This window comes from Gastrolobium bilobum, unplaced genomic scaffold (genome assembly GCF_033153095.1).
Source record: "Gastrolobium bilobum isolate Gb01-03AN ecotype WA unplaced genomic scaffold, APGP_CSIRO_Gbil_v1 utg14977, whole genome shotgun sequence".
Classification (NCBI taxonomy): domain Eukaryota; kingdom Viridiplantae; phylum Streptophyta; class Magnoliopsida; order Fabales; family Fabaceae; genus Gastrolobium; species Gastrolobium bilobum.
The window spans coordinates 371241-442451 of NW_026898303.1; the positions used below are offsets into that span (position 1 = coordinate 371241).

A 71211-nucleotide genomic window follows, 5' to 3' on the forward strand; every position below is an offset into this window, starting at 1 on the left:
CTTGTATAAAAAATTGGGATATGTAAACTTAAAGATTTTAAATAATGTCATCATCAAAGTGGTGAAGTACATGTTGTACTTTTTTGTTCCTTCACCATAATTTTATCCCATTGAATTTTTTTGATAAAATTTGTAATAAGGAAGCTTCTAATACGTATTTCTTTATAATATGATTTTTTAGGTCTCTAACTAATTACGTTATTGGACATCTAAGGAGAGTGTTATAAATAAAATGACTGTTGGATGTCTATTACCCCAAAATAATATGATTGTTGAATATGATCTTTAGATATTTAATCCTGAATTGTAACCACTAAAAAAGTGCAATCCAGTTATTTATCCTATTGTAACATATCTTATTTTGTGAGCCTATAAATAGAGACATGTACACAGCTTCAAGATACATCATACTGCAAGAATAATATATTACCCTGGCTCTCTGAAAAAAAATATTTTTCTTCTAATTATCTTTTATTTCACAACATATTGAAATTAAACTTATAAAAAATTGAGTTTGGTATGAAAAAATGACACAAAAAGACAAGAGAAATCAGGTGTATAAAAACAAGGGTTTAGTGTGTGTTATTTTTCTTTGTCATCAGCGATGTGACTGATGTCAAAGAAAAGAGAGAGCAATTTTTTAGATTTACACAAAATATAACTGGTCATACTTTATATAAATCATTTAAAATGACACAGTGTCCTTTTAAATTATAGTTTTTTTTCCTAAAAACAATTGTCTGAAATTAATAAATCAGAAAATAGAAGTTTCTCGGTAGTGAGGTATTGCTTGATTAACGAGTAGAAAAATAAGATTGAGGTATCTGATGGCGTGACGGGCCAATAATATAACCCCACGTTTCCTCCCTTGACCGAAAAATCAAACGAGCGTCTGGATTTATCAAAATCACCCTTCATATCTACCACGAAGGAAGAACTCACCTACCCAAAAGCGTGAACCTTTCAAAGAGAAGAAAGCTGTGGCTGCTATCGAATATCTCTGAAACTTTCCCAATCTCTTCGATTCTTCTTGTAGGTAACATCCCTCATCTTTGCTTCTTTATTTTCTACAAAAGAAAGGAGAAACTTTTGTTTTTTATTTCGGGAAAATAACTGAAATCAAGGTTTTTATTTTTCTTCTATTTTTTTCTGTGCGCTAATCTGATAATCGATGATTTTCTTCGGTTGGATTGGTTTCTAGTTCGACGATCGAGAAGTATTTGATAAGGTTTAGATGGTTTGACTTTCTTTTAGGGTAATTTTTGTTAATTAAGTTTGAGTCTTGCGTAGTTGATGATTCCTGTTTGAATTTGGATGCTGCTGTTTGAAATTTTATAGTTTTTGGATTTAGATATGGACAGGAATAACATTGAAGGTTGGAAGGATGAAAATTTTGATGGATCTTGGGATTTACTTTTCCTCTTTTTTTTATTTAAGGTGGATTTTGGTCCCTAATAGTTGTCCCTCGTTTGGGTTTTTGTCCCAATTTTTTTTTTCTGGGGTTCAAACTTTGCCATGATTTACTAATTACTATCTATTCGATGGTTATTTTAGATATATTGGTTTAAATGATCCCATACCTTTTCCGGCTCGAATACTGAAAACGGAACTAATGTTTATCATAATACTTAAAGAATCAGATGGGGTTAGAGAAGAAGTGGTTTGAGGATGGCTAAAGGAGTGGCAATTACATGACGCCACCTTTGGTAGTATTGTCAGAATTTCATATCTAATTAATATGGTTAATTCTAATAAAAAATAATCTAGTCAAAAGGCATAGGTATAGTTTGAAATATCAGTGCACAAATAACACTTAATATTGTTATGTGTACCGATTTTTTGATAGATATGTACTGTTTGTGTGCACAAATATTATCTCTTTTCCTTGCCCCCTTCACTTCAATGTCATAATTTCAACATATCTTACTTTCTAATTTTTGTTGTTGTAGTAAAACATCTAAATGGGCCGTCCTCAGAATCCACATCCACCCCGATCATTCTTCCCTTTTGGAAATCCTTTTCGGATGAAATCACCTAAAGGCTCTCACATGTCTCCGCAACTTCTTGTAGTATTACAAGCTTTTGAGGCAACATTAGCGGAGAGGCTGAGAAAGCTTATGCCAAAAAGCAAGGATGAAATCCTCAGCTTGTCTTGGATGACTTTAGCTATGAAGTCACTTTGTGAAACTCATAATGAGATAGGAACCCTTATAACAGACCTTGAACTTCCGGTGAGTGAGTGGGATGACAAATGGATTGATGTGTACTTGGACATAAGTGTGAAATTGCTAGATATTTGCAATGCGTTTAGCTCTGAGTTCTCACGTCTGAATCAAGGTAATCTTCCTCTCAAGTGTGCACTGCCCAATTTAGACTCTGCTTCTTCAAAGCTGTCTATTCGGGCCTGTTCTTTCCTCGATGAATGGACTCAACATGTTCATTCTAGGAACCCTAGAATTGAGAAATGTAGCACCATTTTAGATAATCTTGTTGGATCACTTGATCTTCCTAAGGTTAAAAATTCTGCCAAAGGTAAGGTTTTGATGCAAGCTTTGTATGGAGTTAAGGTCGAGACTGTATTTGTTTGCAGTGTGTTTGCTGCTGCATTCTCTGGCTCTTCAAAGAAGTTGTTAGATTTGAATGTGGATGACATGTATTCTTGGGCTCCAGCTTATAGAAGTTTGCAGAATCTTGTAAATGAGGAGGTTAGAGTTAGATTTTCCAGTGGGAAATTTACTGTATTAAATGAGTTGGAAGCGGTGGATGCCTTTGTGAAGGAATTATATCCTACTATCCAGGGTGGTGTCGATACAGTTGACACAGAATTGCTACGGAAGACTGTTGAGGAATTAGGCAGGGCTGCAGAGAAGCTTTCCCAAGGATTAGATGATCTTGCAAAGGGAGTGGATGGCTTTTTTCAAGCAGTTTTGACAAGTCGTGATGCTTTGCTATCCTCTGTGAGGTTTAACATAACTGTAAATGATGGTGTCCCTGGTTTTCATATAGATCAGAAAGTAGTCCACTGAATATGCATTAGCCTAACTCTTGTAGATAATGATAGGTTGTGGGGTTTTTCTGTGCTAGTATTGATAGTATTCGGTCTTTTATTTGGCTTGTTATTTCAAGGTATCATGAGTTATAGGTTATCCGACAGTATTGTTCGTGCTGAAATGTATATGTGTGAGTGGGATGTTCTGTGTAATGTTAAACAACAAAATTATATAAAAACTTCTATTGCGCCTGCGGAAGTTTGTTTACAAGCAACTTGTAATGCTCACGTATGACCTTTTATCAGAATACGAATATGTATTGTACGGTAATATACGTCTCTTTAAAATGGTATTTAGCTATAGGATCTTATGTATCGCTGATTGTACGGTAGTACACTTGGTGCACATGCCATACCTCCCAAGTTCATGTCATCAGAAGATGTAGCTGTTGGCTGACTCAGGGAAGAATCTTTTCGTTGGGAACAAGATCTGCTTCTGCTGTCTTGGTTGTTGTCATAGGTTACCCAAGCTGTTCTTCAAGAATAAGTAAACGATGGCCTATGCTTCTTTGACAGTTTTCCACTGCATCATACTGCAAATGAAAAAAAATAATCTAGTTTCTTATAAGCTTATTTGCTTTATTACTTAGAGACAGTATTCATAACTTTGGTTGACCTTGATCTTGCTAATTTATTGGGTTACACATACACCAGTCATCTATATATGCATATTGATTGTAAAGAGAAAAATCATGTTATAGGAGCATGTGCGGGTGGCGACCCAAATCAACGAGCTGCAAAACCACCACTGAGTCATCTTCTATAACCAGAAAATATTTTAGATATTGCGTGAGGTATCTCATTATCAAATATGAAAAATAAGAATAATATATTTATATTATTTTTATCTTTATAATTATTTTTTCATATTTATTTTACTTTTTAATAAGGAGTATCTACTTTTTTTTTTTTTTTTTTTGGAGGAGTATCTACTCTTATTCCACCGAAAATGTGCTCCATAACCATAATGATTTAGGACGTTAATCTTTTCGAAGGCCCAACTCGGTTAGGACCTAATTAGCCCTAAAACTTACCTTTTTCTTAACAATTTGAAACCAGTCTTATCAATAAGGCCCGAATTCTGGCTTTTTGACCCTTATGCCCCTTAATTAATAATTAATTACCAAATTGCCCCTCATTCAAAACTATTTCGAAAATTTACCCTCCCCAACAAACATAACACCAATCTGCCCCTGTTTGACCGTTGACCACGAAGCCTACCCGGGTACACCATTACCTACCCGGGTAAATTTTGAAACTTTTTATCTACCCGAGTATGTATGGGTGTACCCGGGTAGAGTTCTTGAATCTGGGAAAATGTTTGAATTATTTACCCGGGTACGGAGCAGTATACCCGGGTAAATCGCGTCCAGAAACCCCAAGATGTATGGGTTTCGGCCATTGTTGCGAGGTATAGGGTTTTTGAAACCCCAAATCTTTCTCTCTTACCCTCTCTAATCCGAAACATCACACATATTTTATCTCATCATTTCAGAAAGCTGAATCTTGGTGGGACATTGAGATTACATCTCCACACTCCCATTTTGTGCTAAAAAATCCGAACCAACCTCCAAACCCAAAACCTAGATCTAATTTTTGTGTGAAAGATGAGTTCAAGTCCAAACATGGTTCCTATAGTTGTTTACTACAATGGGAGGCATTTTGAAGGTCCGAACGGTGTCCGATTTGAAGGAAAAACAAAAACGATGAAAATCAAAGTGGGCACTACATGCAATGAACTGAAGGAGAGAATTCTTCAAAAAATGGGGTCAGAAGGCATACATTCCATCCACCGCATGATAGCCAGGTTAGAGACTGTAGTGGATATGGATACAATATACTACATTGGAAACGATATAAATGATGATGAAGATGTGGAGTTCGTAACAGATGCGTTTGTTGAATGGAAAGTATTAAAATATATTGAGATATATGTTGAAGTTGATGTTGGACAATCTTCATCTTTACCGGTGCATACAACCACTACTGCACACTGTACCGGTCAAGAAGATACAGTTGTACGATCTTCTGCACCTCCTCAGGTAGCATGGGATGAGGATGAAGAGGATGAAGACGAGGACTATGTGGACAGCGAAGATGAGGGAGAACCTGAAAGTGCTATTCCAGAAGGTGATTCGTCAGACACTGACGTGGACGGTAATTTTGAGGCTGACATGAGCGCCGTAAGTCTCGGTACCCCAGCCTTGTCACCACTTCATGTCGACCCAGTCAGTAGTGGTAAGTTATTAAATTTGAATATTTGCTTTAGACAATTTATTATTTGTGGTAAGTTATTAAATTTGACATGATCTTTAGATGCAGGGTCTGAGGAGCCATTCTGGAATGAAAGCCAACATTATTCATTCATTAACTGGGCGCACCCTAATGACGAGTTGGAGATCCTATATGGCGATGATGACTTGCACGGAGGTTGGAAGTTAGGAGATCCGTTATTTGTGCAACAAGAATTTGGGTCCAAACCAGAATTGCAACATGCTGTGAAGATACATTGTATGAAGGGGCGCAGGACAGCCATAGTTGAAAAAAGCGACGAGTCAAGATTTGTTATGAAGTGTAAAAACCATGGTGACGGTTGTCCCTGGTATATGAGGGCAATTAAGCCGAAGAAGGGAGCTAACTGGGTGGTCCGTAAATGGGGTCAAGGTCACACATGCCTAAATCAAGGCCTAGCACAGGATCATAGACAGTTGGATTCAAATGTCATTTGTGCGGCTATAATGAGTATGTATTCTACTGTTTATTTAATGATTCAGATTAATTGAGAATATGGTAAAGTTACTTTTTTTTTCCAGATATGTTAAAGGAAGATCCATCCACAAGACCAGCTCTGATACAAGAGAGGATACAGGGAACATATGGATACAACATAACGTACAGGAAGGCCTGGAAGGCAAAAATGAAGGCCATCGTTAAGTTGTTTGGTGACTGGGAGAAATCGTACGCATTCTTGCCAAATTGGCTGAAGTATATGACGGAGGTGAATGTGGGTTCTGTGTTCAAACTTGATACAAATCAATGTTTTGATGAACGTCGGGTTTATACAGACAGGGCCGTATTTCAAAGGGTTTTTTGGACATTTCACCAATGCATTGAAGCATTCAAACACTGCAAGCCTATAATTCAAATTGACGGCACTCATCTGTATGGGAAGTACAAAGGTACTCTATTGATTGCAACATCTCAGGATGGAGATGGATTTCTGCTCCCTATTGCCTTTGCTGTTGTTCCTCCAGGTGAGTAAATAATTTTGCTTTGGGGTATGTGAAAGCATGTGACCCTTCTTTGCCACTTCATACTGTAAATAATTTCTGAGCTCATCCCTATTGACTTTGTTGTTGTTCCTCCAGGTGAGAGGTTGGATGATTGGTCCTGGTTTCTTAGCCTTTTACGTTTTCATGTCACACATAGGCATGGTATTTGTCTAATATCCGATCGTCATCGAAGCATCATAAGGGCGGTGAAAGACCACGGAGGGTGGCAGCCTCCATATGCTTATCATGTATTTTGTCTACGTCACATCGGAAGCAACTTCAATACCCGTTTTAGGAATGTGGAATTGAAGAAAACGTTGATGAAATTAGGTAATGTACGGTATAATTACTCACATTTTCAACCATTTGAAGAAAACGTTGATGAAATTCACTAACCAATGCATATGTCATGGTTTTTTTGCAGGGTACACATGTTCAAAGATAAATTTCGACATTAGGTACAAGGAATTTATCGAGAACAATCCTGAAGTTGCTTCATGGTTGGATGCGATTCCGAAAGAGCAATGGTGCAGGTCGTATGATGAGTATGGACGTAGGTTTGGTCATATGACAACTAACCTATCTGAGTGTGTGAATAAGGTGCTTCGTGGAGCACGAAATCTGCCTATATCTGCATTGGTCAAGATGACATTCAGTAGACTCGTTGAGTATTTCGTCAAGAGACGTGAAGGGATTGAAAAAGATATCTCACAAGGTTATGCCTGAAATCGCTCAAGATGACACTCCTCCAGCAGCTCTACTCGGGTACCCCTTTTGTGGGTTTTCGAAATGGGGCTGCTGGGGTATTTTAAAACCCTACCGTCGATGTTTACCCGGGTACACTGCTCCGTACCCGGGTAAATAATTCAAACATTTTCCCAGATTCAAGAACTCTACCCGGGTACACCCCTACATACTCGGGTAGATAAAAAGTTTCAAAATTTACCCGGGTAGGTAATGGTGTACCCGGGTAGGCTTCGTGGTCAACGGTCAAACAAGGGCAGATTGGTGTTATGTTTGTTGGGAAGGGTAAATTTTCGAAATAGTTTTGAATGAGGGGCAATTTGGTAATTAATTATTAATTAAGGGGCATAAGGGTCAAAAAGCCCCCGAATTCTCGTTACATCGTCACTATCATTTATCCGTTTTTCTCAATTAGGAATCCCGGCTCAGATCGCATAATAACCTTGCGTAGCACCAAATCGTAGGCAACTCACTTATTTATCATTTCCATCGTTGTTATCACCTTTTACTTATTACTCAAAACAATTACTTTTTACTTTTTATTTATCGTTGTTAAAACTTAAAAGGACTTCTTATTGCCAACTTTATTTAACCAATCAGTCTCACAAAAAAATACTTATGAAAACACTGATTTAAAACGCGTAAATTAAATATTATATAATTAACTGATCTTACCCTTGCAAAAAAAAAAAAAGTATTAGTAATGGGAATTATTTAAAAATATCTTTTATAAAAAAATGTCAATCTAAGAAAGGATTGGGATTATAACGTACATTAATAGGCTAACCCAATCTATGCAGCATTGATACTGACACGTGATACGACACGACACTCTGACACGTTAATTCTAAAAAATGTTAGATTTCAACACGTTATGACACGTTTTGATATTAAATAATATTTTTAATTTATGTAGTGTATATATATTTAATATTCAATAATTTAACAAAAAAATAAAACTAAACATATATTATTTATCAATTTTGCAAAGAAACATAAGATATCCCAAATATTTATATTAAACTCAATAAAATAGTAATCGTAATCCAACGAATCGAATAGTTGAAACTAAAAACTCAACGTAATGCAACCTTTAAAACTTTTTTGAATTTCTATAATGCGTGTTGGAGTGTCGGGGAGTGTCGGACACGACACGTCAGAGTTTTTGAAGTGTCGGTGTTTCGTAGAACCCAATAATCATAATTGGTCCCAACAAACTTGAGAAAGTTTTTGAAAGAAAAAACGCTTTGATCTTTGTCTTCGTGTGCGGTGGCAAATTGGCAATCGCTGTTTTCGTGAGCGGTAAATATATGACTAATATCCTTGTATGCTCATCATGGCCGTCCAGTTTGACTCTGAAATGTTTATTGGCAAACAAAACCTTAGAAATATATTATAATGTTTTGAATGCGATGTTCAATTTATTTTTGGTATAAAAAAGTTTAAACCAATATTACCCCACTTAAAAGTCAGGCATGTTGCAAGGTACTAGAGACTTATTAAGTCCTGTTTTGATTTGAACTATTTGATTCTTATTTCAGACTTAAATACGAACGATCATAATGGTCTTAATTTCATTATTTTTTTTCTCTGTGAAAAAAAATTGTGTTGCATTTTTTTTATTTTACTATTTATTTCCCTTGGAAAACATTTTCAAGCGGGTCTGGTTTTTTCATGTTGAGGACTAAGTAACTCGATTCAAAAAGATACCTAGTAGTCCGAATCTAACCCAAATGATCCATTTGACACATTCAGACAGAGCTGACAAAGATAAGAAGATAACTAGTCTATTCGATCTCCCAAAAAAAAGGATAACTAGTCCTTCAAGCCACTATATAATAAGCTTCAAAGGTTTGTTGTCATGAGAAAACTAAATACGTGTGAGGATAAAAACACAGCATGAGCCAAATACATAAGACAGTGACAGTTAACCAGATGGCCAAACACCATTTGAAAGATCGACTGTAGCATTATACCGGATAACTTAAAAAACAACATAAGCTCATAGTCAATGAGAACAATATGAATGAAAGAAGGCATGCACATGGACAATATGAATGAATAGAGGGCATCATGCACATGCTGATGCCCAATTTCTGTTTTGACTTTGATTGGTATACGCATGCAGTTTATGCGTTGGTAAGAGTTAGCTTGCAAGTTGGTAAATAAGGGATGGTAGCCCATCCGAAATAACTACCATGTTTCAGCTTTTTCTTCAAAACTCAAAAAAAGGTAATCAATGCTTTCTCCATTATGCTACTCTTGCCTTTTCAATTTCCTTTCTAGGAAGGTGCCAATGGTTGTCAATGGGAACTCTTTAAATACTCACATGCACAATCCCTTTTTGCTTTCCCTTCTATACCAAATAATGTAACACTAAATTTTGCAAAAAAGTTTTTAGATAGACGTAAGCAACCACGCATAGTCTATTTAGCGATTTTTTTTATTTTTTTTTTGTATATATAAAATATTAATGTTCTAAGTGTGAACCTTTATGCTTGACTTTGTTTTATATAAACAGAACAGATATACCACATTCCTACATGCCCAAAACATGAATTTCAGAAAGAGAGATGAAATTTATACAATTTTTTTTGTATTATTTATTTAGATCACTTTTTTTTAGATAAAAAACAAAATATATATTCTAAATAGTAATATTCTCTGTCAAATCATTCTTTTCAAATAAGTAAACTTTAGAAATGACCAGAATTCTTGACGTGTACACATCAATTTTGTTTCGAAAATAGGTTGAAAATAACAATAATAATTCGATAGTGGTTGGTCTAATGGCGATTCAACTAATTAAATTTCAAAATTTGATTCTCAAATGATACTATTTTTGATTCCTGAGAATTATAAAAAGGGCGACAAAACTCCAAATTAGAAACCCGATTAGTTGGCAATTTTTGTTACATGTTGATACGTAAAAATAAATATAAAGTTATTAGCAATCAACGCGAATAGATTCTCTCACGTGAAAATATGATCATGTTATTTGATCATAATCACTTATTTAGAAATTATACACTTTTCTCTCTCTTATCTCATCATCAATGTATCAATGAGTGACTATGATCAAATAACATAATCAGGTGACTATTTTTTCACATGTGAGGATCCATTTCCGCATTCAATCATCCAAGAACCCATCTCCATCATTTGACATGAAGGTTGAGAAATATGTCAAACTTAATGGTTAGATCTGCAATATGCAGCCTTATTCCAAAGGCAATCAAGGAAGAAAACAAAACTTGTTAAAAGGGTAGTTACCTGCACCGCTGACCATTTCTGAAATATTTTGTTGGGGTAAAATTTTTGCCATCATGTCCACCAAAAATAAAATAAATTTTTTTTGCCATAATATTTTTTTAACTGCACAAGATTTCAATCATTAAAAATATTTTTTGATGATAAAAAATTAAAAGCAATTAATGAATATCAGTCATTGAATTATTAACTAAGGTCAGTTTACTGTTTAAAAATGAATTGCAGATGATCCGAATTATTATTTACTAACGTACTTTGGATTTTTTTGCTTAACTTTATTCGGCAGTACTGATAAAATGTTTATGATGGCAAGGGCAAAATTAGAAATCTCACATTAGGGGTTAAATAATTTCTCTTTTTAAGGTGCCAAACATAAAACATTGAGTTTTATACAATTCTATAGGAGAAAAATGTTACACAGACAAAATAGAAATTACAAGTTAAATTGTCTATCTTATTTTGCTTTAAGCGATGGAGGAAAAACAGAAGAAACATATGGTAAAAAAATGTTAATAATAAAAAAAAAACGCTGAGTTAAAAAAAAAAAAAATCAAAAGTTTTTTAAGAAATATCTTAAAGCTTGGAGCTGTAGGCCCCGCCAGTACGCCTTTGCTCCGTCCTTATAGCCTTTTTCTAGCTTATCTCGTTGTCTTTATTCTTTAAAAGAAAAGATTTAATGTTGTGGATTTATTCCTAAAATTATCATTTGTGGGAAACTTCATACTACAATACAGTTCATGTCATTAATGCTATCATATCACCATGTATCCTATCTGACTTTGTTATATTCAATTAATTTGTTTTTTTGGATTTTATTGACTCTTTATTATTGAAAATTATTTTGTATTACATATTATTTGATAATAAAAATCATTATATTAGTTTAATTATAAAAGTAAAGTCAATATTACGTAAAGAAATAAAATAGGCCCATATTTTAAATTTATAAAGAATAAAATATGATTACTTTTTAAAGATATTTTCTACGAAAATCATACTTTTCTGCTACAGGAAAGCAAATTTTTATTCCTGCAGAGAATTCGTTTTCTGTATCAACTAATTTTTATTTTCTTTTGTTTTATAAAATGTGAGATTATACTTAATTGGTTTATGTTTTTTTCTCCTATATTTTTCTGTAACATAAGAAAACATCAACCCTATTTTCTAGCATGCAATATGCTTCAAGGCAATTCTTTACAATTTTCGTTCTCCAGTTATTAAAATTCGCTTGAGTCTTATTTAGTTTAGAATTTTCAAAATTTGAGGAACGCTTGAGCATGGTCTTGCACACGGCGATGAAGTTCAACGGCGGACTTTAATGTGTGTAAATGTGTGCAAGGGCACACACACAAATTTTTTGGGAAAAAAAATTAAAATATATTTTGGGTCATCAATAAAGATTATAGGACCAAAATTTAATTCCTTAAAATAAAAGTCATCTCGTGGTCTCTCAAAATTTCAAAATAGACCCATATTGGTCCTTTTGAGAGATTAATGTGAGTTTTTTTGAATTTTAGAGAGATCACGATTTTGATTATCTGGGTTTATTTTTGAATTTTGAGGGACCACGAGTCGATTTTTTTTCTAAGGAATTAAATTAGGGCAGTGGCGGACCCAGAATTTTTTTTTATGTCTGCACACTTAGGGACAGGGGTTCGGAGGTGGCCTCGAAATATGTTTTTAAAGATCATGATCCAATTTTTGCTTCCACTTCAAAAGTAAAGCTTTGGCGAATAAACCAAAATTTTAAAGAAACAGATAATGATACTTAATAAGAAATAAACACCACAAAAAGACATTTGTAAAATATATAATTGTAGGGTTAATCAATCAAAAATCATCTCTGTTTATGTTTATTTGATCCAAAGTTGACCACTTTTGCTTCACAAAAAAATATGAAAAATTTCATGCGATTCTCCTCCACTCAATGAAGATTGAATTTCAAGAATCGTTGATGTCTATTAAGATTTGGAACTAATAAGGTTTATGCTTAAAAACAAAAAAGAGACAAAGCAATGGGCTAAAGTTTAAGTTTTTAAGCTTTTAATTGCAGGGGTTGTTTGGGTTGGGCCTATCTTTAACTTTTTCCTTTCAATCTTTTTTTTGAGAAAATACTCTTTTTGGTCCCTAACAAAAAATATGGTCCTCACTTTAGTCCTTTACAAAAAATAATTAGTCGGTTGGTTCCTATGAAATTCAAAGTTGACCCATTTTAGTCCTTTTGAGGGACTAATGTGGGTCTTTTTTAAATTTGTGAGGGATCACGATTTCAACTAAATGGCTTTTGAATTTGTTAGGCACCTCGAGATTAATTTTTTTTTTGTAAGTGACCAAAGTGGGATCATATTTTTTGTTAGAGATCAAAAATGATATTTACTTTTTTTTTTCTTACTTGACCACTCTCCCATAAAAAAAAAATTCTCTAACTTTATGTCTGCAATTGCAGACACTTGCAACCAAGTAAGTCCGCCATTGAATTAGGGTCTGTAATTCTATTGTAACAGTTTGACTCTTGGTTATTTTTTTTTATGTTAAGTTAAAATTTTCTTTTCTTTTTCTATTTATATTCTTTTGTATTTTAATATATTTAAAAAAAATTCTTTTATTCTAAATATGCAGACATAAATAAAATTTTTTAGGTGCCCGTTGCGACGAAGCAATGGAAGTTTTATACAGATTTCTTGCCTACTAGGGTACGTAGTTTTCGTGCATGAGTATGACTTAATAATATATTCTTGGAATGTTCAAGCAACCATTCGAAACTCACTCTATAGTCTATTTTATATATGTTCTTTTATAAGTAGTTGATCGGCGAAAGCAGCGTTGATTGTTGGGCAAGTTTTAAGAAAAGTTATCACTTTATAAATGGTTCCTTCATCATCATTATTATAATTATATTTATTATTATTATTATTATTATTATTAAGTTAATGGTGCAAAAATCCTGTTGTGTCGGCCAATTATAGCATGCCCAGCTGAAGAAGGCATTGCCACTACGAGTAGATAATTGATCCATCACCCTCACGTTATTAATAATGATAACAATTGCCATGCTCCAAGCTTATTATATGTATACACAATCTTAAATGTACAGTTACTTGCCTCCATAGATTTAAGTAATAAATAAACGATGTGATATAAACCGAATTCCTAACAGTGTCTACTGGCTTCCTATTTGTATGTTAGGGACTCCATCAATGAGAGTGATTGCGCAATTATTATCAATCAGTGTTCTATTTTGATTCCTTATCATCTCTCTCTCTCTATATATATATATATTGATATTCTTATTATCTTTGCATATAAGGCACGACGAGGATGATAGTTCGCCAGCAATAGTCCCATTTTTGTCGAGTTTATATGATTTTTGTCAATGAAGAATAGTTCGCCTGCAAATTGTCCCATTTTGTCGAGTTTATGATATTTGTCGATCAAATTATTGACTATTTTGTTGCATTGCATTTATTGGAGCAGTGTGCTTATTGCAAATACACACCCTTGGTTAAGTAAAGACCCCACACTTACGTGTTATCTCTTATGATGTGAGTAATCAAATTGAATTGCCTCAATCGTATGGCTGTAACTCAATCAATAGAAACTTCATTTGAACAAGACATGACTTGACCACCACAATAAACTAACCGACAATGTAAAGCAACAAGAATTGAACTCCGTATATTAATTCAAGTACGGTTGAGTGGTTTGGCTTCCTCCATTCATGTTCATCTATAAATATTGAAGATGTTTGTTTTGTTCCATTCAATGAAAAATAAGTATATATATCTCAATATTGGCTTGCTTGATTGAAAATAACGGATTGCTTGCTTCTTAAGTTAAATGAATTTTATTTTATTTTATATAAAAAAAATCCCTTTAGAGAGCACTCCACATTAATTATTTTAGGTAATGCAAAAATTAACTTCATTTTCCGGTAAATAAAGTATATGCTCGTTGCTCAAGAAGTTAAACCAAAAAAAAAAAAAATTTTTTTTTTTTTTTTTTTGGGTATAACCTGGAGGTATCCTCATTCAACCTCCTGTTATTACCTTGTTCTCGGAGTACAGCTCTGAAGACTACTCCCTCATTGAAACAGCGGGTGCGTTGAGCTTCGTTATCAGAGAAAAGATAAGATTAAACCCCATTCGAGGAGAGAGGCACATCCTCTAGCGCCAATTTTTTTTTTAAGAATTTGCTTGAAGCAAGATTTGAACCCCGGATCCAAGTCACCCTTGGAAGCTCAGTTGCCAACTGAACTACCTTTGAGGGTTAAGAATGTAAAATTTTAGGGTTTGAAATATTTTATTTAAAAATAAGTATTACATAAGTGGTTTATTCGTCCAGTTAACTAGCATTTAATCAAATATCAAGAGAAATTCAAAATATTTAGTGAGATTTTTAAACTACAAAAATTTAATTAATGTTTCTAGAATTAGAAACACGCTTACAAAGTATTATCTTGCGGAATTAGGGTACTTAAGGTGGAGTTTAGGGTAAAAAAAGAAGAAGAAGAAGTTATTACAAAAAAGAAAAAAGAAAAAAAGAAGAAGAAGAAAGGGGAAGGGTGGGGTGATTGGACCGAAATTCTTCAATCTTCATAGGTATAGTATTGGACCGAAATAATACTATTTTGTATCAGTAACGCTTACGCCACAGTAGATGAACGTCCAACCTAACTCTCATGAAGTTAAAATTGACCATTGTGAATGACCCATGTGTCATGAATGCACCAATAAGAAATACTCACATCACATGTTCCCAACAGCCACCCTCATAGATGGAGTGAAACAATAAAAGGGAGACGTATAGGAAATTGATGAATTAGGAGTTGTAGGTCACCTCTCCCACACCTCATAACAGCTATACTATAAATCTAAACCATATTAGTCAAAACCGTAAAATAAATACCACACTCAGTCCTATTACCATTAACTAGTGTCCTTATATCCTTCACACTATACTAAATGCATCCGTCACCCCCATTTCCTCCCTCTCAATCAAATTCATAATATATATATATATATATATACACAACACACACAATAAACATCAATAACCTCTCAAGTTCCCAACCCACATTAAAGGACCAATCTCTTCTCTTGTTCTAAACTACCTACGCTGTTAACTCACGGCTCTCTACCCGCATGCTCCTTATTTTTTGCTACTTCTTCGCCCCAACGATAGCAAACGCCGTTAGAGTTAACGATAACTCAGCCTTTGAATTTGAAACTCCAACAAACTATGTCATCTCGCATTGTAGCGGAGAATGCATTACCCATCACTGACTCGACGCCGTATTTGGACCTAATGGAACTTAACGACTTCACGCGCCGCCCTATAGCCGGCGAGTCTCCCACGTTAGGACAGCTCCTCAAGCACGTTGGAGATGTACGGAAGGAAGCCGCCGGCGACGGCAGCGAGACGCCGGTGCACCACGCTCTCGACGTCAGCGACGCCACCGGAATCGAGTCTCGCTCGCTACCATTTGTCCTGTCTTTCAACAACCTCACTTATAGTGTCAAGGTCCGCAGTAAATTGAGCTTCTCCTCAATCTTCTCCCGCCGCCGCAACAGCAGCTTCGGCGCGGCGGCGGTGGCGGAGGTTCCGGCGGTTGGCGAGAGCATGTTCACGCGGACCAAGACTCTTCTGAATGACATCTCCGGCGAAGCACGCGACGGCGAGATCATGGCGGTCCTCGGAGCCAGCGGTTCGGGAAAGTCGACTCTGATCGACGCGCTGGCGAACAGAATCGCGAAGGGAAAATTGAAAGGAACGGTGGCGCTGAACGGCGAGGCATTGGGATCGCGGATGGTGAAGGTGATATCGGCGTACGTGATGCAAGACGATCTTCTCTTCCCGATGCTCACTGTTGAAGAGACACTGACGTTCGCAGCCGAATTCCGATTACCACGCTCGCTATCCAAATCAAAGAAGAAGACACGCGTCCAAGCCCTAATCGATCAGCTTGGGCTCCGGAACGCAGCGAAAACAGTGATCGGCGACGAAGGCCACCGCGGAGTCTCCGGCGGAGAACGGCGACGAGTTTCAATCGGCATTGACATAATTCACGACCCGATCATGTTGTTCCTGGACGAGCCAACCTCGGGGCTGGACTCTACGAGCGCGTTCATGGTGGTGAAGGTGCTGCAGAGAATCGCACAGAGCGGAAGCATTGTGATCATGTCCGTTCACCAGCCAAGTTACAGAATCCTCGGGCTTCTCGATCGTATGATCTTCCTGTCACGCGGCCAAACTGTGTACAGCGGTTCGCCGTCGCAGTTACCGTCGTTCTTCGCCGAGTTCGGTCATCCGATACCGGAGAACGAGAACCGAACAGAGTTCGCGTTGGACCTGATTCGCGAGCTGGAAGGTTCACCGGGCGGAACGAAGAGCTTGGTGGAGTTCAACAAGTCATGGCAGAGCATGACGAAGCATCACCAACAACTTTCTTCAGGTAATAATGACGCTGAACCAAACGGCTTGTCGTTGAAAGAAGCAATCAGCGCGAGTATTTCGAGAGGGAAATTGGTGTCTGGAGCCACCAACACGAACGCGAACCCTTCTTCAATGGTGCCAAGGTTTGCGAACCCGTTTTGGATTGAGATGGCAACGCTGTCGAAACGTTCGGTCACGAATTCGAGGAGAATGCCTGAGTTGTTTGGGATAAGGTTGGGTGCGGTTATGGTGACTGGGTTCATTCTTGCCACCATGTTTTGGCAACTTGATAACTCTCCAAAAGGGGTGCAAGAAAGGCTTGGCTTTTTCGCATTTGCCATGTCAACAACCTTCTACACAACAGCTGATGCACTCCCCGTGTTCCTCCAAGAACGCTACATTTTCATGAGGGAAACTTCTCACAATGCTTATCGCAGATCATCCTATTTGGTCTCTCATGCTCTTGTTGCGTTGCCTTCGTTGGCTTTTCTCTCATTGGGTTTTGCTGCCACCACTTTCTGGGCTGTGGGACTTGACGGTGGAGTTTCGGGGTTCTTCTTTTACTTTCTCATAATATTTGCTTCCTTCTGGGCTGGGAACTCCTTTGTCACCTTCCTTTCTGGTGTGGTGCCTCATGTGATGCTGGGTTACACCATTGTTGTTGCAATTCTTGCGTATTTCTTGCTGTTCAGTGGGTTCTTCATCAACAGGGATAGGATCCCAATTTACTGGATTTGGTTCCACTACTTGTCGCTGGTCAAGTACCCTTACGAAGCTGTTCTGCAGAACGAGTTTAGTGACCCAATGAAGTGCTTTGTGAGAGGGGTGCAGATTTTCGACAACACACCACTGGGTTCCGTGCCAGATGCCCTCAAGTTGAAGCTGTTGGATAGCATGAGCAACACTCTGGGAATGAAGATCACGAGCTCAACGTGTTTGACGACGGGTACTGATATATTGAAGCAGAATGGGGTGACAGATTTGAGCAAGTGGAACTGTTTGTGGATCACAGTGGCTTGGGGTTTCTTCTTCAGGTTTCTCTTCTACTTGTCTTTGTTGGTCGGCAGCAAGAACAAGAGGAGGTGATCGATCATCTGACCAAACCTAAAAGATCAGAAGTTTGGCTTCTTACTAAGTTTAAATTTGTGCATCCTTTTATTCTTTTTTATTTTTTATTTTTATTTTCCCCTCCATTCTATTTGTTACGTACTTTTGTAACCTGTTCTTTCCAATGGGCTGGTATTCTGGTACAAAAAACGTGATGTTCATTTCGTTAATTACTCAGAAAATTTGCTTATCATAAAGTACGTTTTTGTTACTTTTTTGAATATCTATCTTTTTGGGGTCCTACAATAATTTTAATCGAAAAGAGGCTCACAGCTTATCGCATTCGCCCTCTGTCTCTCTCTCTCTCTCTCTCACAGCTTAATCGAAAAAAGTTGCGTAGAGCAAAAAGTACATGTTTCTGACAGTGAAATAGTGAATGACATCACAAATTAAAAAATAATTTTCATAGTTTTTATTGTTACCTTTTTATTTACATATTGTTATACAAAAAATTACAATTAAATCTCTATATTGCAAAATGATGAACAGTCATAATAATAATACATAAATATTTATTATGATATTTTATGAAAAATGATTATGATCCTGAATTATTTTTATTTGAAATAATTAATAAATAAGAGATGAGACGTGACCTAATAATAATAAAGTATTAGAAAGTACTTAAAAGCGTATGTCAATAGCATTTTTTGCTTACATAAATTATAAATAGAGTAAACATTTTTTTTTGTCCCTAACAAAAAATATGGTCCCCACTTTAGTCCTTTACAAAAATAAATTAGTCAGTTAGTCCTTAACAAATTCAAAGTGTACCCATTTGAGTTCTTTTGAGGGACTAATATGGGTCTTTTTTGAATTTGTGAAGGACCACGATTTCAACTAAATGAGTCTACTTTGAATTTGTTAGGGACTGACTGATTAATTTATTTTTGTAAGGGACTAAAGTGAGGACCGTGCTTTTTTGTTAGGGACCAAAAAAAGTATTTACTCTTATAAATATTTGAATGTATACTAGAATTATGTATTAAGTCAATTATATTATTAATGGAAAAAATGTTTCTGCAGTTACTGCAGATAAGTTATCTTTATTTTTTTCAAAACGATGTCGTTTTGGTATTGAAATCTTAAAAAAATTATAAATATAAAGACTATTATAACTCTGAAATAAATTTAAATTACAAAAATATCATGATTTCCGTCCCAAAACGACGTTGTATTGGGCTTACTGCAGATACCTTATCTGCAGTAACGGCAGAAAAAGCGAACATAATTAATAAACATAAATAATTAATGAGTTCGCTTTTTCTGCATTTACCGCAGATAAGTTATCTGCAATAAACCCAATACGACGTCGTTTTGAGGCGAAAATCAAAGTGTTTTTGTAATTTTAATTTATTTCAGAATTATTATAGTCTTTATAATTATAATTTTTGATTCTTTCAATCCCAAAACGACGTCGTTTTAGGAATAAATGCAAATAACTTATCTGCATTAACTTGCAGAAATATTTTCTAATAATTAATTACTATAATTTGTCATAATAAAATATGTGATTAATTAGTGGACTTAAATTGAGTGTCCTGAATTTGGTTTTTCGTGGACCCGATAGATAAGAAACTAATCTCATACAATATAGTTAAGTGCTGAAAAACAAAGTTTTTCCTAATGATAATTTTTTTATAAACAAGTTCTAAAATTCAACCTGAAATTACATGTTTAAGATATTTACGTCCTTTCTTTACTTAAGCAACTTACAACGTAGAATATGGGATATTCTTTTTTTTTTTTTTTTCTATCTACTCAAATACCGTTGGATTAAATTTTCAATTACCTTTATAATTTTTCTTTTTTTGTTAAGATTCTAATATAATATAGTTGAAGAATAATAGACAAAAATAAATAAAATAAACTATCCCATAAAATATTCATTTGTTAGTTATGACCCATCTCGATTTTTGTGCGTATGTATATCCTAATTGTTCGTTTCATATAATAGGTGACGTGTTTCTTTTACGTGTCATAATTTTGTGAGGTCGAAATACAAGTGAGAATTGAATTGTACCAAAAAAGAGTGCCTTATCCGAAACAAACAGAGTGAGGGGGGAAATGGCGAACATACAATCACAGTCTGTGCAACTCGCAAACCCATTTCCGCTTTCTTCTTCCAAACCTCATCTTCACAGGCCCTTCCTTCTCTTCACCACCCGAGCCACCGATTCGGACCCATCGCAACCCGAATCCGAGCCACCCGCCACCGCCGACGACTTCGACAACCGCATGAGCGAATTCCGCCTCCGTTACCGGAGCGGCACAGGAAAGAAGGCGGAGCTCCGAAAGAGCCGAAAGTCCAAGAAGGGGGCTTCCGGGTCGGGTTCGGGTTCCGGCGTTTACCTTCCGCCGGTGCCTCTGAAAGAACCGGTATCTGGCGGGTTGAAGGTGGAATTAGGGTTCAGCCAATACAGTGAGCGGTTGAACGGGCGAATTGCGATTCTTGGAGTGACGGCGCTGTTGCTGGTGGAGCTAGCAACGGGGAAAGGCGTGATCAAGTACCACACACCCTCCATTGTTATTGTTCAGATCTATTTTGTTGCTGCAGTTTCTGCTCTTTATGTTAAGTATGAGAAGGAGAAGATCAGTGTTTGGCCTGATTCTTCAACTAATAAATGATTTTCAATTTTGAAACACTTGGTTGTTCGGTTTCTTCACCCTAATTGTCACGTCACGGATGCTATTTTTACTTGTGAAAAAAAAAAAATTATTGTTGAGCTTCAATTTTCATGTCAAAATTTGATTCAACGAATGTACACAAGGGGTAACATGTAACAATCTATTAGTGTTATTATCAATCAATTTTAGCGAACGATTATATTTATTTTCATCTTTAATCTTTATTTCTGCTTTTATATGATTATAATTGTCCACATTAAATATGAAGAATCATAATCATATAAAGATGAAAAAAAAAATAGTGAAATTGATTAATAATAACATTAATTAGTAAAATTGATTGATAATAACATTGATAATTACACTAATTGATTATTACAATGTCGTATCTCATAATATAAAAGGATTTTTTTATGTAAATTTATAATCTAGCTTCCTTTGGTAAGATGTTTCTTCCAATTGTTTTTGTTAATCTTGATCATTTGTTACGAGATGTAATTAATCAATTGAAATAAGAGTTTATATTTATAATAAAATATGATTACATTTAAAAATGAGCAAAGAGCGTAGGAAATTGAAATTGAAGATGATTTTATTACTATCTCCTGAACAAAATTACATGACATCTACACAGTCCTGTCCTATACCAGGAAAGAATCCAAACAAAACAATGTTTATAAGGCCATTTTGATTAGAACGTTAGAGGGCTGGAAATATTTTTCCATATTGTATAATGACTATAATCCACTTTTGTAATCCGAGATTGAAGACTGATGTTACAGGACACGATCTAACAGCCTTTTTAGCTACCCTCCTCCTCCTCCTATAAATATATTTTCCGGTACAAGAAGTACACAGAGAGGGCTGCAACATTTTCCACTGAATGATCTCTCACTAATGTAATTGAAAAGAATCTACATGGTTATAAAGGTGCCCTTGCTAAAAAATCATTAACAGCAAGTTTGGCATCTCCGTGGGCCACAGCATCCTCTGGCTCTGGCACAAACAGACTAGATGATGAAACCTGCAAAAAAAAAAAAAAAAATTCCTCATAAGATCACTGAGCAATCATGCTACATTTAACCCGTTAGCTATATCTATCAAAAGGATGGGAACAAAACTCTCGACTCAATTAGCGCCTGCAGTACAGTGAATATAAAAAGGGTAGAGATCAAACATACTTTTGTGTCAAGCAGCACGTCGCTGTTGTCATCAGTAATTATGCTGGCACCGTGTGCTTTTAACCATTCTAAACACTCTTCCAATGCATCCGTGTCTTTATCATCTCCATTTGTGGCCACAACAGTTGAGAATCCAAGAATCTGAGAAACGTATGAAACAGGTACAGTTGGGCGATATGACCGGCACATGCAGCTCACAGCTTTATAACGCATCCTTTCAACATAAAGATCTGTGGATATTAAAAAAATGATATCAGTTTATCCCGTTTTATAAAATTTGTTACCTACCAAGCTACCCTCAACGTGAAAACAAGTTAATTGTAAATACTCACCCATAAGGCAGGTGTTTAAGTTAGGAGCTGCTGTGTATAGTCTAAAGAATGCAACATAGTTTCCTGAAGTTACAGCTGCACGAACTGCGAGGGCATGTTTTACAGCTTCATCCTTCTTTGCTTCGTCAGATAACCTGTCATCAATGGCATCAGAAACCAGAGGTGTTCTATGATAATAACAATAGTACATACAATAATTGAGACTACAACGTCATACTTGTACAATTACTACAATAATTCAAGGCAATATATGTATGCATAGCCATTGAAGGATTTAATATATGACGGTCCAATTCTTTATCTTGTTTGTCAAGGCTTCAACACCGAATTACTTATTTCCACCCAAACAGCTACCAATTGGAGCCTTAAGCACCATCCTGTTTTGACCAAACTACCCTTGCCATGACATAACTACAATAAATATTCAAACCACCAGTTTTCTACCAATAATCTTTTCCAGGAAAACTAACTCCAGGCAATGTAACTATCATTGTTCTGCTGTCCTTTGTCACACAAACTTCTTAGCGATGTAGCAAGACTTCCCTGTGTAGAAACAAGATTTTTTTCTTTGTTCATTAATTTTTTTAATGTGAAAAAGACTCCAATGTATTATTTTTCAACATTTCATAGTTATTCAGAAGATGAATAACTAGAACAGAGAAAAAAAAAGGGCCTCCAAAGCAACAAGAATTGTGAGAGAAAATGGGAGCAACTAACACCACACTATGACAGCAAGTTTTTGTGTAGCAAACTAGAAATAAACCTTGATAGTTTAATAGATTTACGATGAGATCAATCCAGTCAAATTTACCAATGCATGTTTCTGGGACCTTAATTCCCAAAGGACCCAAAATAGTAAATTTCAATAATGCAGACAATAATAATAATAATAGCACAAAATTTTGGTAGGTGAGTTACATAATTGAATTCTTGGTAGAATTTTGAAACAAAAAATCATCTAGTAAGCATGTAAGTACGGGGCCAACCTTGCCATTGAAGATAGGAGATCTCTGTTATTATTTGAATGCATTATGACACAAAGCAAGTTGTAAGCAGCAAATTCCATATAAGACCCCTCAATCCCTTCAGCATAAAGAGTTTTCAACTGAGATTGGCACTGAAATCACACAAATATCGTCAATATCTAAACCAAAAAGTTGAATAATATCCTCAATTTCTATAATAAATCATTCCCATTTCCAAAACAAGCAAAATTTTACCAAAATTTGTCCCCTGAATTAACATTTATAATTTACTGCTTCATTTTGCATCATTACGCAATTCATAGACCAGCTTAGATCTTGACATGTTTTGCAGGTTGAAACACAAGCATCTACACTAAAACACTAATATAAGAATTGACCATTACACAAATTGTCTAGGTATAATTATTGGAGGTACTGTTCAGTAAATTCCAACATATAGAATGACTCCATTATAACTTGAAAAACATTGATGGCTTTGAATGAAATATATTAATCCATGATCTCAGAAGGAAAAGTGACACAGATACATAACCAGTAAATGCATCATTAATAAAAAAGAAATCAAAGCATAAAATGAATTAGTACATTGTAGTTTCTTCAAACAATATACAGAACTAACCTGATTATACTCAGGCAGGTCCCCAACTTCCAGTGCAAATCGGGCATGCGTTTCATACACCTGAAACATTATTTCAAGAGTTATCAATTGCAGAAAAAGTTGAAGATACAAGATATGCACAATAAACAACCACCACAAAAGTCTTTTCCCACTAAATGAGGTTGACCACATGGGTCAAATTAACATTTTATTCTGTCAAAATCCAATTATGGTATGCAGAATGCATTAAAATAATTAACATAGAAGAAGAGGATAAACTGCTTTCACCATAATAGCTCTTTAATATGGATAAGGAAATTTTAATTTTAAATTAGTACCTTGACTGTTAATTGATTGCGTATTCGTTGCACAGTAAGGTCCTGGCGAATAGACTTTAACTGGTCACATTTATAAAGGTAATTCTTTTGGGAATTTTGAACCATCAACAGTGCTTTTTCAAGAACCTCTTCAGGTCTTACCTGTAAGTTAATAACATTTTAAATTTTTAACAGAACTGCTAGTTAAGGAGGGGACGGGAAGACAGATAAAAGTAGCACAGCATGCCATTTAAATTTCTGAGAGGAGATATTACAGTGGCAGGATCAGGTGCAGAAGTTAGGCGCAGGTAACGCTTTTCAATTTCCTGGCAAGTACCCTTTACAGTAAGAGCATCCCAGTCAATGTCCTCAACAGCTTTGCTGACACCGTCTTCAAAGCTTTTGCTCAGCACCAAGGCACTAGCCCTTCTGTTGTACAAGTTTCCAGCTCCAGCATTTTTCTTTCTGAAGTGATTATTTTCCGTCCGATGCCCTTGTCCTAAATCAAAACGCTTAGAACGATTTTCCCGTCTCTTCCTTTCCTCTGGAGAATCACTAAAAGTCATTGCAGCAGAATAATATGCTGTCAAACTTTGTTCCTTATCACTATCACTAGATGCATCACCATTTTCAGAACCAACAGAAGCATCAGCAGTACGCTGCTTCTTAAATGGCCTTTGGGAAGCCTTACTAGATGTTCTCTGCAGGAATGGAGAAAATTTAGTATTCCTCAAACCATCCTCCTTGCTCTGCTTGTTCTCCAATTCCACCTGCATGCCATTAGTTTAGGTGAATGAAACACATAATATGTGTAACTTATTGAGACAAATAATTCTCATTCTCAACATGAATGTAGTTGAAAAGTAATTTTATTGAAAAAAGTTCGCAGATAAAAAAGCCCATCCAAACAGAATGAGACAGACACAGACACGCACACAAAAATAAATCCATGTTGGCTTTTTATGTGTCTGTAAACAAGGCTACTACATAGAATAAATGTTATGCTATTTGTCAATAGTGACATGTCTTATAGAATATTAAAAAATTAAATTAGCCACTAAGGTCAAATATAATACAGAGAGAATTGAAAAGGTTTATACCAAACAAAATATTAAGTCACTCACAGAAGCCACCATAAAGATTCCTGAATATCCAAAAAGAAATCAAGAACAAAAATCAAGGCTAACATATATATAGCACTTGAGCCCCATATTTGTCCAGAATGGAAAAAAATGGATGCCAATATTTTTAGCTCTAAGGAAAAGCAAAGGACCATTAGGACTAGAATCCTGGCAATCCTACACAAACAATATTATACTGCAATGACAATCATAATCATATAAAATTTACATTCAAATGATACTGTATGTAACATATCATTTGGTCAATATGCGATCACAAAATGGACCTATATCCAGATTCCAGATCACAATAGTAAATATCCATTATCATAGGATAAAAACAGCATGAAATGAAGTAAAACCAATAATAAAAAAATAGAAGGAAAACAAACAAGAGTGAGCTCATTAACTACAGTTGCACTCCATTCAAAATTTATAAAAGGAAGCGACAAGAATAACACCAGGTGGAACCTTCAAAAATCAATAAATTACTTATTTAAGTCTATAAATACCTTTCTATCCTTTTCATTAGATGTCCAACCACTGTATTTAACAGTATCGTTACTGATCAACACTGGATTATCAACTGGCTTCTCCTCTGGTAATGGTTCCCACCTACTTTTAGATCGCCTAGGACTTCTTTTATACTTTGGCAATAAAGAATCATGGATTGAAGACAGTGAACTACTGCATGAAATGATAACATATAATATTTATCATGAAAAAATTGCATGATTGCATCACTTATAATAATTTTCATAATAATAACAATAATATTCAACCATTAGAATGACAATTAAATATGTTAAAATTCATGGGATAGGATACAAATAAAACACAGGTCCAATATGCATGATACAAGAACGAATATGGGCTTTCTAACCAAAATAATTTTTTACAACATCAACAACACCTATATTCCTAACTAATTGGAGTTGGTGGTAGATGAACCCAAATGAAAGATAGGAAGAGATTGAAAAAAGATAAAAATGAAATTTAAGAGTGTGTATAAATATATTCTAAAGAACCAATTCAACCCAAAAGCTTAAGCTATTGGGTGAGGCTACATTAATGATTTTATATATCTCAACACGTCTCCTCACACGAGAGCCCACTGGGCTTGAAGGGTGGACAATGCACAGGCCCACCTACCTGTGCGAACAAAGAAATTCCACTTGAAAGAAAGTGGGGGGCGGCGAGGATCGATCCCGGGACACGAGCTCTGATACCATGTAAAGAACCAATTCAAACCAAAAGCTTAAGCTATTGGGTGGGGCTACATTAATGATTTTATATATCTCAACATATATAAAAGAAGGAAACAATTAAAGGGAAAGTATATTAAGGTAAACTAAAAATAAGAGGGCAAAAAAGAGTAAGAAAGTAAGAAGATTCAAAAAAAAAGTAATAATAATAAAAAGATGAACCCAAATGAAAGATAGGAAGAGATTGAAAAAACTAAATGGAGTTGGTGGTAGATGAACCCAAATGAAAGATAGGAAGAGATTGAAAAAAGATAAAAATGAAATTTAAGAGTGTGTATAAATATATTCTAAAGAACCAATTCAACCCAAAAGCTTAAGCTATTGGGTGAGGCTACATTAATGATTTTGTATATCTCAACACGCCCCCTCACACGAGAGCCCACTGGGCTTGAAGGGTGGACAATGCACAGGCCCACCTACCTGAGCGAACAAAGAAATTCCACTTGAAAGAAAGTGGGGGGCGGCGAGGATCGAACCCGGGACACGAGCTCTGATACCATGTAAAGAACCAATTCAAACCAAAAGCTTAAGCTATTGGGTGAGGCTACATTAATGATTTTATATATCTCAACATATATAAAAGAAGGAAACAATTAAAGGGAAAGTATATTAAGGTAAACTAAAGATAGGAGGGCAAAAAAGAGTAAGAAAGTAAGAAAATTCAAAAAGAAAGTAATAATAATAAAAAGAAAAAAAAATAGATAATATATATATATATATAAGTAAAAATAAAAAGGTATAAGGAAAAAAAAAGATAAATAAGAGGGGGATTGGGAAGGGGAAAAGAGATAAAAGAAAAGATGAGGAAAAAAGAAGGGGGGGGGGGGGTGGGGAAGATGAAGATGAAGAGGTCTAGAAAGAGACCATCTAACCCTTCACTATGCTTATAGCCTTTCTCCATTCCGTCCTAAGACACACGACCCGCCAATCTATATCCCATTCCATTAAGTCTTGTTTTACTATCTTCCCCCAAGTAAGTTTCGGTTGATACAACTGACTCAGAATATGACATTAAATGCAAGAACAACAGCAATTTGGTCCAGAAGCAACAACTTCTGGGTTTTCTTATATTGATTGAAGGAAATTACAATCCTGGAATGTAAATATCTAGCTAAGATAACAGTAACAAGCAATATAATTCAACACAATTTGAGAGGTGCTGATTCTCTCCCAGTTTCCAATCCAATTTCCTAGTGCTTTCTTCCCTTCACGCCATGCTTCAAATAACCAACTTCCCACTAGCCACGTCATGCTTTTTCTCACTCTTGGCCTCCAATTCTAACAGAATTCCCTTCTAGAATCTCCTTTGCTGAGTCACTTACTCCTAATATTCCTCTGTGACGCCTCCTAGAGTAAACTTTGGGACTCACCGTATCAATACTCCCCCCCAACACTCTCACCTTGTCCCCAAGGTGAAAGTCTGGAAAGTTCTGGTTAAGTCTAGCGGAATCTTCCCAAGAATTTTCAAAGGCTGGCAATTGTGACCATTTGATTAAAACCTCCGTACGTTCAGCAGCATTCTGCCTCCACTCCAATACGGTTTCAGGCTGTACTAGTAACTCGAACTCCTCATTCAACATTGATGGCAAAGGCTGTACTTCAGTAGATGGTGAAACAGCTTTCTTGAGAAGAGAAACATGAAACACGGGATGCACTTTACTCTCAGGGGGTAATTGCAAGTGATAAGCCGTCATTCCCACGCGTTTTATTACGGAAAAAGGACCATAAAAGCGTGGGCTGAGTCTCTCATTGATTTTTCTAGCCAATGACTTCAACCTATAAGGTTGTAATTTCAAGTAGACCAAGTCTCCAACCAGAAATTCCACATCTCTCCTATGTTGGTCAGCTTGTTGTTTCATCCGATTCTGGGCCTCAAGCAAGTGTTGTCTTAAATCCTGTAAAATAACATCCCTATCATTCAGCAACTTGGACACCTCATCATTAGGGGAGTTAGCAAAATAGGAGTGTAACAAAATTGGTGGATCACAGCCGTAGAGCACCTTAAAAGGGGTAGTGCCAGTAGAATCTTTATGAGCAGTATTGTACCAAAACTCAGCCCAATGTAACCAATGGGGCCAAGATTTAGGCTTTGGGCAACAGAAACATCTCAAGTAAGTCTTCAAGCAGCGATTGACCACCTCCGTTTGGCCATTGGACTGTGAGTGATATGCCGTACTATACTTGAGCTTAGTGCCAGAACATTTAAAAAGCTCAGTCCAAAAAGAGCTTAGGAAAATCTTGTCCCTATCACTTACAATGGAAGCAGGGAACCCGTGAAGACGAACCACCTCTTTGATAAAAACCAACGCCACCTCCTTAGCAGTAAAAGGGTGAGCCAAAGCTATAAAGTGAGCGTACTTGGACAAACGATCCACAACGACAAAAATAGTGTCGACCCCATGAGCTTTGGGTAATCTTCCCACAAAGTCCATCAAAATGTCAACCCAAACTTGTTGGGGAATAGGCAGGGGTTGTAACAAACCCGCAGGGGACAGGTTCTGACACTTATTTTGTTGGCAGCTTACACAAGATGCCACATAATCCTTAATTTGCTTCCTCATTCCTTCCCAATACACCACTGCAGCAATTCTTTTGTATGTGCGCAAAAATCCTGAATGCCCGCCCACACACGAGTTATGAAGCTCTTCTAGAATATGAGGAATAAATCTGGAATGTTTAGACAAAACTAACCTTCCCTTAAAAAATAACCTGCCACAACTCATGGAGAAATCTGGGTGCTTGTTCTTGTCTGTCAATACTTCCATCATAACCGTGCGCAACTTTTCATCAGCCTGCAATTCACCCTCTAGTTCATCACAACCCACAGGGGCCCACACAAGTCAGGGCAGAAAATTGCACCTGGCGAGAGAGTGCATCCGCTACAACATTTTCCTTCCCGGGTTGATACTGAATTTCAAAATCATAACCAAGTAATTTGGTTACCCATTTTTGCTGTTCTTCGTTCAGTACCCGTTGCTCTGTCAAGAACTTAAGGCTCCTTTGATCGGATTTAATAATGAAATGCCGGCCCAACAAATAGGGCCGCCATTTTTGAACAGCGAACACTATAGCCATGAGCTCTTTTTCATAAATGGATTTCTCTTGAGCTCTCAAGGAAAAACCTTGACTCCAGAAACTGATGGGACGCCCTTCTTGCATCAACACCGCACCTACTCCACGTCCGGAAGCATCAGTTACTACTGTAAAGGGTTTGTCAAAATTCGGGAGTGCCAACACTGGTACAGGACACATAGCTGACTTGAGCTGTTCAAAAGCCAATCGAGACTGTTCACTCCAAAGGAAGCTGTCCTTTTTCAACAAGTCCGTCAGTGGCTTGGCTATCTTGCCATAATCTTTTACGAAATTACGGTAATAGCCGGTTAGCCCCAAAAATCCCCTCAGTCCTTTTACATCTTTTAGGAGTGGCCATTGCAACATTGCTTCCACCTTCTTTGGATCAGCACTAACACCCTTGGAGGAAATGATGTGGCCTAAGTACTCTACTTGATGTAAAGCAAAGCAGCATTTCTTGCGGTTGGCCACCAACTGATGATTTCTCAATGCCTCAAATACTGATTTCAAGTGCCCCATATGCTCCTGTCTGCTGCAGCTATAAATTAGAATATCATAAAAAAAAAACTAGCACAAATTTACAAAGGAACGGTTTCAGAATTTCATTCATCAATGAATTGAAAGTAGAGGGAGCATTGGTGAGCCCAAATGGCATCACCAAGTACTCATAGTGGCCTTCATGTGTTCTGAAAGCCGTCTTTGGGATGTCATCTTCTTTCATCCTGATCTGATGGAACCCTGATTTAAGGTCCAACTTGGAAAACACGCTTGCCCCTCCCAATTCATCTAGCAACTCCTCAATAACAGGAATAGGAAACCGGTCAGGCACTGTGATCTTATTTAAAGATCTATAGTCAACACAAGCTCTCCAACTCCTATCCTTTTTCCTTACCAGAATTATGGGACAAGAATAGGGACTAATACTGGTTCTAATCAACCCAGAATTTAATAACTCAGAGACCAACTTCTCGATAATAGCCTTTTGGTAATAGGGGTACCTGTAAGGCCTCAGGTTGGGAATATCACAACCTGATTTGAGAAGGATAGCATGATCGTGTCTCCTTTTTGGTGGCAACGTCGTGGGCTCTTGGAACAAGTCTTCGAACTCCAGCAACAAACATTGCAGTTCTGGCCACAAACTTTCAGGTGTAGCCTCTGTGGTGGGAGTCCAGTACTGGTCTACCACGAACCCTTGTCCTTCAGTTGACAAAGCCTTGACCATGGAACGGAAGGAAGTAGTCGTCTTAGTACTGGATAATTCCGGGTCCCCCTTCAACTCCTTCTCCTTCCCTTTGATGCCGACCTTTAACGTTAATTTGTTAAAGTCAACCTTTATCTCACCCCATTGTTTCAACCAGTCTAGCCCCAAGATTACTTCAGCTCCACCCAGCTCAAAAAGGAACAGATCCTCTCGAGATGTAACACCCTGAAGATCAATTTCCACCTTACGACATACACCTTGGCACTCCACTTTATAACCATCACCTACCTCCACCTTATACTTGAGAGATTCATCTACTGGAAGACGTAAGCGCTCCACCACTGTTCTGGCCACGAAGTTGCGAGTCGCACCACAGTCCACCATCATCACCAACCGTTCCCCGCGAATCGACCCCCAAAATTTCATGGTTTGGTTCGAAGAGAGCCCTATTAAGCTGTACATCGACAGTTGCAAGGTCAGGTCATCCTCCTTGGGTGGCTGAATCTCCTCCGTCGGGTCATCTTTCTGATCCAGTAAACCCGCATCAGCCTCATCTCCTTCGTCCACCACCAAGAAGTGAAATTGGGGAAACTTGCAACGATGAGTGGGGCTCCATCGTTCCTCGCATTTGAAGCACAATCCCTTTCTGGATCTTTCTTGGAGCTCAGCTTGCGGTAACCGACGGCCATCTACCCTAGAAGATGAACTGCCCATGCTCTCATTGACACGCACACCCCCACTTGTGCCCTCCTGAGTATTGTGTGTGTTAGACGTTGCCCGCGCGTCTCAACTCCCAGCGTTGCCACTCGGACGCGTGTCCGATGATGAGCCAGCGTGATTAAAACTAGTCACGTGCTTGGGGTTAGCTGAGGTCCATGAAGTCCGCGTGGGTTGTTGTATGCGATTGGGCCCAGCCCACTTACTACCCGTTCCAAACCCGTCTTGGACCCAAGACTGGTTTCGCTTCTCCATCATGGACGTCTCCTTCATCAGCTCTCCAAGGTTAGCGATGTTCTTCTGTAACAATTCTGTGCGCAACCCTTCCTTCAACCCGTAGAGCCAGATTTCTTTAAGCATGAGTTCATCAGCATAATGTAACGGACTAATGATCCGTTCAAATTCCGCTCGGAACACAGCGACGCTCCCGGTTTGCCGGAGGCTCATCAACGTCTGATACGGGCTCCCCATCGTCTCCATGGTGAACCTCTCCATTACATCAGATCTGAAATCTGCCCATGTACTATTTGGGTTGTTTCTCTCCCATACTTGGAACCAGTTAAGGGCCGCTCCGTCCAACACCACCATTACAGCGTCCATCTTGTCTAGATCACCAATCCGATTCACCAAGAAATACCTCTCTACCTTGGTCAACCATGAATACACATCTTCTCCACTGAATCTGGGCATCTCCAACCGAGTCAATCGTCCTCCTACGGCCTGGGTTGCCCTTTCTTCAACCCATTCTGATTCAATAGACGTTTGGCTCCTCCGTCGAGATCGCCCTCGTTGTCTTCGGCCCACCGGACTCGGAATGCTTCGATTCAGTCGTTCACCCTGTAGCAATTGAAGAATATCCGTCAACCTTTGATCGGTCCTCTGATGTCGTTCCTCTGCCAATTCTTCATTCCGGCGGAAACGTCCGTCAATAGCTTCGATCCTTGCTTCCATGTTACGCGTTACAACCATTCAAAGCCCTCCCTGGATCAGAGTGCTCTGATACCAGTTGATACAACTGGCTCAGAATATGACATTAAATGCAAGAACAACAGCAATTTGGTCCAGAAGCAACAACTTCTGGGTTTTCTTATATTGATTGAAGGAAATTACAATGCTGGAATGTAAATATCTAGCTAAGATAACAGTAACAAGAAATATAATTCAACACAATTTGAGAGGTGTTGATTCTCTCCCAGTTTCCAATCCAATTTCCTAATGCTTTCTTCCCTTCACGCCATGCTTCAAATAACCAACTTCCCACTAGCCACGTCATGCTTTTTCTCTCTCTTGGCCTCCAATTCTAACAGAATTCCCTTCTAGAATCTCCTTTGCTGAGTCACTTACTCCTAATATTCCTCTGTGACGCCTCCTAGAGTAAACTTTGGGACTCACCGTATCAGTCTTCTTCTACCTCTTTTTGTGTCGAGCTCTTAGTAACAAACTATGTTCTTACGGGAGGATCCATGGGCCTTCTCATTACGTGCCCAAACCACCTCAATCTATGTTCCCTCATCTTTTCAGCCACCGGCACTACTCCTACCTTTTGTCGAATATCTTCATTTCTTATCTTATCTTATCCATCCTCGTATAACCACACATCCACCTTAACATCCTCATTTCTACTACTCCCATTTTATGCGCATGTTGCCTATGTGCTGACCAACACTCAGCTCCATATAACATTGCAGGCCTTACTGCTGTTCTATAGAATTTTCCTTTTAGCTTAAGGGGAATTTTGCGATCACACAAAAACCCAAATGCACTACGTCATATCATCCACCCTGCTCTGATTCTATGATTTACATCCTCATCAATATCTCCACCATTTTGCAAGATTGATCCCAGATATCTAAAAGCATCTTTCTTAGGTACCTCTTGTCCAAGCAGATGCACGGGATCTTCATCTCCATCTCTTACCAGAGAAAACTCGCACTTCATATACTCAGTCTTGCTCCGGCTTAACGTGAATCCTTTAAACTCCAAAGTGCTTCTCCACAATTCAAGTTTTCTATTAACATCATTTTTGGTCTCATCAATAAACACAATATCATCTGCAAAAAACATACAACATAGCACTTCCTCTTAAATATCTTTTGTTAGCTCATCCATTACTAAGGCATAAAGATAAGGACTTAGAGCCGAAACTTGGTGTACACCTACCGCGGCATGAAAATAATTTGATGTTCCATATTACAAGCTTTCACACATGTAGTAACCCCATCATACAGGTCCTTGATTGCATTTACATACTTTAATGGTACTTTTTTCTTCTTAAGAACCCACAATAAACTTTTCTTGGGACCCTATCATATGCTTTCTCAAGATCTATGAATATCATATGCAAGTCCTTCTTTTCTCAAATTCAATTTTTTACAACAATTTACCAAAATAATATCAAAAACAAAAAACACTCCACCAAGATAGGGTACTTTTTGCCAACTTGGTACGTCACGTCTGCAAGGAGAAAATCCACTTAGCATCGTGCATGGGTGCTCCTGTCACCCGTGCTGACTCTTTGACCATGTGCTCCTCTACCCCATGCAAAGATTCCTCTCCTTTGCCTCGGCAAGACCAGAATGAGCAATCTTTCTTTCTACACTAAACACACGTGAAACATCCCCAAATTCAACCCACCTCCCACCCAAAAAAAAAAAAAAAACACCCCTCCCTTATATTAACACGCTGTGCTCTACACTTTCAAAAGTCACTCACTATTCCAAGACTTCAATACACAAGTAAATATTTATTAATGCTAATTTATTATATAATTTGATATATATATATATATATATATACACAAACACACATGTTTTTGGGGTTAATTAATATATATTATTTGTTTCAACAAAAACAATATATATTACTTAAAACAAATAAATAATATATATTAATTAACCCCAATGATATACATAAAAAAAACTATACATATAAAACAAGAAATAAATAAATTTAGCATTAATGAATATTTACTTGGGTGTTCTGTTGGAAGTTGGAACTATAAGAATGAATTGTGCCAGTGTTGGGAGTGCAGAAGAGGAAATGGTTGAGGGGTTAATATAAGGGGAGGGAAGGGAGTGAAGTTTTTTGGGGGGATTAATTGGGGAAGTGGTGTAAGTCAACACATATCACTGGAACAAGAGCCCAAATCCAACTGGTGCCTTGCAACACACTAGAGGGATTTGCACCTTGTACATGTGGCATCCCACCATAGCAAAAACCACCCAATCTCAGTAATTTTTCTTTACTTATTATTTTGGTATATTGTTTTTTTTTTATTATTATTTTGGTAAAAAAATCCAACAACTAAAATACAAATATGAGGATACAGGAAAATCTCAAACATATAGCATATGATACAAGTGAAATATATTAACACATATTCATTAAAAAACAAATTTATGGGTTAATATGTGCAATTGGATACTCAGCATGTAAAAAAATGAACTCCAATTATATTTTAAAGTCAATATTATTCACTAATAAATTGGATCTCTGCAATTTGAGTATGAAGACTTAAACCGGGAAATAATAAGTTTATTCCAATTCATAACAGTTATAACTCATGAAACTTGTTATATGAATATCCATAATTAAGAAGTTATAAAAGATGGGTTTTGGGCACAGGTTAATGAATAAAAAAATAACATGTATTACTTTTCATTAAATTATCCTAATTACTTAAAGAAGAAAGTAATCAATGATATTTGAATTTCCAAGATATTAAATGGTTCCACTTTTCATTTAATAGGGTCTATTTTTATTTCTTAACCTGTTCCTGTAAATGTTAACAAAACCTTTAAGAGATATAGGTATGTGCATCAGTATCAGACAAGGCAATGATACATATACTTTCCCCATTTTATATATAAATACCTCATAGCACTAAAGATTCCAAATATTATACTCTTCAGGGGAAAGATTAATTGTTTCTGTACTGTCAATTTTACTGTAACAGAAACACACAAAAGAACTCCTGATGGCATTTAGAATTGAATCAAAAATTGTCTTAGATTGGATAACATCTAAAAACATATAGCTTCTTATTGTGTACCTGTATATATACTCCATTAAAAGAATTGGAGGAAGAAACACCCAAAGTTTAGTGATCAAACCTTGAAAAATTAGTGAAAACCAGAAGCACCCAAAGTTTATGCACAAATACAAGAGAATGACATGTCAACATACAAAAACAAAGAACTAAACAGGAGCATACTGTTTATCCACCATATCTGCATCTGGCATTGAGAAAAGTGGTTCTATATCCCAATTTCGTGTGCAGAGGGTACCATCAGCTGTTGCCTTAGTGATCATCTGAAAAGGAGGTTAAGGAGTTTGATAAGTCTATTAACCAAACCACCAAACAAAATCCTGCAAACAATTTATATGGTTGATTTCAATAAAGATCAACAAGCACAAGCTGACAGTGTATAAAATTAAAAGATTGTTATCCACAATAATGCAATCCATGATTCTAATAGGATAGTACATTAGCTAGTACTTACCCTGGCTGGCTGATGACCAGAATTATGAGCATAAAAATTTACCAACGGTTTTTCTCTGAATTCAATCTTCTTAAGAAAATAAAATAAAAATATATTCCATTTTTCAGTTTATATAATTTTCAAGCACAGTATTAGAAAATAATTATGCCTCTATTTGCTGGTAGAAATTAGAATGCTTTTCAGTAATATTCTAGCACACTTTGCCAAAACACTTAAGGCACCTGATTAATGGAGCAATGAAAATAATACAAACTGGGTTCTAGTGGGTAATCTGAATTTTAAGCAATTTGCATCTAAACAAAATTATAATAACAACCAAGGAAGTGGTAGCTGAGTTTCAGTGTACCACTTTTCTAAAGGTAAAATGAAAGTGGTAACTTCAGGCTTTGTTTCAAGATTCACAATTTCATATTGCAACTTACACCCAATATATATTATTGTTTTCTTCGATGTTATATCTCTCTTGAAAGTTGAAATCTTCATTAAGGATCAACACATAGAGGAAGAAGGGCAAGTGAAGAGAGAGAAATGAGGATAAGATTCAGCAGCTCTGTTGTTTGTGTGCATTTTTGGGTGCTGTGCTTTGGAGGGAAAATTAACAAATGTTAAGACATGGTAAAGAAATAGAAAGCTTTTTGTTTAATGGTGGCAACGTGCATGTCCTGCGACCCCAAAAAAGACGTTGTTTAGGGGCTTGGAGAAAAAAAATACACGGCATTTTGGGAATTTTCCTTCCCTATTGAAACATAAATTTTCCCGGCATTTTTTTCCCAAACCCCAAAATGATGTTGTTTTTGGATTGCAGGAAATAATTTTTATCTCCCGTGACAAGAAAAAAACTATAAGGGGGAAAAACTATCTAAGGCAATGGCAGAATGTTAAAAACTGATAACTAGTTAAAAAGCGTAAAATATTAATATATTTTCTTTTTCCAATATAAAAGTAAAACTCACCTCCTTCATGACAGCCTGACATGCTGCCATTTGCTTATCATCTTTACAGCGAGCCAAAGCCCTTTCAACATAGCCACGCAAAGACTTGGGAAACATACCAGGCTGTAAGCAAGAATAGTTTAATAATTATTAAAAGTGAATACATAAAGTCATCATCATTTGCAATACCATTGTAACAAACATGCATTGAATCAATTGCTGAAAAAGCAATATTGTTAATTCAAAATTAGGTTCTTACCTCTAAGTAACTCATGCTATTTCACTAAAGTCAAACCTTAGCATACAAAATTTCCAAAAGAAGGTTCTTTAATTACCGTTTTAGCAAGTGACAAGTTTTACAAACAAGACAATTGTTAGTAAGCATATTGAAATAAAAATTGGTCTTACAGATATGTTGAGGGATTGGGTAGCTTTGCTTCATTGATGTTTCTATTTGTTCTCCGTTGTTTGTTTTTCCTTTATAGGTTAAGGAGTAACCTTATGTTTCATCTTCTCTTCATCTTAATTAACTTTTTCTTTTATCAAGAAGTCTACCCCAACTTCAGAATATTCAAACACTTAGTTTCTATCAACTTTTAGTATGATGTTATGTTTCTGAATCTTTATTTTCCTTGAAGAGAGAAAAATGAAAAAAATAAATAAATAAATTCACATGATGATAATAACCTAGTATGCATATATGACGTAAAAAATCGGTTTTTGAATCCTCACCTTAAGTATAGAATTAGCAGCATCATTAGATGATACTTTCTCGATTGGCTTTGGTAGTGAAACAGCAATATAAGCAGGCTTTGGTGCTGTACTGGTTGTAGAGCTATCTTTTTCGGTTTTGGGCTGTCCAAATGTCAAATTTGAAGCAATTCGAGGATTTGTTGGAATCTGAAGTTTGCTTACCCGTTTTGTATCCAAAGATGGAGCACTATGTATGGGTGCCAGGTTCACCTGTTGAGGGGGAGGGGGAGGAGGAGGAGGAGGAAGGTACAAATTGGTTCCTTGAGAAGATGCAGTCTTCTGTTGATCCTGAAATTTATCATAAGAACATTTTAAATCCAAAGGACTTTGATAGTTTGGTTGAATAGGATTACTTTGGGGAATTTGAGAACTTTGAGCCCCATGTTTCCAGTAACCATCATGATCACCACTATTTACTGGTGGAGGCTGACCACCAAAAGAAACAAACATGAAGTTAATAAGTTAACTAAGAAAAAATAATTCAAAATAACTAACCAACCAAATGCAGAAATCTGGTGGCACCGAAGCCAAACAAGATAAGTTATCCAATATACTAAAATTTGAATAGAATTGGAATAAAAAAACCTAACAGTAAGGATTAATTTAATAATGCATATATCAGAATATAAAGACAAAAACCATAACCAAAGCAACTCGACATGATTTATCTGTCCTTTCAAGTCAATGATTCTAAGTAGTATTGGTTTTTCAACACCTTCTGTGTGAAAGTAATCATCAAACCTGAAAAGAAGGCATTGCAGAAGAGCTGGACTCTTGCCTCCAAACTGGTGGATATGATTGTGGAGGCTGGTTATTTGGAGTTGCATAACCGCTAGTAGCTATAGGAATAGGACAACTCAAAGTAGATGAATTTGTGACAGATATGTTCTCTGTCCCTGGAGCGCAGCTGACTTCTGTTTGGTTGTAATAGTCCGCCCACTGCTTGTATTGTTGCTGATACTGCACTGAAGTAGCTGCAGCACCAGAACTATAAGAACTACTGGAATCAGGGGTGTAGTTTGTATATGGATGAGAAGTATAACTTGGATAACTTCCACTGTTCCACATCGTCGCTTGATTGCCGTACCCGCTGCTGTTTTGGTAACCTCCAGTTGTCTGATAATCAGCAGGATTGTAATAAGTGCTTGAATAACTTGCAGATCCAGCATAAGACCCAGTATTCTGAATGGAGGAAATAGGCTGATAAGGAGCACCTGTGTTTTGATATGCTCCTACAGGCTGTGAATAGGTATGATTAGGTTGCTGATAGCTGTTATAGTAGCCAGAGTATCCCATGCTGCCATAACCATATGGATTAGAAGAACTTGGGTATGATGTGTATGCATTGTAATCTTGCGGTACATTAGCTGTTCCCAAATTTGATGAATTACCAGCAACTGATGATACATTTTGACCATCTTGAATACTTCGCCCAGGTGGTTGTGAATGCTGATCATACTGGTAGGATGGATTAGAATAAATTCCATTCCCTGCGGAGCTATGAACAGTCCATGATACAGCTTCAGATCCAGTTGTAGTGGGAGCATATGCAGATGGCTGGTATTGGCTAGCATCAACATGCCGATTCTACAAAACAAAGAGATGTGGGTTATGCATTTAAAGCATGGTAAAATGAAGAGGAAAAAAATAAAGAAAAATAAGCAATCAAAGTATACACAACTGAACCACATGTGCATTGAGTAATACAAAGATGAGATAGCATTTAGGTCCAAATATAAACATTGTCCAAAACAGAAAAATGCGGGCATGGAAACAAAATTTACATCTATAGTCTATAATAGTACAGAAAAGGGATTCGCCCTCGGTATGCATTTTTATTCTTTTTCTAAAAGATAAGTGTTTTATGGAACAGGCACAAAATTCTCTCAAGAAAATGCTTGAGCAGTTGAAAATATCAAGATATGAAATTGTAGCTCTCAGTAATATATGGATCACAATTTTTACTATAAAAAAGCAAGGTGTACATGAATATTGATTAATTAACATTAGTACATTACATTTTCAAACTCATATTATAAAGAACAACACTGCTTTATTCACAAACTTCACGATGAATTAAAGCAAGCTTACTATTTATAACTAGACAGAGAAACATGCTTCCAAGATTACCTCGAATATATGGGACTCCGCGTGAGCTAAGGTCTCAGTGTTACTTCCTTCGTTCGCCATCTCTCAAACACCCTAATTGACCAAGAAAAACAAAAACACATAATTTATTTCACACAATTCCAATAAAAACCCTAATTAGTTGATAACAAATCGTAACAGTACAAACCTTCGAAAAGCTCAGACAAGGAATGGAGAAATCAGGGGATCAGAAACGAATCGGAGCCAGAAAAACCAAATTTGGAAGAAGAAGAAGAAGAAGAAAAATCTAGGAAAACAAAGAGAAAAAAAAAAAAAAACACCAAATAGCAAGATATTTATGAATTATTAACAGGGGAAGAGGGAGTAAAAATACAAATTGAAGAAGTGAGAAAGGCGACGACTTTGCAATAAAAAGTTAAAAGGGTTATTGACGAAAACGCCGGAATACAACACACGAGATTGGGAAAAGAAATTTTAAGTTTGGGTTTTTAGAAAAAAGGGAGAAAGAAATAAAAGGAAGGGAAGGGGTATAGGTGGGGTCCTCACCAAGATAATCTTGGGGATTTTCGCTAATTGAATATTAACCAACCATAGTTTTAAAGCGTATTACTTAAATTAAATGAAGCCAAATACGTTTTTCTTGCTTAAGTCGGTTCACATATTAACTGCTCTCGATAAAATAGAGTAAGTCCACCAAAGGATAAAGCTCAAACACAATAAACCCGAAAAAGGTTAAGGGTCCAAGTAACGCACGATATCCCTATCGCGCATAAGAAATTAGAGGCGCGATGGTTTTATCGTGCTCAAATCGTCTTTAACATAACTTCATAGTGAAGGAAGTGATCAAATAGGTAAAAGGTCACCGTGCTATAGAACCAATAAACAAGAGACAGCACCAGTTTGTCACTACTCTATCAAGATAGCATGATATAATGGGATAGGGCCAGAGCAACACCAGCTAAACCTGCAGCCTATCTACAGCCAATCAGAAGATACACCGCCTATCAAAGGCGGTATCTGATTCACTATATAAGCAAGGGGTACAAATCCACGTATGACGATATAATTCAGTAAGAATATCACCTAAGCCTGACTTTGATACTGACTTGAGCGTCGAAGTGTCATTGCAAGTACCCCAAGTCTGATCATCGTGCCAAAGGAGAATCATACATGTTCTGTCTGAAAGACAGAGATGTCCAACCGGTGGCTGGTATATTTAATGTAGGATCTAGGTGTCCTCTCTCAAGTATCTATGAATGAGATACCCTTGAGGGTAGGCTGATCACTGTGCACAATAATAATCGACATAGTCAAGGCGTGGGTGTGTGCACAGTGACAAGCTAAGAGAGAGGGTTTAGAGAGTGTGTGTCCTGAAGGAGTGTAATTCTGGGCCTCTTAAGAATATTGGGGGCCCAAGTCCAACTGCTTAGCTGTCTGGATAAGATTGTCATTAATAGGAGATTCACTTCCTTTTGTGCTGTCCTTTATTGGTCCTTCTAAAATACGGGCCTTCGTCAGGTCCATAACAGTTGCCCCTCAGCCCGGTAGTTTGGTTGTCCAAGCTGCCGGGATGTAATAGCAGTGATCTCTTCATTTTATTTCGCAAGTCTGTTTTCTTTGTCAAAAGTTAGATGTGTTGCTTTCATAGCAATAATTTTGATTTCTTCGAAAGAATTTGAGAATCTAAGGGCGTCCTTCTATCTTCTAAGATTATTTACCTCGACTAGAACTCACGTTCTTGCTATTTTTGCAAGACGGGTTCAAATACCTCGACGTTTTGGCCGGGCTAGAACTCGCGATTCTGCCCTTGGGCAAGACGGGTTCAAATACCTCGAAGTTTTGGCCGGGCTAGAACTCGCCATCCTGCCCTTGGGCAAGACGGGTTCAAATACCTCGAAGTTTTGGCCGGGCTAGAACTCGCCATCCTGCCCTTGGGCAAGACGGGTTCAAATACCTCGAAGTTTTGGCCGGGCTAGAACTCGCCATCCTGCCCTTAGGCAAGACGGGTTCAAATACCTCGACTTGTTTTTCAAGGCTAGAACTCTCAATCCCGCCCTGTGGGCAAGACGGGTTCAAATACCCTGAACAATCTACGGGGCTAGAACGCTCAATCTCGCCCTTTGGGCAAGACGGGTTCAAATGCCCCTGCATTGTTGCGAGGCTAGAACTCTCAATCTCGCCCTGTGGGCGAGACGGGTTCAAATACCTCGTGTTTGTTTCCGTGGCTAGAACACTCAATCCTACCCTTTGGGTAGGACGGGTTCAAATCCAACAGATTTCCTTACGGGGCTAGAACACTATCCTGCCCTTTGGGCTGGACGGGTTCAAATACCTCGTGTCTGTTACCGCGGCTAGAACACTCAATCCTACCCTTTGGGTAGGACGGGTTCAATTCCGCTGGATTGCCTTACGGGGCTAGAACACTCAATCCTGCCCTTTGGGCTGGACAGGTTCAAATACCCCGGATTTATGCCTGGCTAGAACTCTCAATCTTGCTCGTTTTGGCAAGACGGGTTCAACTACCTCGGCTTTGTGCCTGGCTAGAACTCGCAATCCTGCCCTTGGGCAAGACGAGTTCAAATACCTCGACGTTTCTTAATATTTAACTCGACTTCTTTGCCAGAGTTTCATTTACCCCGGATTTGTATCCTGGGTCTTTATCGCGGATTGGGGTGTGATCCTTTTTCTAGGACCACGTCTCTCCCAACCCGTCTTATTCTTAATAATAAACCATTTATATTCCGGTGGGCCGATCTTCATTTTGACTCTCTCTTCACAACCTACAAAAGTGAAATGTAAACATTTTGATTTCAAGTTTAGGCCGGCAGTATTCGCCTTTTTTCTCGAGCCCGACTTCTCTTGCATCGGCTCTTCTTTCAGCTTGGCTTCTTTTGCCCAAGTCTGTATTCATCCAGGTGGATTTTCTTCCTTATTTGAATGGATCTGGGTCTCCTTCCTTTTTAGAAGGGATCTCCACACCACCAGTTTAATTATTCCTTACATCACAGTATAAAGAAGATAATTAGCAATAATTTTGGTTCAATCATAAATCATTAATTATCCCGTTGCAATCAGCAATCAATGATAATTCAATCAGCAAATTATATTTGACCATATTTTATGTGAGCATCCATCATAAAGCTCCATGCTCCCCCATTTTCTTGATCTTCATTTATACTCCGGGAACATAAAGAACGTGGCCTCATGGTGAAACCTGATGCTCTTTTTTTTTCATAATAATATTTAAATTATCTGCCGGCCTGCTTTTTCCGACATATAAGACTAAACACATGCATAACAATGTTGACCAACTTTCAAAATTATACATTTGCATGTCAATGCTTATGGAAATTTCACATCATATAAGAATTTGGTCCAGCAAGAAGTCATATAAAATCATGATAATAATTTCCAGGATATAAAAGTAAGGAAAAGAATATTTCCCTGTTATTTTTGTAACCATCCTGCTTGCAATAGGGGACGATTCCTGCAGTGGAGTAAGATAAACCAGCTCGGGTCTTTTTAATTTAAGCTCATTGGCATGGTTTCAGCATGTTATTTTTGCCTATTGAAATCTGATCCCAGCTCTGGTAAGGACTGGACCGAGATGCTTATTGTTGGATATTGGCCGAGATGCTTATTGGAGCCGGTTTTCAATCCAACTCCTCTGTATTCTTTCCAGTGATACCGAGATGGAACGTCAAAGCAAATTCCATAATTGACATTCAAATAATACTTAAGCTTCATGAGTTCCACACGCAGAACGACGGAGTCCTCCCAAATTGAGCATGCTCGTTCTACTCACGAAGAGCTTGCTTTAGTTTTTCAATAATAATGTATCAGTTGTCGTCGCCACCGAGCTCCGAGACCATGTAACCGAGATCATGTAAGTGGGAGCTGAGATCATGTCTCCCGTTGCTTTCGTGGATTTTGTGAGACATGCCTTAGATATTTCTTTTGCAATAGAAACCCGGCCAGTGTGCCAAGTTGATCAATTTTGGTTAACACCGGCTTCCTTCGGCTTCCTCCATTTTTTTTTATGGATTCCAACGAGTCAGTATGTGAGAAGTTCATGTGCATTCATGGCCAAATGGACTTGAGACAGAGAGTCTCCTAGTACTGGCTGCACTTGGCAAAAATTATAAGATTAAATAAACATATCATTGTAAATAACAGATCAAGTTATGTAGGATATCTCCCGTAAACATAGGTCATTTGCAGCCGTTGCATAGAGGTTTCAACGGAAATCAATGTCCGACTTTGGCATGCAGTCCTCTTATCTGAGTTGATACTTTCACGGCTAATCTTTCTGGTGTATGAGATGTATCGCAATCCATGTATAATCTTATCTGAGTTGATACTGTTATGGACCTTTCGCTAGCCGAATTGCCCCTTCGGACATTTACCACACTTGGAAGTGTGATTCTATTCTCCGTGTTGATATGACATTGCCGTATTTGGGGGCTGCTGCATTTCGCAATATATTGAGCTAATATACAAATTACTTGCAAACACAAGCATAGGTCTATCCTTATTGGATTTCTTATAACAGCAAGAAAATGCAGAAGTTATATATTGCCTACATCAAGAAAATGAATCTTATTCCAACACCTTAGTGAGTGGTGCTAGTATATTTAACCAAACTTATTGCAAGTCACATTGGTTTTGTTTTCCTTACAAAAAGCATCGAACAAACACTTTGCAAGAAATGCATGTAGATTATGATGTCACGATATATTCTTCCATATGGACCCATATGCATATGGCAATTGAAAAGTTATAAAGTAATAACTATGAAATGCTTTTATCATGTAGTAACTACAAGAAAAAAGTTTATTTGTGACAAAAATTTTCATCACAAATGACAATTTTCGACACAAATAATCAAATTTCGTCACAAATAAATTTGCGACTCAGAAATTTGTGACGAAATTTCATATGTAGTGACGAAATTTGCGACACTAGTAAGATTTTTTCTTGTATAATTCAAAATTAACATCGGATGACTTATCTCTTTATTTGAGTTATGTTGCCATAACTAATGGGTTGATCTGCAAGTCTTCCCTTTTCGGTGAGCTAATGGGCCCCACACCAACCATCCAAGTTCAATGTCCTCCATAGCAAACTTGATGTACTTAACAACATGATTTCCGAGTTCAGGGACATTTTGGAACCCCCAGCTTCTTCCGGATTTGATAGCAACTAGATTAAAGTCGTCTATCATAATGGTTGGTCTTGATGATCTTGAACATTGCATCACCAGAAATGGCAAGATTTGCCGGAATGGTGCGGGATGCCAACGATGTGGCTATTTTATATGTTGGAGCCGACATTTGTTGCCCTTGCTTTATTTTCTGATTCAGTTGTGCCATCTTCTGAGTATTATGCAGTTGGAGCAAATTCCACGTAACCTTCTTTTTAGGTTTCAGAGGCTCTAACTTTAAATTTTCCCAAACATAGTTGCTGCATACTCTAATCGAAAATAGCAATCAATTGAACACATAAACAATAATAATATTATCATATTATGCTATAAAAAGTAACAGTAATAGCAATCAAATGATCGCGAGAGAGTTCTTATCTTCAAACAAGTGTATGGAGCGGCTGCCCTGGGTAAACACATAGTTTAAGGTGATTCCATGCGCAACCTGCTTCCAGTCTAGTCGTACGCTTCTTTGCCACGTTTTTATGTCACAGTGCATCTTGCATATAGTATATATGTCTTTGAATCAACTTACGTGGGGCCCACATTTTTGTCTTCGTTCCACTGACCGACATAGGACTATGATCCCATCCTTATGCACCTCGGATTCGACGGTTGAGTTGGTGCAACTCAAAATTTTGTTCTGGAATGTTGATTCTTGGATGCTCATAATTAAGCTTCCATGTTCACCGAGTTTGCCTCGTATGCCCTCATTGAGTCTTGAGGCTTTCATCAGCTGGATGTCATTTGCTTTGCTTCTTAACAGTGGAACAAGTTGGTTGAGGCCCAATAGGTACCCGCATATGCCAGCAAGGTGCCAAGCTTCTTATAGGTATTTTCCGTCATTTCTTCTCATTGTCATATTCCTTGTAAATGTTGGAAGTGGATCAGGGGTTGCTGATCGGTACATGCACATACGTATTCCAATGGAGGTCAAGGAGACAGCAGCTCTGGCGTGAGAAATCACGTTGCCTTGCTACATCGCCTTGGCGAGATACTTTTCCAAGTATGTACTGACAATGGAATTTCCCATGCAGGTTTTCAGACGCATACTTCCTCCAGCTACTAGCCAGAGAATTTCAATATGTTTCCTAACTCATATTTCAATTAGGGGTGGCAATTTATGACACGACCCGTCAATCTGACCCGGACCCGAACACGAAAATTTTCGTGTTCGGGTCAACCCATTTAATAAATGGGTCGTGTTCGGGTTGAAGAAAAATAACACGAAAAAAATTCGTGTCGAGTTACAGGTCAACCCGTGAACCCGCTGACCCGCAAATTTATAAGGTTATTATGTTCATTTTATCTCATGATATAAAACATAAATGTTAGGTTCTCTCTTTTCTCTTTTCTCTTTTCACTTTCCGCGGCGCAACACACAGCTTCTTTTCTCTCTCACTTCGCCTCCCCTCCAAAAAAAAACACTCTCCGCTACTGTTCTCTTTCTCTGCTGCCGATCTCTCCACCTCAACCACCGCTACTGATCTCTCTCTGTTGCCGATCTCTGTCTGCAAATCGTCTTCCACCTCAACCACCGCTACTGATCTGCCGATCTCTGTCTGCAGACCGTCTTCCACCTCAACCACAGGTACGAATAAATCTCTTTGCTTCATTTTTCTTCCATCTAGAAACAAAACCCACCGTGTGTAATACGACACCCACAACATATATAAATATATAATATAGACACAAAGTCACTGATTTTATATATATGCTTTATTGAATACGACACCCACCATGTGCACATATAATATAGACACAAAGCCACATTTTGTTACCCAGGTTCCACCGGTTTCATTTTTTAATTTTTTTTAAAAAAATAAAAATAAAATAACATATCACACAGTATACGCAGTAACCACCAAGTATGGAGAGCAAGATAATAATTTCATTTTTTTTATATTATGTATGTCATTACTAATTCATTTTTTAAAAAAAATAAATAAATTTGAAACTGATTTTGATTATAATATGTATGTCACTGCCATTTCATTTTTTTTGTAGAGCATTCAGCAGTAGCTTTGGAGGAGTTGACAGAAGATATCATGGAATAGAAGAGTCAACATTCAATAGCTGATCATGATCCTCAAAATAGTTACTCAGTTGGTCAATGACTTTAATATTTCAATTAGTTCTATGATTGTGGATTTGTGATCTTAACGTGTATTTTGGTGGAAGAAGTTGCTGTAAGAATGAGAATGTTGCATTTAATTATGTTTTCATATTGGATTGATGAAGTTAAATGTAATTTATTTTGATTTGAATTAGATCAAACAGATTTAATATGATTTGAATTAATATCATTTTGTGTTTACTCGGGACGGTGTTGGGTCGGGTCGTGTCGTGTAAAAACAGGTTGTGCTTAAATTCGGGTTGTATCGTGTCAACCCGTTTAATTAGCAGTTCAGGTTAAGTTTTATAACACGAATTGTTAATAGTATCGTGTTCGGGTTGAGCTTATTCGTGTTAGTGTCAGACTCAGGTTGACCCGAACCCGACCTATGAACACGAATTGCCACCCCTAATTTCAATATAGTCTCCCTTCCTTTTTTCAAGGTTGTCAATATCACAAGAATATTTGCAATTCAAACCACTAAAATCACAGCGTGCAAAAATCATGCAAATAATGAGGGTATTACATGATTAGAAAGCTGAGACATTTAATGTGAAATTAATAGCATTGATATGACCATGATTTATGATTGATGTTACTTTCCTTTGTCATGGCCTTGATAATATCTGCTACAGATTTGGTTCCAAAAATAATGCCAATCAAATACATGAAAAGCGAGAATTTCCTGCCATCATCTTAAAGATGAATTATACATACTTTAAACAAATTTTTGAGTACGAATGTTTGCATGTTTCATCAATTATTCAAAAAGATGGATTCTTTTCTCAAATATTGATATAAAACTATTAAAAAGGTGGATCATTTTCTCAAATAATATTAAAAAGAATGATCCTTTTCTTCCAATATCCAGGTAAAATATTAAAAGGTGGATCATTTTATCAAATAAGATTAAAAAGATGGATCTTTTTTTCGTCTTTCACGTAAATTTAGAATTTTAATAGGAAGGAGACTTAGCTTTTGTTATTTGCTTCATTAGCCCCGATCTCGGCTATGTTCTCAGTCTTGATCTCGATCTCGACCATGATCTCGACAACGGTAGTGGTCATAATTCCGATCTCAACACCACCCCGGCTTCATCATGTTTGTTGAAACAATTACGAACTGTGATCGGCCGCGAACAGTTGATGAGTCTTATTTTTGTACTTTGCACTCATCGTATTAGGATTTGGATGTGGCGGCGGCTGTTGCGCTTTCACCATTATTGGGTGGGAATCGAAGTTTACGGTTCCCACAGACGGCGCCAATGTTCTGTATGAAAGACAGAGATGTCCAACCGGTGGCTGGTATATTTTATGTAGGATCTAGGTGTCATATCTCAAGTATCTATGAATGAGATACCCTTGAGGGTAGGCTGATCACTGTGCACAATAATAATCGACATAGTCAAGGCGTGGGGTGTGTGCACAGTGACAAGCTAAGAGAGAGGGTTTAGAGAGTGTGTGTACCTTATTGGTTTAACCCTGTATTTATAGATGGATTACCTGAATGAGTGTAATTCTGGGCCTCTTAAGAATATTGGGGGCCCAAGTCCAACTGCTTAGCTGTCTGGATAGGATTGTCATTAATAGGAGATTCCCTTCCTTTTGTGCTGTCCTTTATTGGTCCTTCTAGAATACGGGCCTTCGTCAGGTCCATAACAATACCCATCGTATCATCAACAACTATCAACAGCCCAAAAATTAGATAGCTCAACCCAAAGTCTTCTCACATCAACTGTGTGTGATTAGATCTGATACTTATAGGTCAATCCATATTGTATTGGTCTGATCATTAACCAACACAAGTATGTCCTTGAAGCTTTGATAAATCATCATTCAATAATAGGCCACGCGTGGATTTTCTTGTTAAATTTGGATTATAATATTTTGTTATGTTGTGTTTACAATTGTTGCATCTTCCACCCAACAACTTTTATTGTTAATAGTTTATTAATGATCGTCAAAATTAATTTTAATAGTTTCTACATAGTTATTCAAAGTATTTTATCACATTTTTTTTAAGTTTCCTATGAAAATGGATAATGTTAATGTGTCATATACTAAAAGTTGTACTCAACTGCAATTATATCATTGAAACATAAACTAATCTTTTTTTTTCCTTTTAAGAAATTAGGGCATGAAGATACAAAACAGTACACATGCACGAATCCTTTCTATGTATTATAGACTAGCCCAACTGCAAAATCTTCCTAAGCAACATTACTCAATGTTGTTTATTTTGGAACAGGTTGTTAATAGCCCTTTCTTCTTTATATTCTTTTGTAAGATTGCATTAGAAAGTCTCTTGTACTCTCTCCTTCATTGTTTATACCCATCGTTAATTCTTGTTAGATGACTCGTGTATTATCGTGTCTTGTTAACAACTTTGCTTCAGATCCTGAAAGTAAACTATATTGTTACTAGGACATATCTAGGTTCGAATCCAATTTTTCTTTTTATGAATTAAACAAATTAACAAAGTGGCATACTTGCTTTCTTATTTGAGAAACCAAAACAACATGCTACGCAGGAGGAAAAAATAATTGCCCAAACATTATTACATTATGATATTGTTAAGTTATGTGGCAGCGAAGGAAAAAACCTTGTATGTAGCGGATGTATGTACATCAAAGAGATAAAATTTTGGGATATGAAAAAAAGTAAGGATAGAAATGGAAAAGAAAATTTCCTTTTGGTAAAAAAATGTACCTGAGTGAGTACATTAGATGTATATAAAAAAATTCCGCAGTGAAAATAGGAGATTAAGGGATTTTCCCCTTTTCTCTCTTGTCGTATGATACTCGAAAAAAGGGCCATTTGAAAAAATAAAATAAAATTGTACATTATTTTTCAGAATTTTTATTAAAAGTTAGAGTTATTTTATATTTGGATCAATATTTAAAAAATACTTTCAAGTGAAAAAAGTATTTCCATTTTTTTCAAAAGTCAGAAATCTTGATTTTTATAAAAAAAAAAACATAATTTTTATTCTTTTTTCTTTTTGCAAAGATTGCATCAAAATACTCACACGAAATAAAAAGTATTTGAAAAAAAAAATCATCCAAAGCAGGGCAAAAACATGTTCTTAAGCGGTCGGCACTTAGGGTGTGCATGACAACCATTCTATTCCCTAGCACTGTTTCTGAAAAGAAACAATTATTTTCTGTTTCTGTGCCTTGGAATAGTTTTTTGAGAAAAAAAATGTGTTTGATAATATGTTCTATTTTTATTCCGAGAATAAGAATTGTGATTGATAACGTAACAAATAATATAATAAAAAATAATTCCTATTAAATATAAAAAAAATTCGGATCATCACTTTCCTTTCCATATGGTGTGGTTGTGGTGGTGGCGGCGGCGGGGAGTGGCATGGTGGTGGCGGGGGCAGCAGCGATACAGTAGTAATGGTGACAGTGACGTGGTGATGATAGTGGTGGTGGTGGTGATTGTGACGACAGTAGCTGCATCGATGGTGGTGGTGGTGACGGTAGTGGTTGCGGCAATGGTAGTAATGGTTGGTGACAATGGTGGTGATGGTAGCGATGGCGTCGTTGTGGTGGTAGTGATGGCAGTGGCATGGTGGTAGTGGCAATGGAGACGGCAGTGGTTGCGATGATGACGATGATGGTAGTGGTGGTAACGGCGACAATGATAGTGGTGATGGTGGTGGCGGCGGTGGTAGTTGTGGTGGTGGCATGGTGGTAGTGATGGGTGAAGGTGGTGGTTGCAGCAATGGTAGTGGTGGTTGGTGACAATGATGGTGATGGTAGCGGTGGTAGTGGCATGGTGGTAGTGATGGGTGAAGGTGGTGGTGATGACGGTAGTGGTTACGGCAATGGTAGTGGTGGTTGGTGACAATGATGGTGATGGTAGTGGTGGCAGTGGCATGCGGCGATGGTGGTTGATGGCGGTAATGGTGGTGACGGCGACAGTGATAATGGTGGTGGTGGTGGCGACGGTGGTAGTTGTGGTGGTGGTAATGGTGGCATGGTGGTAGTGATGGGTGAAGGTGGTGGTGGTGACGGTAGTGACTGTGACGATGGTGGTGGTGGTTGGCGGCGGTAGTGACGGTAGTGGCTGTGACGATGGTGGTGGTGGTTGGCGGCGGTGGTGACGGTAGTGGTTGAGGCAATGGTAGTGGTGGTTGGTGACAATGGTGGTGATGGTAGCGGTGGCAGTGGCATGGTGATGGCGGCGATGGCGGTGGTGGTGACGGCAGTGGTTGCGATGATGGCGACGGTGGTTGATGGCAGTAATGGTGGTGACGGTGATAGTGGTGGTGGTTGGCGGCGGCGGTGGTGACGGTAGTGGTTGAGGCAATGGTAGTGGTGGTTGGTGACAGTGGTGGTGATGATAGCGGTGGCAGTGGCATGGTGATGGCGGCGATGGCAGTGGTGGTGACAGCAGTGATTGCGATGATGGCGATGGTGGTTGATGGCAGTAGTGGTGGTGACGGTGATAGTGGTGGTGGCATAATGGTGGTGGGGGGTGGTGGCGACAGCACTAGTGGTATGACGGCGACGGCGACGGCGACAATGGTGGCAGTGGTCGTGTCAGGATGGTGGTGGTGGTGGTGGTGATAGTAGAGATGGATAGTGATTGAGAGAGATAAATGTTTCTCATTTTGTGCCCGGGAACAAAAAAGCAGAGATTTTTTTATTCTTTTTTTTGTTCCCAGAACAAAAATTAAACCGGTTCATCCGGGAACAAAAATATAAATTAGTTTTATCAAACGAGTTTTCTATCCATTTATGTTCCCGAGAACAGAAATTAAAAAAAATTGATTTCGGGAAGGTTGTTATGCGCACCCTTAACTACCAAAAACCAAATTCTCCTACTGCTACACAAAGCTTACAGGATTAAAGCCTAAGAGCTTACCAATTCGAAATTGATTCAGATACGAAGAAACATGGTTAGGTGACCATGAGTGGGAATCAACTGCTAATTTTTGTAAGACGATCAGCTACAAAATTGGATTCTCTAATTATATATAAGTTATACTTGATCTAGTTGTTGGAAAATGTTCATACAGTTACTCACTACCTATCTATATTATCCATCAATAATGAGTGGCACAATTAAACCACCTGCAAGAGCCCAGGATTTAGCAACAATAATGGCTTTTATTCCAAGGTAATTCATAAGTCCTACAACTAATGCACCCTATTTATTTCTCTATTTCTTGTATATTATTCATCATTTCATCAATTACTTAACTAATCTGAATCAAGTTTAATATCGATTAATCGACTATTTCTAACACACTAACACTAATATTTTTAAAATATTTATAAGAAAAACTTTAGGATACGATCTACATCATTTCTTATTAAATTTTCGCTGATTGCTTTGCAAGTTTGTGGTCGATAAAAAATTGTACAACCATTTGCACGGGCTAAGACTTGATGTATCTCCCTTAAATCCTTATAAATTGTTATATCCCCAAAACAACTACTAAACAACAACTACTACTACTACCACTCAGTTTTGCACATTGATTTAATACAAAAAATAGTTCACTAAAATGAAATTAAATACCTGAATATGTCATGTAAAAGAGGAATAGAAAATGTAGGATGCAAGCATTATTAATAATGAAAAGCTGTCAAGATTTACTGAAAATTATGCAATTAATAGTTTAATACAACCATCTTATGTAGCTTTAGAGTAGACGAGGACCAATGCTAGAATACAAATATAGGCGATAAAACAACAATGATCCGTGCCTTTTCACTGTTCTCCTTAAGAAGTGCATACATCGATTTGAACACTAAAAGGATGGAATCACAAACAAATTACCAAATGACGATATCAATACAAGTGTGTCAGAAGGCAATAGGCAAAAAATGCCTTGTATATTTCCAAAAACCTGAATTTAAAGGAAAGAGCAAGAATCATAGTTAAGCACCCCGAATAGAGGGTACAGTCTTTCTGTCAATGGCATGGTGTTTAAACTACCTACATACTATGTCAGTGAGATCCAACTAGCTTGGAACGATTATTTCATGCCATACTACAGTATATCCAGCTCACAGCTTACAACTTATTTCATATATTTTTTGTTTACACTCACACCTTTGATTCCCTCATTTACTGCTGTTGTACTTCGAGGTCTCTATTGGATGTGAAATCTATGAGACTAAATGCCGGCTGCAATAAATAAATAAAAAGGAGTTTAACTACTCCACTTGCCCACTTAATGATGCTTCCTCGTCCTCGGCATCCAATTCTTGTTCCACGCCTTTGACCTGTAAATGCAGCAAGCAGCATTAAAAAAAATGTTTATCAAATATAATATAAATAAATTATTAATATTAAGGGGAAGAATATTGTAACAACCAAATTGTGTTACTACCAAGTTACTATCAATCAATCTCACCGTTAGATCGATTATGTTGATCGAACGGTTATATTTATTTACATCTTTGTATGATCATGATTTTCCAAATTTAATACTTTATATTTATTTTCACCTTTGTATGGTTATGATTTTCCATATTTAATGCTTTCACTTTAAATATGGGGAATCATAACCATACAAAGATGAAAATAAATATAACCGTTGGATCAACATAATCAATCTAACGGTGAGATGGATTGGTAGTAACATGGTAACTTGGTTGTTACAATATCCTTCTCCTAATATTAATTGGAATCCATTCAATTAACGCTGCTTTGAATAAACATTCAATAATTAATACATAGAAGCTAAAAGATACTAAATTCAATGACACACTGTCGGTGAAAACCTTGATATGCATGATCCCTGTAATAGGTATTTATAGTCCAAATACCACAGGTTAGATGTAATCATGTAAACAACCACATTTAAGTAATTCAATGGTGTACAACTAGCAAATCTTGCACAGTTAATTGGTACCCTAGCATTATCCCTGTATAACTGTATTATGCACTCAAGATTAATTTAAGAATATGCGTAGAAAAGGCTCACTTCCAAGGCTGAAGTAAGATAATGTTCAAGATTTCAATCAACTCTTTTACCATATTATGGTAAAAAAAACAACGCATTGATTTCATCACAAAAAGATATTGCCAAACTTGTTACCTCAGGTACATAATGCATCAGCATATTTTCGATGCCTGATTTCAGAGTCACCGATGAACTTGGGCAGCCACTACATGCTCCTTGCATTTTAAGTTTCACTATTCCAGAATCCCTGGAGAAAACCACAACATAAAAAGCAACTCAAAAAAAAAGTCATTCTATAATGTTTATATATACTATTTCTTAAGGTTTCATGGAAGTGGTTCAAAACCAAAATAACAAAAAACTAAAAAGAACTTACGGGTCAAAACCTCGATATTCAATATCCCCACCATCATCTTGCACAGCTGGTCTAATACGAGTCTCTAACAATTCCTTGATCATCGCAACTGTTTCGGAATCATCCTGCATGGAAGCACGTACACTTACCATTTAGTTTGGGCCTCTCAAATGCAGTGGAGGGGAAATTCTTATGTACTCCATGATTAAGACAAATCTCATACTCCCGGGGACATGGATCATTACAAGTCTAAAAAAATGTTTAGGAGAAATCTAACAGAATGAATTTAGGAGACACAAGGGAATGCTCAAGGTCCGTTCATACCAACTCCATATTTGAGAAATTATTCCCATCTAATGGACAATAAAATCAGATTGAAACAAAACACCTATTAAATAACAAAAGCAAAACAGAGATAAAAGGCTTATAAACGAGTTGGAAGAATTCTACTATATTTTTTTTTTTTATCCCCTAGCCTAGGTATGCATAGTTAACATTTGAGATAAAAGGCAAGACTAGAAGCATAAAACCAAGTTAACTTGAATTAATCTTGTAGCTTGAAACAAAGAGAAAACATATAATAAAAATGCGAATATTAAAAAAGAGAAAAGCATGACATAAGAACCGAGTTACTTGGTGAATTGCAGTATCCATTGCAGATGCAGCTTGAGAGTCTAAAAAGAGTGGCTGACCGGAAGAGTAGAAGTCCATAATCGCTGCAAAGATTTCAGGTTTGAGGAATTCCCAAGCAGAATCTTCAGATTTTGTAACAGTGACGAAATCGGATCCAAAGAAAACACGAGTAACTCCTGAGCAGAACAATTAGATCTAAATTAAGAATAAATAAAAAAATCCGAAAAACAAGTAAGAATACAAAATGAATTGAAAGATGCAAACCATCAATTGCAAAGAGTGATTTAGCGAGTGGAGAATTCATCGCAGAACGAGGATTGGGGAAATCGGCGCTTCCAACTTCCATAACAGGCTTCCCAGGATAAAACATCAGAGACGAAGGATTCGGTGTTGACTGCGTTTGGATAAACATACTCCTCCTTTGCCCTATCCCTATCCCTATTCCTATTCCTATTCCTGTTCCTGTCCATTGAAATGAAAAGGCGGAGGAAGAGAAAGCACTGTGGTTGCGATGGAGAAACGACGCCGTTGCGCCCACGCGGACAGGAATTAACGCGCCGCCATTACGCGCCTTGGCTCCTTGGAATGGAATGCGTAGACGTCTTGCCAATCGCGCAACACTAACTCTCGTCATTCCCAAACCCATTCGATCAACCTAGCTTGTTCTTCATCTTAGTGTTATGCCAAGCCCCCTGCTTCGTAGCCAATCATTAAACGACACCTGGATTAAAAAAAATTAAACCGACAATATATACACATTACAATGCGTCAATGCCTTGATTTGACCAGATGATATTAAATAAACTCCATTTATGTTACTATTTGAGTCTTAATTTGTTTATTCTGAATTCATAAAATTATATTAAGGCCTCCTTTTGATGGATATAATAGGATGAGAATGAATATGATAAAGGAAATGATATAGGTTTAATAACTTTGATATGCATTAAATAAGTATTTCAATAGAATAATATTATTTTATCGGGAATGTGAGACGAAACATATAATGTATGAAATGATGATATAAAGAAAAAGATTATACTTATTATTATTTTAATCTTATTACTCTTACTGTTAATTTGGCTATTGTTGCATCAATTTAAAACTAATGATAGTTAATTTTTCTCTTTTCATCTGTTGATTTTAAATTTATCCAACGACAACCAAATAGATAATAAGAATAGTAAGACTAAAATGATAATAAATATAACTACCCCGATATAAAAAGATAAAAACACCGCCTCTTAATACAATTTTATATATTTTTTAAATTTAATTTTTACTTATTTACACATTAGTTCTTATTTTAAATTATTAAATTCTTATAAATGTCATAATTTTAAATAAAATATATTAAATACATGTATAACTTGCAATTTTTTTAAAATAAAAGAATTATATTATTATAAAAAATTAAAAAAAAAACTAAATTGATTGAAAATATTGATGGTCGGTGAATAATGACGATGGCTGGTGGTGGCAGTTCTAGGAGTTAGTGGTAATCGGCGGTGTTGACAGCACCGACAATGGCCGGTGACAGTTGCGATAACTGACTAATAAGGATGGTAACGACGGTGGCCAGTGATGGCGATGAAGGTTGGTACTAGTGGTAGGGGATAGCGATGACCCAAGGTGGTGGCGATGACAACAATAATGGTGGTGGTGGTTGGTGTTTTAGTGGCAAGTAGGGGTGGTTACTAGAAGTGGTAGTGGGAGTGATGCTGATGTGACTGGTGGCAATTGTGCTTGATGGTAATGGTTTCGGTGGCAATAATGGTTAATGTCATAATTGTGGAGATGGTTGGTGGGAGTGGTGGCAGCGCCAACGGTGACAAGTGGCAACTATGGGGACTGATTAGTGGTGATTGGGTGATTGGTGTCTAAAGGTAGCTCGTGACAATGCTGGTGGCAGATGGCGATGGTGGTCGTTGGTTAATGGATGATAGTAGGTGATAGAGGTGGCTAATTGCCGACGATATTGGCAATGACAAATGGTCGATGGCAAGGGACTCTCACATATCCAACAAAGTTCGTAGAAGAAGAGCATAGGCAATATTTATCTTGAAACAATTTCGCTATCTTGTCCATTTATAATTTGAGTCTTAATTAGAATAACTTATCCTGCTATGAACAAGATAAAATGAGCTAACAGGATAGGTTTATTATACCTATTAGTTTCCCAAATAATGAATGAAAACAGTATATGGATAGTCTATCATATCTTGACCACCAACCAAACCCTCATTCTCCATTAGAGATGTAAATAATTCAGATGATTCAGAATTTCTTTATTGCATTTCTTTTAAAGCAAAAAGTTATTTTTAAGTTGAAGTTAAAAATAAAAGTTTATTAAATAAAATTAAAAATTGGATGTGGTTATATAATTTTTTTGAAAAGTTATTTTAAAACTTAATTAAAAAAATATTTAGTAAAACATTATTTGTAAACTCTTTTATAATTGAAATTATTCTAAAGTATTTTAAAAATCTCTATTAATTAGATAAACACAAATATGAAAAGAAATAAGAGACAAATATTTTAAAAATAAAATTTTTAAAGGAAAATCGTGTGAAGTGTATTTAGTGCCTTTTGGATCCTTTTTTTTAAGCTGCAAACTACTTACAAGCAGAAGCTAAGTCAAACAGATTTTTAGAAAATTTCTTATAATGAAAAACTCTCTTTTTTAAAACGAAGAAAAAAGCTAAAAGCCAAAAGCTCCTAAGAGCTTTTTTTTAAGCTCTTACCAAATTTTTTTGAATTGTGTGTTTTTTTTTAAAAGAAAAGCTATAGAGATAGAGATAAAGAGAGTTTTCTTGAAATATGTGCTTTTAAGCTAAATTTTTTGGATTTGGATCAACTCATGTGAAAAGTGATCATGTAATCATATTATTTGACCACAACCATTCATTTAAAAATCATATATTTTTTTTCTCTTATCTCATCATTAATAAGTCGTCACTTGTGAGGTGACTATATTAACACACTCTCTTTAGTGTAGGACCAAGTTAAAGATCCTAGTAACCTTCATGTGACTGCTGAGATTTGAGACTAGTTTTACAAAGACGAAAATTAATTCCATGGTCCCCCTCTCTCTTTCTTCTTCCTCTCTCCTCCTTCTTCCTCTCTCCTCCCCTCTCTTTCTGGCGGTGCATTGGTCCGGGAGCACTACATATTTGCTCTACAAAGACGGGAATATCATTTCTAATCATATTCAATGCGGGGGGAATACTTGTGTACATTGGTAAGCTAAATCATGAACCAAAGCTAGCAAGAATTATCTTACTTTCCAAGAACCTTCCTTAAATTTACGTCATTTGTAAGGGGAGGGATTTTTTCATTCTAGTATAAGACTACAAGTCTTACTCTCATCTCAGTTGGTCATTGATTTTCGTCTATCTAATAGTTGTTATTTATTGAATTCTATCAATTAATAATTATTAATTTAAATAAATAATAGTCGTTAGATTGATTTATGAGATGGAAAGAAAAAATTTCAAATCTTACATTTAAGTCAAAAGATACCTCCCCAATCTGTAATATACAAACTCCCCGGGAATATGTTTAAGATAGTACTAGTTAGTTGCCTTTTTCTGCTTGTGGGTCATTGCCCTCCTTTTTCATATATATATATATATATATATATATATATATATATATATATGACAGAAATAACTTTTACAATCTTAACCATTGATTTTTGCATATCTAACGTTTATAAGTAATAATTAATTAATGAGAATAATGTAATTAATTACAGTCGTTTGATAGACGAAAATCAACGATTAAGATTGAGTGTAAGAGTAACACTTGAGTAAGTTGATCTTGTCTCTCTCTATATAGAGAGAGAACAGATAGAGGTAGGATACTTTGACACCTCATCTGAGAGTCATTAGATCAAAAAAAATCAACGACTCTGATCTGTAAGCATGTTACACCATTTATCTTTTTTGATCTAACGACTCTCGGATGAGATGTCAAACTTCAAATTTGACAATAGTGTCAAAGGATCCTACCTCATATATATATATACACATACATATACATATATATATATATATATATATATATATATATGTATATATATATATATATGTATATGTATGTGTATATATATATATATAAGGGCAAGATATTCTTACACCGGTGTAAGAGTTAAAAATCTTACACTCAATCAACCATTGATTCACTTGTATCCAATGACTGACATTACTAAAAAATGAGAGCCCTTAAATATAAGTGAGACCAACGAATAAAATTAAGAGTGTAAATTACACTAGTGTAAAAAGACCCTGACCCATATATATATAAAGGCACATTAATTATGTATCTCAAGGAATAATATGAGTATTTTATGTATACTCCTAAATTTTGATTTGAGAACCGTTGGAGAATTATATAAAAAATAATAATATTTATATACTAAATGACTTTTTTTATTAAAAATAAGATATTATGTTTATTTTTTTTTTATGTCTATTTTATTTATTTTTATCTATACCGATAGACCATAATCTCAACTAAAAGATATTTATAATGATCAACTACCAATTTTATTATCATTGTATCAAAGTCAAATCAACAAACAACGATAACAAGATTGGTGATAAGAAACAATAAATAAAAAATAATAGTAAGTATACTCCCTCAAATCTCAATATCTAATCCTTTATTATTAGATTCATTAAAATCAAATCACATTAAATTAATTCTAAAATGAAAGTTTGTATAAATAATATTAAATTAAAGATGAATCAATTCCAGTGACTTTTAATTAAGTGAATTAATAACAGAGTAAAATAAAGATGAATTAAATTTAATTTAATAAAACGGAAAGAGCATTAACGTGTTTCAAGTTTCAACAATAGGTGAAAAGGCTGGAACTTCAGCAACAGGTTTCAAAAATATCGGCTAGAATGAAATTAGCTTGCAATTTGTCCCCTTAATAATAAGATTTAGGTCAAGCTGGTACCAAACCGCACTAAGTTACAAATTAAACAATCCCTATCATATTGCCACGAAAGAACCCATGAAAAGATACAAATGATAGAATTTTCTTCTTCCAATGTTATTTTTCTGCATTCAATATTCCATTATTTACCTTAATGTCTGCATCAATTTGCTCATTAACACCGTATATTCAAATTAATGACGATTGGTTGAATAGTCAGTTGTTAGCAGGAAACTCGAGAACCAATAGCATCGCTCCACTGTATTCATTCAAACACACCCTCATTTATTTATCGGTTGAACTTATTAGACAAATGATAAATTTCTTGGCGCGGACCCAATCCCCCTTACTGAAGTCCCAACAAAATTTATTTGTTCAGCAACCTTCATTTCATAATTCCTTCCTCTACAATCATGCTTTTACATCCATTACTTCATTTCCGCCATTTCAATTGGCTTAAGCTAAAGCTAAGCATTAAGGGAAGACCATTTAAAGATGACTATTATTATATGATCTAATCTAATTCTTCAGGTAAAAAGCTGCAAACATAAATTCCATCATCCTTCAGCATTCAGCAGGAAACTTTTATCATTGTATATTAGATTGGGGAGAAATCAAAATCTTTTTCTCTTCACTCGCGAAATGTCATCAAAACTTTCATCACTCCAAACCTGTCCCCCATGTCTGAAATTCTCTTCCTGCTCATCCATATTTCTTGTTCTTCTAGGTGGACCATTTCCTGGCCGGCCCTTCATCCGTCTGTCAATGTCCCTTTCCCTCAAGTTGTTACCTCTTTCATGAAAATCTGAATCATCAGGACAGAATCTATAATGTCTGGGTCCATCTTCTGCATTAAGGTGAAAATTCTCACCAACATTAGCATTATAAGGAGGCCTGAAAGAACGTACAGGTCCTCGTCTCTCACCAAACCTTCTCCTCTCCTCACCATTTCCTTCACCACTAAGCTCAAGTAACCTACCAGAATGCATAGGCCCCCCAAAGTATTCATCATCATTATCAGCACGGTCTCGGGGATCTACAACATCAAATCTCCTGTTTCTGATTAAAATTCGACCAGATGGGCTCCTAGTGGAAATGACAGACCTTGGATGGCCATGGTCCCTTGCAGAATCAATGTCCCTTATATCATTAGAAGGTCGTGACATAAATGAAGGGGAGCCATGCCTCCTCACCACTCTCTCCCCAGGGAAAACAGGGCGATCAGGGGATCTCATTCTGTCCACCCTGTATAATGGTGATCTTCTGTGTGTCAATTCTGGATGTCCACCAAAACAGTCTGGTGATCTTCTTCTTGGTGATCTTCTCCTTGGGGATGACCATGGACCAGGTGAGCGACTCCTGGATCTGATGGGGGACTTTGATCGAATTCGAGGAAGACCCCTTCTCTGAATGGAAGAAAAATTCCTAGTCCCTCTTGGAAAACGACCATCCAGTCCCTCAAATGGTTGGGGGCGTGGAAACATAGAATCTAGAGTATCCTCACGGAAACCTCTCATAAATTTCTCACCGTGCCTCATTCCAACCAACTCTGGACCATCAACTCCAATACATCTATTTGGACTAATGGTTCTTGGATTTCTATGACCCATTTGGATGCCATCTCTTCCTCCCGGTGACCGTCTCCTTGGTGCAATATATGAGCCATCATTCAAGGGCTTTCGGCCTAACCGACCATTACCAACATATGAGCCATCAAGTGTAACATTATTGTACTCCAGATCAGTATCAGCAATAGAAGATGGATATTTAGGCCTGGGACCACGAAACTGATTTGGACCATTATAAAACTCACCTGAAAATTCACGGTCAGATTCCCAATCACCACGGAGTGTGTCTAACCGACTATTAACTCTTCCTCTACCTCGCACAAAATTCATTCTAGAATTTCTAGGAGACATATCTTGATGTCTTTCTCTTGAAAATTTGTGAGGACCATCAATGTAAACTTCATCTCTGAAAATTAAAACAGGAAGAAAAAGAGACTTAGGGGGAAAAGAAAAGAAAACACTCAATCAAGAAGGGAGAAATATTATAGGAATAAAAAGTATACCTTCCTCTCTGTAATTTGTCGACATCAAATGTGTCCGGCAATACATCTCTTCCAGCTCGTGAGGACAACGGCCTGCCTGAAATGGGCCTGGTTTTACTAGGGGATGAAGAACTGGCAGCTCGGGACAGATCTATGATTCTCCCTTGATTTCCGCCATTACTAAAATCTTTGGTTGCATCATCAGTATTTGCAGATAGTTCCATCTTTGGCAAATCTAAGTCAGCTTGTTTAACCATGTCAGTTGTTTTGACAACTTCATCTGGACACTGAACAACATCTACCCCATGGCTTCCATTAGTGGCTTGGTCGGAGAGTGATTCTGTCTCCAGCGCTTTAGAGACATTTTTTCTTTCGGAAAGATCTACTGGTTTCCTTTGCAAGACATAATTAACCGGTCTCTTCCCATCTGCGGCAATGTTAGATTTTTCATCACCCAATGATTCTTGCAGGCACACATTTTTATCAACGACCTTACCAGCCCTCTCGTGCATTTCAATGTCCATATCATCTTCACCATTATCTATTTCAGCGGGGACTACAGTCTTATTTTCATTTTCCACATCATGAGATGAAGTGGAACAATCACCATTCACCACTCCTTTCTCCATCTGTTTATTTTCATAATTACTACAGACCGGATGATCTACTTCTCTTACCTCACATATCATGTCATCAGCTGTGGAAGGCTCCAGTGGTTCTCGAACCTCACCATCTTCATAATCATCATCTTCAATATATTGTTCAGTATCCACAGCAACAGTTACAGCATGATTGTCATCTGAATCGAAATCAGAATCGTATGAATCATCCTCCAACATATCAGCTGATAAGGTTATCTTTTCTTCATCACTTACACAGCCTTCGCCACTGTCTCGCGGATCAGATGGAGGCTCATTCATGAGTTTCAATCTGCAGCTCTCCTGATCAGCAGCTTTTCCTTCCTCAGTTATTATAGAAGAATCTTTCATGACAGAATCACTCAATTCAGTACCATTATCAACCATAGGTATAGCAACAGTTTCTAGAGGTACCTGCTCAGTACTTGAACAATCTTCATGACATACTTTCTCAGCATTGACTCCTTCTGTATGAGCACAATTTTCAACTATATTTTCACTGGTAGTTAACTCTGCTGTACACATAGGTTTCACTGGATGGCAAGCTGCCTCTGCAGAAATTTGCGTTGCCAAAGTAACCGGCATTGCCGTGGCAGAAGAATAATTATCTGACCCTCGTGGCAACTCTTTAATCAACTGATCCGTTTTATTCTCTGCTGTATTGGATCTTTCCTGGTTACCCTCATGACCTGGTTCAGATTTAATGAACGCAGGATCAGCTAATTTTAGATTGCTAACATTTGATGACCTAGAAGTGTTGACATTCGAATTCAGAACCAATTCTTGTTTAACAGCAACACTATCTACTGAACCCACAGGACAGGTATTAGCTTTCTTCAAATCCTTTTTCAAGTTCTCATCGAATGGTTCTGGTTTTACCAACCTAAAACTAGAAGTGTTCACATCACCAGCAGTAGCTACTATACTTGACAAGCTTGTAGTGGGAATAGAACTGCCGGAATGTAACTTATCAGATAATCTAGGAGGCTCCTCAACATATTTCTGAAGATATGATGCAAGAGTGAGATTCTGTGGGTCAACACTTCTATATTGCTGACCAAACAGTCCAGACGAAACAGTGAAAGCTTTCTTTTGACTCTCTTCGCATGTTTGCTTTATAGACACAACACCTGTTGATGGCGCCATCCCAGTTGAGCACATGAACTGCTTTTCATCACGTGAATTACTAGTAATTTTAGGCCCAGCAATAGAAGTTTTAACTGAACCAGCAGCAGTCCCAGGTTCTTCCCATGCATCCATTGTAGTATTCAGATCCCAGTTTGCCCTGTTAGAATGAACATGCGTTGTAACGCTACTAGTTTTAGCATCAGTATTTAAACTGTGAGTGTTACACTCTTCCTTGCTTAAAGATAATTCCAATGAGACAGGTTCCACTTTCTCTGTTTTTGGGTGACTTAAATCAATTTCCGGACTTGCAACAGCTGCAAACAAGGGCTCCTTTAAGCTTAAGAATAAACTAGCACTTTCTGGAACTACAGGACTCTCTTGTTTTCTTATATCTTGGACACTTTGTTTGCTCACATCTGCTCCAATGCTAAGTGCAAGACCTTCCTTTGCAGCCAACAAGAGTTCAGGATTCCCCTTAATCATTTGGGATCCCAATTTGTTATCGTTACCTTCATTGAGTATCACCTTCTCTTTGCTATCCATGACATCCAAAGTACATGATTGAGTTCCCAGACTTGGATCCTCAAGTTTGGGCACAAGGAAGCAAGAGTTGCCTTGCACCAAGTTAGCATCCGTAGCATCAGAACTTGCTTTCCTTTCTTCAAATACAGGATTTCCATTAGTATCAGATAAGCCCGAAGAACTGGTGGAAAGAGTTGAACCCTGTGATGTGTTTGAATGTTCCTTTTCCAAGGCATCACTTTCTTCCAGAGGTGATGCCTCTTCCAAAGGAGATGAAGAAGCTGGAAGTAAGGGGAACCTTCTTTTCTTGATTGGTGCACCTGCAGTACTAGTATTCGATAGGGTTGATCCTTGAGAAGTGCTTGAATTTTCTTTTCGTTGTAACTCGGTTTCTTCAGCGAGTGAACATGGTTCTTCAGAGGGAGGTGAAGAAGGCAGAATCAAAGGGAACCTTCTTTTCTTGATTGGCACACCTGCAATTAAACGACTAAACTGCCCAGCAAACGGTTTTACCCCAGTCTGTCAATAGAAGATCAAGTAATCAATATCCAAAAAAGAACAAATTGGCATGGTTCTCTAATCGTAGTTAGCTGTAAATCAGAAAGGAAATAAACACCTCTTCATGTCCTGAAACAGGCATGATTCCAAAGTTCGCTAAAAATCTCACGAGTCAAAATCCTTCTTTCAAACTTCAGTTATTATGATTCAATAGCAAATCCTCAATAAAATTATTGAAGTAAGGCTAAAAAACTCTGCACTGAATTAAGCATTGGTAGACATATCTATCTTCCACATAGCTTTGACCATCCAAGTAAAGACAATTTTAGCCTTAGTCTCACTTCGAGGATAAAGACAGGATTGAAGTAGCCGAAAACCTGCAAAACAAAGCATAAAGCTAAAATATCACAAACTCGCTTGAACTGGTGATTGTTGAACAATCGAAGTCAAAACAAGCATCCCCGTGAATCTACCAATTTCCCTCTGAAAATTAGATTAGATCGAAAACTAACTGACCACAACAAACTCCCAGATCGTTTCTTCATAATACTTGGAAATTATCTCAAAACATGCAGAGTACAACCAGAACACAAATCCAAACAAAATATTAAACTTATTACCAACAAAAAAATCCACCGAAAAACGATCAACAAAGCCAGAATTCACCCAACAAAGTTAATCAAAAGTTGGAAAACGATCTGCTGCATGGTATCGTTGATATTCATCATATCAAGCAGAAACCCCACACAGAACCTCTTTCTACTGCAAAACCAACAACAACAACAAAACACGAACCTAGAAAACCCGTCCACTAGGGCAAATAAGATGAACGAAAGGGTCTGAGAATCAAAAAACGTAGACCCAGAAAAACCACCCAGGAAGAATCAGATCTACACCTATTAACAAAAGGGGCAAAATAAAAGGCGGAAAGTAAGTAGTAGGGCAAGACATCACCGAAATAAATACCCAGAATTGCAGGCTGCGTAAAAGCCAAGCACGCTAATAAAAATTTCAGAAAAAATCAGATCTTGGCGAAGAAAAAGAAGGCGATGAAGACGAAGACGAAAACAAAGGAGATACCTGATAAGAAAATCAAGGTTGTGGGCAAAAGGAAAAGGGGGGGAATAAGGGGTTTTGGGTCAAGCTCCGCGCAACTTCCACGAAACGAAAGTGGGGAACAACGAAAGAGCGAGAAAGAGATAAAAAGGAATCTCTTTCTCTCTCACACACTCTCTCTCTCTCTCTACCTCTCTCTATCAATTGTTTATGAGTCTCTAGAGGGAAAAAACTAGGGTTTGCGTTTTTATGCTGATTTTATTGACTTCGCGATATCGGAACCTTATCTTCGCTATTATATATTCTATTCCACCGACGTGACGCATCAACTAACACACCGCCACGTGTCCTTCTAACTAACGTGGCCTTTTCTCGACCGTGGATTACTTATCTTTGAATATGACCCGTTGGATGGAAAGTGATGACTTTTGTTTAGGTTCTTCCCCCATTCATTGCACTGGACTTTCGTGTCGCCTTCCTAATACCTAATTTTCTTATCGCTTTCATTTAAAAATTGTTTATTTATTTTTTTCAACCATATAATGGACTACTAATAAAATAATAATGCTGAATTGCAAGTTGCCACGATACGATATTATAAAAACTTTCAATGGACGACTAATGTATTCCATTATTGAATTTTAATTATTCAACTTCCACCGGTCACGAATTTTACGATTAAAGCGTGATAAATCGGGAGGTCCGATTTTGCCTTATAAAAAGTCATGTAGTTTTTCCTGTTGTATATGAGTCATGTAGTTTTTATTTTTTTTTAGTATAATGTTAGGAATTGCTTTAGCAAGAAGAAAGAGCGAGGTATATGTTCTTTGACATAGATAAACTAAATTGATAAGGCATTAATGGGTTCGGTATAAGTTCCAACTGGCTCATTAATTTTGCCCATTAAGTTAAAGAAACTTCGCCCATTAATTTAAATTTTAAAATTTATCATATTTTTAATTTAAAATTTTCAATATTTTTAAAAATCCGATTTAAAATACAAAAACAAATTTAGGTTAACTTGTGAGTAAAAATTGAACTCCAACAAATTGAAAATAATTTGAGGACAAAAAATGGAACAGACGTGAAATATCTTGGAAGATGATATTTTAAATTTGTTTTAAAATTAATTGATGATCAGGTTTTTCGCGGTAATATTTTTTTAGTAATATGTTGATTTAAATGGAATTATTTGCTTATTTTCGCATTTTAAATATTATTTGATAAGTATTCAACTATCTTTATATTCATCTTTAATTTTGAAATTTTCATTATCTTAGGATATTTTTTTGAAATTATTATGATTTGTATTCAGTTAGAATCTCTACTTATATTGAAGAGATTTATTTTTTATTTAATTAGTCAATTTCTCTCAAGATGTTTTTCTATCTTAATAATTTATTCCTTGTTTAGTTTAGTTTATTTTGAAATTTGATTCTGATTTTGTGTGATAAGTTTTAATCGCAAATCGGAGGGATTTGTCTATCGATATTAAAAAAAAATAACGAAATTATTAGAATTATTATGTGCCCCGATCAATTGACTTATCAAATAAAATTTTATCACCATTTGTTACATAAGATTATTCCTCATTGGTAAGAGTCACTTTTCCAATCCTAAATTTAAACATAGAAATGATTATCAGATTCATTAATTCATTAACAAATCTCATTATTCAACACAATATTCGCATCACAAATTATTTAACTACCACGTAAACTTTTTAACACCGTGATAAAAAAAATGAAAATGAAAATGGAATAAGAATAAAGAATAAAATGCGTTAGGCTGTCAATGCTGCCACGCTAAAGATCAACGAGTTAATAAAATAAAATAAAACACAGAGAGAGCCAGCCTTTTGCTTGAAGAAACCTAAAGATGCTTTCAGCTGTTTCTGAATATTTTATACGTAAAATTAGAATCACTCGATCTCAGCCAAAATATCTGGATTAAGTAGTGAATATCGCCACATGACGAATAAATCTTTATGCTATTATTGTACCAAAGATTCAGTACATCTCATCAATAAAAATATTATATGTTAGTTAAAGTTTTATTTTCTCTGCTAAATTTTTTCTCTCTCCTATAATATGTAATGCTTTCATTAATAGGATACACTGAATCTTGATGCAACAGTAACACCAAAAATTTATTCCCACAATCACGATTTTAAAGTCATAACAATGGGAATATGCTAATAAAATGTTAACTAGCTTGCGAATATTCCTTCTCAGCCTTAGGAGGATCAAAAGCTTTTTATTCCGCGTCCTCGTTAGAATTATATGGTCCACTTTTTTTTTTTTTTTTTTTGATAACAATATGGTCCACTTTTTGTTTGTGGGGAACAAAGACTACTCTTATAATGGAATTCAAATGATAGAAGGGACAAACATTTATCACGGGTATTGAGTACCAATATGATTAATCTGACTTTTATAGGAGTGAAGAATATATTTTGATAAAAAATTATAAAATTATTGATTAAAAATTTAGTAGTTTAAATTGTAATGAGACATGTATTTATTTATTACAAATCATAAATTTCTTAAAATTTATTATTTAAAATTTTCAATTAACAAATATTAATTTATACTTTTTTATCACTCTTTCATTTGGAATTAATAATTTAGCTACAGTGGTTGATCACACTTGATTTTTAAATTTAAAATTAATATACTAATAACAGAATTAGTTGTTAGTTTGGAAAGTGAAAATTACAAGTTGAATTACTGCAAGGGAAGGTGAATTAATTACATGACTAATTATTTAAGATAAATAAATAAATCATAAATGTGTCTTTAACTAATTAACTTGCTATGCCACTAACAAATGACGGCACATGCAAATCTTTTTAAAGAGCTGCACAACTTCCGCTCTTACGATAATTAAGGCACATGCGGTGTCAAAACCACACAAAATTAAACAAACAAACAAAATTACGGTGAAGTGATAAATTCATTTTATATTTTAAATTTTGGCTCACTGACTCATTTGATGCAAATTATTATGCTTTTTATCAAATTGATGTAAAATTGAAATATTTTTATAAAATAATTTGGAGTCTCAAAACGGGTTGACACAACACAAATATAACACGAAATTTTATTCGAATCTTCGAGACGAATACGACACAAAACTTTTACGGATTACATGAAATGACTCGAATAACAAGCAAAATAGGGATTAAAATGGTAATTGACCAAAAAATTTTAAAAAAATGAGTTGAAATTTTAAAAAAATAAGATAGTAATAATAAATAATAATTTAAAAATGAAGGTATATCATCATAAACGCGGAAGCGCATCGTACCGATGCGATGAGGAATGAAAAACACCGCTTTGATTACCTGAGATGAAGCAGCGAGCGTGACAGTTTCTTCTCCTCCTCAAGCCTCACGATCTGTAGCAACGCACCACGAACGGTCGCAATTCCGCTTTACGGTTGATCTTCCACGCTATAACTCAAGGGGATCAGTGAGTCGTGAGGGCAACCGTTCAGATGATGAACGTCTGCCTCTTTGTGTTTCTGATGTATGTAACCCTAGGAGGCACTAGAGAGAAAAAAGAGTTTATATACTCTGCTCAATCCAAGACTAACCCTAAGTTTCATGGGTTGAAATTAGTTTTTGGGTTCACTCTCACTAAAGCTATTGGGCTCAAGTGAAAAGAGCATATTAAACCCAACAAAATATGGGTTGACACGGATTTAACAAGCGACACAAATTTGAAGGCTATATGGGTGAAAGAAGCTGAGCAACAAAGTGCCAATGGACAAAGCTAAAAAAGAAAGATGCAAGGCGGACACTCGTTCATTCAAGTCTTGTAGTGCAAATCCACAAAGGTAAAATAGAAAGATGCAAGGTGGACATTCGTTCCTTCAAGTCTTGTACACATGGGTGTAGATTCAGATCTGGAAAAGCATGAGACGAGCAACTAGGCCTTAGGAATCACATTCTTGGTGTTTGATGCTCCAAGAAGGTACCTTATGAAGAAAATAACCAACCTTTGTATGCCATTTTCGTTTTTCTGTGAAGTCAGAGCCTTGAAGACTGTTTGTGAGCTCCAAGAGCAGCTTTTGTTTCTGTTTTGAAGCCTTGGGTATGTCCCTTCACCTTAACTTGAGTTTTATGCTTAAAGAATCTTGGGATACACCACCCCAAAAGTTAGCTCAAAAGGTGAGAGTGCCCAAGACCTTATAAAGGCCACATTAGTTGCACATTGGGCTTGAAGAGTGGACAATGCAATAGGCCCAGCCTACCTGTGCTAAGAAACGCCACAAGAGAAAGTGGGCGGCGGCGAGACTCTGATACCATGTAAAGAACTTTTTGGGATACATCACCCCAAAACTAACTCAAATGGTGGGAGTGCCCAAGACCTTATAAACTCCACATTAGTTGCACATATAACCAATGTGAGATTATATAGGTCAACACGTGATCTTATGGTAGTGACCATAAGATTGCGAGTTCGATTCTCTCGGCTCCCCACTTTTCAAGTGGAATTAAAATAAAAAGCACAATAAAAAATTGGGCCTGTACAATTCCACGCTTCTAGCCTAAAAGGCTCTTGCGTGAAGGAGCGTGTTGAGATATATAGTCTCACATTGAAGCTAGCTTTTGAAGTGGTGTATCCCCATGTTCTTTACAGATACCACACAAATTTTATGCGGGTCATTTTTTGCAACACGAATACGATACTATTTTTTTTATGGATCAACCCAAATATGAATTTTCATGTTATATTACGAGTCGACCTGCGTGTCATGATCTATTTTAACACCGTTAACAATAAAAATAAAAAAGGATACAAAGGCGTACTCGATTTGCGTGTGATCGAATAAGCGGCTCTCACATAATGTACTATATGATACATATGGGGTTTAAATGGTGCAAGACTTGCATCCTAGGCGCAACTTGAAGTGCATATTTCGTATGCGTCATGTTATATTTTGCTTTTCTTTCATTACAGTAAAATATGTCAGGAATTGCATCAAAACGATAAAAAGCCCAAAATAAGTACATATATGATATATGAATCAAATATTTCCACATTGAGCTTCTTCATTCCGTAACTCTTGTTTACAAACTCATCAGTAACTTTATTAAAAACTAAATTAATTTGTCTATTTTACCCTTTTCAGAATAAGAAAAAAAATGTGAACAACAAAAGTAAAAAAAATTAAATATGTTAAAAACTTACAACATTTACATAAAAGACTAAAAAATGAATATAGAAAAATAAATAAATATGTTTAGATAAAATAGAATGATGATAAAAAAAAAAATAAGACCAAATACGTTTGAAACTTACACACTAACAAAAAATATTAAAAGTAAAAAAATGAAAATAGTCTGAATAAAAAATAGGCTAAAGAAAAAATAAAATTAAAATGTGTAAGAATTTAAAACATTGAGTTCTTTTCTTCTATTTATTTTTTGTCTTGTTTTTTCTTCTATTTGTTTAAACAGTTATACAAAAAGACTAGAAGTACACAAATTAAAATTAAAAAAATAGACCAAAAATATCTAAATAGAAAAAATATTACTG

At 36.6% G+C, this 71211-nt stretch overlaps 7 protein-coding genes across 18 annotated transcripts; 4 read left to right on the top strand and 3 right to left on the bottom strand.

Moving 5' to 3' along the window:
* Window positions 1-896: 896 nt before the first annotated feature.
* LOC133314739 (protein BPS1, chloroplastic-like) lies at window positions 897-3317 on the top strand. 3 transcript variants are annotated; one of them, XM_061516260.1, is made up of 2 exons: window positions 897-1036; window positions 1950-3316. In XM_061516260.1, the coding sequence occupies exon 2, from the start codon at window positions 1962-1964 to the stop codon at window positions 3024-3026; it is 1065 nt and encodes a 354-aa protein (XP_061372244.1). In that variant the 5' UTR covers window positions 897-1036; window positions 1950-1961; the 3' UTR covers window positions 3027-3316. The 3 variants fall into 3 exon arrangements, with proteins under 3 accessions (XP_061372244.1, XP_061372245.1, XP_061372246.1); XM_061516261.1 differs by having other exon boundaries at window positions 958-1032; window positions 1950-3317; XM_061516262.1 differs by lacking the exon at window positions 897-1036 and adding an exon at window positions 1043-1228 and having other exon boundaries at window positions 1950-3317.
* Window positions 3318-4440: 1123 nt separating this feature from the next.
* LOC133314761 (uncharacterized) lies at window positions 4441-7556 on the top strand. Of its 2 annotated transcripts, none has more exons than XM_061516287.1 (5): window positions 4441-5287; window positions 5366-5791; window positions 5863-6303; window positions 6418-6651; window positions 6746-7556. In XM_061516287.1, the coding sequence occupies exons 1-5, from the start codon at window positions 4657-4659 to the stop codon at window positions 7045-7047; spliced, it is 2034 nt and encodes a 677-aa protein (XP_061372271.1). In that variant the 5' UTR covers window positions 4441-4656; the 3' UTR covers window positions 7048-7556. The 2 variants fall into 2 exon arrangements, with proteins under 2 accessions (XP_061372271.1, XP_061372272.1); XM_061516288.1 differs by having other exon boundaries at window positions 5372-5791.
* An 8017-nt stretch (window positions 7557-15573) lies between these two features.
* Window positions 15574-17853, top strand: LOC133314757 (ABC transporter G family member 1). The gene has a single exon (XM_061516283.1). It carries the CDS (start codon window positions 15574-15576, stop codon window positions 17851-17853), a length of 2280 nt encoding a protein of 759 aa, XP_061372267.1.
* A 2008-nt stretch (window positions 17854-19861) lies between these two features.
* LOC133314758 (uncharacterized) lies at window positions 19862-20691 on the top strand. Its single transcript, XM_061516284.1, has one exon. The coding sequence runs from the start codon at window positions 19942-19944 to the stop codon at window positions 20500-20502; it is 561 nt and encodes a 186-aa protein (XP_061372268.1). The 5' UTR covers window positions 19862-19941; the 3' UTR covers window positions 20503-20691.
* Window positions 20692-21110: 419 nt separating this feature from the next.
* LOC133314736 (SAC3 family protein A) lies at window positions 21111-40055 on the bottom strand. Of its 6 annotated transcripts, none has more exons than XM_061516253.1 (14): window positions 39776-40055; window positions 39610-39681; window positions 38221-39066; window positions 37459-37767; window positions 36748-36849; window positions 35506-35603; window positions 25550-25724; window positions 24192-24686; window positions 23938-24078; window positions 23621-23680; window positions 23002-23132; window positions 22016-22149; window positions 21684-21913; window positions 21111-21526 (listed from the first exon to the last, which is right to left on the bottom strand). In XM_061516253.1, the coding sequence occupies exons 2-14, from the start codon at window positions 39667-39669 to the stop codon at window positions 21425-21427; spliced, it is 2883 nt and encodes a 960-aa protein (XP_061372237.1). In that variant the 5' UTR covers window positions 39670-39681; window positions 39776-40055; the 3' UTR covers window positions 21111-21424. The 6 variants fall into 6 exon arrangements, with proteins under 6 accessions (XP_061372237.1, XP_061372236.1, XP_061372235.1 ...); XM_061516252.1 differs by having other exon boundaries at window positions 25550-25721; window positions 37459-37905; XM_061516251.1 differs by having other exon boundaries at window positions 37459-37905.
* A 12550-nt stretch (window positions 40056-52605) lies between these two features.
* On the bottom strand, window positions 52606-55461 carry LOC133314751 (nifU-like protein 4, mitochondrial). The gene is made up of 5 exons (XM_061516275.1): window positions 55090-55461; window positions 54826-55001; window positions 54214-54317; window positions 53973-54084; window positions 52606-53154 (listed from the first exon to the last, which is right to left on the bottom strand). Exons 1-5 carry the CDS (start codon window positions 55457-55459, stop codon window positions 53086-53088), a joined length of 831 nt encoding a protein of 276 aa, XP_061372259.1. The 5' UTR covers window positions 55460-55461; the 3' UTR covers window positions 52606-53085.
* A 4500-nt stretch (window positions 55462-59961) lies between these two features.
* LOC133314723 (uncharacterized) lies at window positions 59962-65895 on the bottom strand. 4 transcript variants are annotated; one of them, XM_061516234.1, is made up of 4 exons: window positions 65690-65895; window positions 64728-64986; window positions 61845-64630; window positions 59962-61747 (listed from the first exon to the last, which is right to left on the bottom strand). In XM_061516234.1, exons 2-4 carry the CDS (start codon window positions 64749-64751, stop codon window positions 60388-60390), a joined length of 4170 nt encoding a protein of 1389 aa, XP_061372218.1. In that variant the 5' UTR covers window positions 64752-64986; window positions 65690-65895; the 3' UTR covers window positions 59962-60387. The 4 variants fall into 4 exon arrangements, with proteins under 4 accessions (XP_061372218.1, XP_061372219.1, XP_061372220.1 ...); XM_061516235.1 differs by lacking the exon at window positions 65690-65895 and adding an exon at window positions 65405-65665; XM_061516236.1 differs by lacking the exon at window positions 65690-65895 and adding an exon at window positions 65564-65656.
* Window positions 65896-71211: the final 5316 nt, after the last annotated feature.

Coding starts and splice junctions, on each gene's coding strand:
- LOC133314761 (XM_061516287.1), top strand. CDS start 4,657: ATGAGTTCAAGTCCAAACATGGTTCCTATAGTTGTTTACTACAATGGG. Junction 5,792..5,862: donor CATTTGTGCGGCTATAATGA/GTATGTATTCTA, acceptor TTTTTTTTCCAG/ATATGTTAAAGGAAGATCCA. Junction 6,652..6,745: donor GAAAACGTTGATGAAATTAG/GTAATGTACGGT, acceptor GTTTTTTTGCAG/GGTACACATGTTCAAAGATA.
- LOC133314757 (XM_061516283.1), top strand. CDS start 15,574: ATGTCATCTCGCATTGTAGCGGAGAATGCATTACCCATCACTGACTCG.
- LOC133314751 (XM_061516275.1), bottom strand. CDS start 55,459: ATGACGAGAGTTAGTGTTGCGCGATTGGCAAGACGTCTACGCATTCCA. Junction 55,002..55,089: donor ATCACTCTTTGCAATTGATG/GTTTGCATCTTT, acceptor TGTTCTGCTCAG/GAGTTACTCGTGTTTTCTTT. Junction 54,085..54,213: donor GAATATCGAGGTTTTGACCC/GTAAGTTCTTTT, acceptor GGTTTTCTCCAG/GGATTCTGGAATAGTGAAAC.
- LOC133314739 (XM_061516260.1), top strand. CDS start 1,962: ATGGGCCGTCCTCAGAATCCACATCCACCCCGATCATTCTTCCCTTTT.
- LOC133314736 (XM_061516251.1), bottom strand. CDS start 39,669: ATGGCGAACGAAGGAAGTAACACTGAGACCTTAGCTCACGCGGAGTCC. Junction 23,133..23,620: donor ACCTGCCTGAGTATAATCAG/GTTAGTTCTGTA, acceptor GTGTGATTTCAG/TGCCAATCTCAGTTGAAAAC. Junction 21,914..22,015: donor CTTAAACACCTGCCTTATGG/GTGAGTATTTAC, acceptor TAATATCCACAG/ATCTTTATGTTGAAAGGATG.
- LOC133314758 (XM_061516284.1), top strand. CDS start 19,942: ATGGCGAACATACAATCACAGTCTGTGCAACTCGCAAACCCATTTCCG.
- LOC133314723 (XM_061516234.1), bottom strand. CDS start 64,751: ATGCCTGTTTCAGGACATGAAGAG. Junction 64,631..64,727: donor CTGTTTCAGGACATGAAGAG/GTGTTTATTTCC, acceptor TTCTATTGACAG/ACTGGGGTAAAACCGTTTGC. Junction 61,748..61,844: donor GACAAATTACAGAGAGGAAG/GTATACTTTTTA, acceptor TTTAATTTTCAG/AGATGAAGTTTACATTGATG.